Genomic DNA, 60,799 nt, shown 5'->3' on the forward strand with positions numbered 1-60,799 from the left:
ATTATTTGTAAATTTTCATAACCCCAAATTTCTGATCCATATAATAAAGTCGATTCAATCATTGTCAGTAAGTGCCTGTCTAAATTCGTCTGCTTTATTTTCACCCCATCGTATATGATTAAGGTGTATGCCAGAGTTATCTGTATGAAGTTGGGCATAGTCATTGGAACTTATTACAAAATGTAACTGCCTGTATATATCGGAGAACATGGGGTTAAAATTAAGGATTTCAAATTCAGTAAGTAATTTAAAGGCATCTGGCGCAAGTATTAGATTATCAACTAGACTAGCCTCTTTACGCAACCAACATTTTGATCTTTAAATAACCGGCCATTAGCAATAAACAAGGCACAACGTTTACACATTTCTATCAGTTTTACACCATAGTTATTGTGTCTTGTACTATCCTCACTGGTTCTTTCTAAAGGCATATTTAAATCAACAAGTTTTTGAAATAAAAACATATTTTCCAAAAGTAACTAATCGCTAACTGCTTCTAACATTCCTTTTAAGTGTTCATCAGTCATAACAAAGTCAAGCATTGTAGACGTTCTGGAATTAAATCACCAAGAAGAAAAATATTGTCAGTATCACTAAAAAAATGTAATCATTTCATCTTTTAATTCATAAAAAGCATTATCAGAAGAATACCTTGTATTTTCTGACGGAATATAAACACATCCAAATAATATTTTATCATTCATAACTGGCAAAGTATTCACAATCTCAAACCATAGAACATAATAATTCTGATTCAGAATTGAAAAAATTAACCTTTTTGTAAATAACAATGATTCCACCTGATTTCTTAACTGTTCATAACTGTTAGGTAATTGCAATTCATCATATCTGTCCAACTTTGTCTCCGTAAAAACTAAAATATCATAATTCTGTATTAAGACATGGAAATTAGGATTTAATCATTTAGATTTTATACCACAAACATTGAGAAAAGTGATATTCAAAGTTTTAGTGGTGGTGCACCCTCCACCCTCTGTAGTGACTGATGTGTTGTCCTATTTACTGGCGATGTTTTGGGGGGGGGGGGGGGGGGGGGGGTGAACGAGTCGCGTCATTTGTATGCTGTTGAGCATTCACCATAATCAGCTTTGCCCTGACGCCCCATTGTTTCAGTTCTTTATACTTGGGAATTAACCTGGACTGCCTCTCGGTTATTTCATAGCGATATTGCTGATGTACAGGGAACTGAGGTTTGTTTCGGAGCTTCACTGGTACTGCTTTAAATACGCGATCGTAATCGCTGAAGCGATTAAATCGGGCGATGATAATGCGTGGTTTGCCATCAGTGACAGACGTAGTGACAGTCGTTACGTTTTGTTTATATTCACCTGTAACATGCAACGGTGACTCACTGGCTGTGGAGTGTGTTGTGCGTGTATATTTCCATCGGGTAATACACTGCATGTTCGTGCAACACATGCTGCTTGGTTTGTTTACACTTAATGTCCACAATGTGAGTTGCATGCAGTAGAGTATAGCGTTGTCTTTTTGTTAAGTTTGTGAGTGACTTATCGAATAATATTCACTCATAGACGATTCCGGTGTAGCAGAATACAAAGAGTCATGAGCTTGTGCAATAATTTCAAATACCTGAATGTCCGAGGCTGGAATGGACGTTGGTGCGGCGACGGCCATCTTGGACGTACCTTTCACTGGTGGGGTGTGGCCAGTTTTAAAATGTTTAGATTTTCTTCCTCTTTACCTGTCCAGACATTACTAATTAAACGCGACCAGGAGAACAATAAAAGTCAGTGTTTAAATCTGCTCGTATTTACAATTAAAACTTGGTATGCTGTCATATTTTCCATATTTACCCGGAGCTCAGTTCAAGACGTCTTGCCTAATAATTTAACTGTTATGTTATATAATGTTGAAATGGGGTCAAACTCCCATAATTATGGTGTAAAAATAGGGTTAATTCTTGAACCTAGAACAGAACGCCATTGCATGTAGGGTGTTGCCGGTCTTCTGAGGTTTATTAAGAGTTGCTTCCCTTTTCGATCTTATTCGCTCTAAAGTTCAAGTTTGTTTTGTTTAACGACACCACTAGAGCACATTGATTAATTAATCATTGGCTATTGGACGTCAAACATTTGGTAATTCCGACTCGTGGTCATCAGAGGAAACTCAAGGGATCTGTTATATGCACTTTCCCACAGACAGGAAAGCACATACCACGGCATTTGACCAGTTGTGGTGCACTGGTTAGAACGAGAACAAATCCAATCAGTTGAATGGATCCACCGAGGTGGTTCGATCGTGCGACGCAAGCACCTCAGGCGAGAGCTCAGCCGACTGAGCTAAATCCCGCCCGTTATTCGCTCTAAGAACGTTTGCACGTACATGTTAATATGTATATATACTGAACAAAAAAAGAAACTTCCGATTTGTACATATAGTATTTCTTGTGTTAAAGAATTCATTGTGTAATGAAATTATATACGTAGTGTTAGCCTTGAGCTGTATTATCAGGATTCATGAATTTTATCGATTATTTTTGCACTGTTAATCGTCGACAACGTGAAATTCAATTTGCACGTGCATGCATGGTTCGACATGTCCCGTGTAGTATTCGGTCAATTTGTTTTACTTGTCTTACTGACATTGTTGTCAAGTGAACGAAAACGCTTCCAAATTTGTAAAAAAAATAACGTTTTTTACATTGTAGAATGTTTAGTATTCCACGAATACCCAATAATTTACGCGAATGGGCGATTGGCATGCTTGATCGACAGAAGACGTTGCAAGGCAAGTTGGGAGTTCTAGTCGAGCGATACGAAATCTTCGCGTAAGATTTCGAACAACAGGAAGCACCGATGACTTGCCACGTCGTGGACGTCCGCGTGTTACAACACGTGGTCAAGACCGCTATATCATGAACACGCATTTGCGCAATCGATTCCAAACTGCCAATGCTACTGCTGCTAACACACCTGGGCTTCATAATAACCGAATCAGTGGGCAAACTGTTCGTAATCGTCTGCGGGAGAACGGTTTACATGCACGACGTCCTTACGTCGGATGCGTTTTAACGCAACGTCATCGTCTAAATCGTCTTAATTGGGCACGTGTACACACTCGTTGGATACGGCGACGCTGGAATACCGTTCTTTTTTCCGATGAATCCAGATTTTCTTTACAACGTGGTGATGCCAGGGTGCGCGTCTACCGTAGGAGAAATGAACACTATGCTGACTGTTGTGTTCTTGAACGAGATCGTTTCGGGGGTGGGGGTTCTGTCATGGTCTGGGCAGCCATTGCCCATGGTTATCGTTCACCACTAGTCGTCATTGATGGCAATTTAAATGCTCAACGTTACCGCGATGACATTCTCGCTCATCACGTCATTCCTCTGTTCCATAACAACGCCAACATCTCGATTTTTCAGCATGATAATGCCACCTCTCATACAGCTAGAGACACTGTAAATTTTCTTAGGACAAATAACATAGAATTCATTGATGACTGGCTCGCTAAAAGTCCTGATCCCAACGCCATCGAGCATGTCTGGGATAGTATGTACAGACGATTGAGGCGTCGTCCCAACACACCCGCTAACGTCAACGAACTTCGTCAAGCGCTCATTCAGGAATGGAACAATATTCCACAGGCAGAAATCAACACTTTAGTCAATTCTATGCGCCTGTGATGCACTGCAGTGCTCAATTCAAGAGGTGGTCATACCCGTTATTAAGTGGGTGTTTTTATTTTTAACACCTACCACACTTGGTCAACATTTCTCCCAGTTTCTGTTAACCTATGGCCATGATTTTTGCACCAAATGATGCATCATAGAACACTCTTTAAACGCATATATAACAATTATTCCCCCAGTTTGTTTTCATCAAGTTATGTTCAAGCAAAGTTAGCGAAAGTTTCTTATTTTGTTCAGTATATATATTTACAATTACAGAAGCCATGGTCGTTTAAAAACCCTAGTGATAATATTTATAAGTTTTGCTAAAAAAAAATTACGGGGCCGTTTTTAATAATATGGTAGTTTCGTGGTTACGCCATCGGACATAAGGCTGGTAGGTGCAGGGTTCGCAGCCTAGTATCGGTTCCCACCCAGAGCGAGTTTTAACGACTCATTGGATAGGTGTAAGAGACAGCCCGAATAGCTGAGGTGTGTGTGTGTGCAGGGCAGCGTACTTGAACTTCAATAAGATATAAGCACGAAAATAAGTTAGAATTAATAAAAGGATGTAAATACTGTTTCCGAGAAGTCAAATTTTTTTACATAAGAATAAATAGTGGAATTCGTCTCCGATTGCATTGACATCGCATGAAGTAGGCCTACTCATCGTATGCTTATCGGCTCTCAATTTTTCACAGACGTTGATATAATTACGGCAAACGCGCTCGAGCTTTCTTTTTTTTCTTTTTTAAATAAGCCAATCGTAGAAGCTTCTACAATACATTAGTGTTCTTTATGTTTATTTTACTTAAATACCGTTTTTATTGAAAATGTTGTGCCATAATGCACACCAATTGTACTGTCTACACAGACCATATACTATGTATAGTTTTTATTTAGTAGTTTATCAGTTTTACTAACAAAAACATATTTCATTAAAATTGTTAAAATAATAGACTATACACTTGGTAAACATAAACCTTTTTCAGGATCTCAATGTTAATAAAATAGTTGAGTCTACCGTATCATTAGTATTACTAAAAGCCACATTTTTAAAAGTCCGATCTATTCGTATGTACACTTTTTATTGTCTGCTGCCTAAAATCATATATATAGTGGAGGGGGACGTGAAGTCCTGTTGAAAATAACCTTCCTGAATACTTCAGTAAAAAAATGCACTAGGAAGGAAGGAAGGAAAGGTCTTATTTAACGACGCACTCAACACTTTTTATGGCGTCGGACATATGGTTAAGGACCACACAGATATTGGGAGAGGAAACCCGCTGTCGCCACTTCATGGGCTACTCTTTTCGACTAGTAGCGAGGGATCTTTTATATGCACTATCCCAGGATAGCACGGTCGTAGATATACCAGTCGTAGTGCACTGGGTGAAAATGCACAAAGTCCAATGCTAGAATCAACTTGGAAATAAAATGGCATGGGTCTTTATTTGCCAACTTTGCTGAGCGAATGCCAATCGTTAGATCAGGTTAGGTCATAGGGTTTTACGTACACATTCAGAGGAATCTGTTGTAGCGCATGCCTGTCATCGGCGTATGTGCCGGCCTTGGCCGGCCCCTCCGTGCAGGACAGGAAAAAGATTGGGTGGGTGGTAGAGGGGACCGCCCGCGCTGGCAGGTGCAAGGGAGCCCCAGCAGCAGTTTTGATGCTGTGGAATTTTGAATGTCCCGTAGGATTAAATCAAGAGGAAGGTGGCGCAGTTTTATAAAGGAAATTGGGCGCGTTTTTTAAGCGGTTCGCCGAAATATATATTTGGGGAGCTACATATAATTTAGAATTTAGTATGCCGACAGTATCTCGTTATTGGAAGCTAGCCTATTGATGGCCGTTGTTGTGTGTCTCCCTAGGTTACCCCGGAAGTGGCCATTAAAAGGGCCTGGGCCCCATTCTACAAAGCGATCGTAGCCCTAAGATCACCATAAGTGCATAGCTACCGTATGCACTAAGGTGATCTTAGTGCTAAGATCGGTTCGTGGAACGGGCCCCTGATCTGTTCAGATCGTGGCAGGACAACCCATGACAGATTCGTTTCCAATTGTGTATATATACGGGAATGCCGATCGTTCTCTGGGTTTTTTTATACTCTCCGAATGACGTACCCACGCTAACTCGAGGTCAGCACGCGAACATATCTGAACACGTTTATAGAACTGGCTGAAACTGGCAGTTTGTTCTTATGCCCTTTCCAATGCTCACCCCGACAGCTGCAAAATCCATGTTGTTTACACTGACGCTACGCTTAGAGGTCAACGCCCTGTTGGAATTTTCCTATGACAGCTGCCAAAACCATTATATTAGCGTACCCACGCTACCTCTATCGTAGGAAAAAAGTCAAAGGAAAAAAGTCAAGGGAAGAAAGTCATGGAAATGAAAGTCAAAAGAAAAAAAAAGTCAGAGAAACAGTCAAAGGAAAAAAAAAGTCAAAGGAAAAAGGTCTTCCGCGCTCGAGTTCAGCCAATCAGAAGCGGTCATGTGACCTAGCTCATTTGCATATATGTAGCTCAACAGACGCATCTACTACTGTTAAGAGCAGTGATGTCGTATTTCTATTTTAATAACAGTGACCTTGACATTCAATGAAGAATATGAAGTTTCATAAAAATCGGACGAGAAATAATGTCGCTAGAGCAGTAACGTTATCGTATTCATGTGTATGGGCAATATGCCATATTTCCATCGCGAGGGGATAATTAATAAAGCTTCCTACCGGGTAGTAGGCTACCCCTGACGCTGGCAGAGTAGGCGGCTTCATTTTGAAACATTCATATGACTTCCATATTATCTCTCTGATAACAATGTCTTTACAAATCCTGGCTTTGTAAATAAACAACAGTGAAAAAAACATATTGTCCCTTTGGTTCATTTGTCTTTAATATATATACACATAAACTGTGAAAATAACATACATGTATGCGTTACAAAATTAAGAGATTTCCCTCTCTCTCTCTGTTTTTATAGCATTGCCCAAACTATGTACATTTTACAATACAACAAACATATTGATACAAACGTAATTTTGCAACTATTTAGTATTAACATTTAATATTAATAAACAGAGTAATACATGAATATAGATTGTTAAGTGGTTATAAAACATAATTATAAAAACCCACATGTTCCCAAAGTATTTGTGAACCAGTGTAGTGTGAAGCTGATATTAAACTTTACAAAAATAATTTTTAAAAATAATAATAAAACGAAATAAGAGTAAATTATAATTATTATTTATAATTATGAATATTTAACTATACCACGGATAGTTAACAGTTAACAGTTTTTAAGTTAACAGTTTAGTGTGCTACCTGACAAACAGGTTACGAAACACTTGTATAGAATAATAAAATAATCACGGAACACCAACATGTAAAATAAGAGAACAATTTACCAACAGGACTTGTTATTAAAGGTGCAGACCCTAATTTCAACCCCTTAAAAATGGATAATAAATTTAGTTAATGTACAAACCTGCAACATACTTGGATAATATTATAACAAAGTGAAGCTAAAGTCTATGATATTTAAATAGGGAAATACCATCTAAAAATACCTAGAGCTTGTCTCGATAACCATTATTTCTGAGACGAACGTGTGTTTTTAGAATTATGAAAAATGCATTTGGGGGTATTACCAAAACCTGGATGCCCAGAACCACTTCTGGTGTATGAAAATTAATATTCTAAATAATAAAATGACAGTACTTCTAATATAAATGATCAAAAATGGCTTTGATAGTGAAACATACATCGTGGTGTTTTAAAACTAGGGTCTGTCACTTTAACTGTGGATATTCATGTTGGAACATACTTCTAGGGAAAGGTTGTGAAAAGCAATGAGAGATTAGAATGAATGGGAAATCATTTTTGTACTTTTAAACGTTCTGGGGCACTGCCATTGGCTGCTTGTATTAACTATTTTTCGTTCAAAGACTGGTATATCAAATTGTATAAAATGTTGCTGATATCTACAATACTCTTTACAATGATTTTTTTTTTTCCTTTAGGGAGTTTGTTGATCCCAATCCAGTATAATACAGACTATACAATTTTATCTGTTTGGACTGTTAAAAACATAACAAACAAACAAACAAACAAACAAACGAACAACAAAAAATAATAATTAGAGATACCCAATGGGTTAAAAATAGAAACCCATTACTAAAGCCTGGCTAGCTCTGGCACTCACCAAATTGGCAAATTGCAAATTTTAAAAACAACTGGCAAGTTATATTTAAATTTGTCAAAATAATTTCATGTAATAACTGATATTTTGTTATAAAATAGATGTGTACCTATAAACTTTGGAAGTTTAATACATAATGTGGATAAATGTTCTGCCGATCAGAACTGGCCATGAAAAAAGACCCTCCACCTCCCCTACCAATTTTTTTTTTTTTTTTTTTTGCATCAAATAGAAAGTATACATCTTTAACATTAAGGTTAAAAGTTGAGTTTGTTTTGCTTAACAACACCACTAAAGCACATTGATTTATAAATTATCGATTATTAGATGTCAAAGATCCAATAATTTTGACGCATAGTCTTTCAGAGGAAACTTGCTATATTTTGTATTTCCATTACTAGCAAGGGATCTTTTATATACACCATGCCACAGACAGGATAGCACATACCACATCCTTTGATATACCATTCATGGTGCACTGGTTGGAACAAAAAATAGCCCAATGGGCCCACTGTCGGCTAGCACTTTACCACTGGACTACATGTCTCCCCTTAACATAAAGGTAGTCAGATCAATAAAAACAATGATGATACCGATGAACATGTTAGTAGTTCACTACAGAAATGATTAGTGAAATGTTAATGGGGTGCTTTCAGTAGAAAATTATAATAAAGAGTAATGAAAACAACATGGAGAAAAAATAACATAGTGATCAAATTTGGAGCTTTCTGTTTTATGCATGGATCCTTTTGAATAAAATTTCTTTCTTTTTTTAAAGAAAGGGGGGAAAAAAAAGGATCTGCTGAAACAGTTTCAAAACTGTTTCAATACTTGCCACTTCTTTGATGCTTAAAGTTAAAAACACATGCCAGATGCCAGACTGACCTGACATAATGACATGTCAATATCGGATGATTTAGGAGAATATTAAAGTGACCTCTTACACAAGTGATTGCTCAATACAGGTTTGATATTTAAATGGCATCTAAAAATATGGTATTGGGTAACCACAACAGATGGTTCCCCCCTCAAAATTGTCACTCTGAATCCATCTTGGAAATGATATGATTATCGAGATTTATTTCAATTGCAAATGTGAAACTAATTTTATCATGCAATATATAGCCATATAATTGACTAAGCCATCGTCACACATTGTTATTTATTTATAAACAAAATAAAATCAATTATCCACTGTGGCAGTGGACACATATTTAAATATATTATGTGGGTGCTGGGCAGTTGTTAATGTTACAAATCAATAAACTATGTATGTAATACTAAAAACATCAAGTAATAAATAAATAATTTGTTGCAGCCTTTATACAACTATTGTTTTTTCTTGGCAGGCATCAACATTTTGGTACATTAATGAGAAATTTATATTCATGCTGACAAATGATATAATAAATTGTCATGTTATATTATTCACAAAAACCTCTTCTAAATATACATATATTCAGGGTTTAAGATGTTCAACAAATGCAAATTAAAGTTGCAAAAATCTAATTTGAACATTAAGTAAATACATTTATTTAAAGAGCCTTAATTGTTTGAAATTTAGTTTGGCTAACTGAACCTTCAATTTGACTGCAGATTTCCTGATCAAATCTGTATCAAATTTATTTTTTGGCATTTGTATCATGTCAATATTGATTTACCATGCCGAGCAATTTCAAAATACCAACATTTCGGTTTGCGAAATGTTTCCAGCTATTTAGTAAAACACTAACAATATACCTGACAAACACAAAATTGGCTGGGTATAAATCAGACGAGAGCCTTGTGTATGGAAATTAATTTTATCTAGATGAAATTCACAGGTGAGCCTTAACTCAGGCATGCACTTAAAGCCGAGTATACCGAAAATACCGCTCGATATCAGTGTCAATACCAAATACCGTACCGATCCTGAGGTAAATTAACTATAAAAAAACCCCGATATATATACAGGACCTGAAATTTCAATACCATCCAGCTCTAAAAGACAAAATAAACACTTATTATGTAGGAGTTTAAACAATTATTGTAAAACATTCCATTAACAGCTTTGTTTACACATTTGTCAAGCAGCACCCAAAATCCATTACAGTATCAAGGGTTTACATTAAATATACATGTGTGATAAGCTAAGTAACCTGATTTTTTGATCCGGCAAAGCAGTATCCTCACTGCCCTTAATCTGCACATCAATGGGGTATAACCAAAATACTACATCTCTGTGGCAAAGAGCACTTAATATTTGTGCATCAACAAAAGGCCTCTAACCACACTGATTGCTGTCTATAGATCAATAACCATCTTGATGAATACTCGTGGCCACGTAAAATTACATATTTTAAAATATATACATATACATATATACTCAGAACAGTACAAAATTGGAAATATATCCGAGATGGAACTATTAAGGGTTAAGAAGATTTTTAGTTAGGTTAAGCAAAAAAACTTTTTTTTTTTTAATTAAGACATTATTTATCTAATATTGGTCTAAAGCCATCATCTGTACAAAAGGCATATTTATCAGCATGTTCTTGATGCACAACATGATTCTCCTTCTAGTTGTACTCACTTCAGACACCTGAAAAAATCTGCTGGCTTTTATAAAGTTGAAGTCATTTAAGTCTTTCAGCAAAGTACAGGAACGATTTTTAGGATGCACTAAAATCCTGGAATTCTTGGAGAAATGATGAAGTTTTTCATGTCATTTGCTACTAAACAGCAGCATTGAACTATATTACTTTTATCTGTCACAAACTTCATCATTAATACATTTCAAGAGTTTACACAGAGGTCACCTGTTCACTGGTTTTGCACCCACACTGTTCAGCATCACCACCATATTCAAAATAAATAAATACATCACAGTTTTCTCTTACGATGCAGTCTAGAATGCTAAAACTCCAGTATAACACAAGATCTTTTTAATATTTTCAGGTTCAGCACAAATGGTACTTTGTGAACAGCGACACCCCCAAAATTCTAAAATATTACAGCAGGAGAAATAAGTCATGTATTTCTCCTGTGACATCACTTCCCGATGGTTTTGCCAAGCAAGAATATCTGACAGTTTCATTATTCTCTATGAAAACATAAACATTTGCAACAGGTAATTAAAAACCACCATTAACATAAATTTGGTGATTTTATTATTTACAGTACCATACTATCAGGTTTATGGTTTCTTCACTTTTAGTGTTTGGTATTAAACTAGTATAAACAAAAATGAAATTTGCCAATTCCATTAAGAAAATAAATATGCCTGGTTGGAATTTTAACCTCCATCTGTCCGCACTCTGAAGTGGTAAAATTTGCACTGGGCGTGGCTGAAGTTCCAAGCAAGGGCAAGTGATAACACGTACACTAAGAGTAGTCCGGTCATTGGGAACAAAAGAGTTCTCGTGTTCTTCAGAAAAGGAAGGGCTGAAAAAAACCAAAAACAAAAGTTGTAGGTCTTGATGACAATAAAAGAATGTTAATGAGAGTCAGCACATCAACAGTAATTAGGTGTCAAATGTGAAGATGTTGATTTTTACTGACAAAATGTAGATTATACTTTTAACTGACGTTTCAGTGTAACCAATTCTTGCAAATGTTTAGAGAATAAGGGAAGAAATCTGCCAGTACACAGGCTACCCATTGCTGTAATCAACTTGACACTACTAGACTAAAGAATGAAGGAAGAAACTTGCAACCATAAAGGCTACTTCCTTCAACTATTAGTGTCTAGCGAATGACAGAAGGATATGGATAATTATATAGTTGTAACATTCAAATGAAAGTCTGGTGACAGCTCATACATGAATACTATTTCAAACAGACTTACCACTGTAGCCCAGAAAGGTAATATAAATGTAGTATCCTATTGCTATAAGCCACAGCGTATTTCCAAACAGGCGAGACAGAAAGTGGTCCTGATTAATAAAATCTGCAAATAATGTAAATACATGTATCATTGTTTATCCATGATTCAAAATAAAATGAGTTGTAAATACTGGACACAACATGGGTTATATGCTGATTTCACATATATAGGTACAAATTAAAGTGGTCTACATGTATGTGGAGTCCGAAACATGATTGTCAGTTTCATGATCCTATATGATTTTAAAACCTTTGTGGGTCACTGAATAAAACTCAAGACAACATCACATTGTGATAATAAATACCATGTGTGCACGTGAGTGTGTGTGTATGTGTGTGTGTGTTACACTCAATATATTACACTTTGTTTGAAAACATATTTTTGGTCAACTTGTTTCATAAATTTTAAACAGCACTCGCACTTGAGTTTGTAAACATAATGTAAAATAAAAAGAATCAGAAGTAGTTTGACCCTAGAGACAAGGACATGCGTCTATTTAACAGATGATACATACAAATTCATGTTTGTTCTCATTGTCCACTACACATTTAAAACAGCCACAATTCCATCAGAATCTAATTTTTTCAAATTTTTAATGTAAGTAGTTATGCAATTTGTCACATATGATCGAAGGATTAGAACATGTCTTATTCTCACGATAAATCATAAGCTCTCAGCCAATCAAAACATATTAAACTTCAACCATCAAGAGTTTTGTAACTTCACTGGTGTTTTTTTTTATAGCTTACAAACATGTCGCAATGTCTGGTTTTCATGGGTCCATAAGACCATGTCCAAAAGGTGGTCAATAATTGTTAACTGGCAAGGTTTGTTTGATGTCACAGAATCTTATTATGTAACATTTTCACATATGATATGATTTGAGTCGCTACTACAAGTCTTTGTTCCGATTTTTGAAGGGCTGACAAACCACATACGAGAATTCGGTGTGATAAATTGCATAATGATAATCACACACACAGATTGGTCTTTAGAAAATTAAGTACAACAGACAACAGCCAGAAAAGCAGTCTGATTTCCATTAATACCATTACATTAGACATATAAAAAATCTCTGCAGAAAACTTGGTTGTTTTCTCTTTTCATGAATACTTACCCTGGCCTCAAACCAATGACAATTTCCCCCTATTACAATAGAAGTCACATGAAGTTCAAAACAAATAAAATAAGTTTTGATCCAATTATTTGGACATGTATGCGGGTCTTAAGACAACCACTGCAGTCTTACGTGTCAGAAAGAACAGCTGGAAGAGGTGCAGAATCATGAGAAGAGGAAAAAAGGCATTCAGGTGAACATCAAAGGCATAACCCCACTCGACATCCTGGCCTCGTGGTGGTGATGTTATCATGTATCGGTTTGTTATAAACCTGTAATAAATAAGTACAACAGACTGAAATGAAAGTAGCATACTTATGTGTTAATCAACAACGTTTATTAAAACCAAAAATATTATGTCAATATAAATTCTTGTTTTAAATTGTTTTAATTTCATGTGGAATGAAATAACATAAACAAAGTTACAAGTAAATCCACATTCTATATATTAAAACTAAAACTTTTCATTTTTCATATTAGTGCTCAAAATATTGCAAAAACATTTATAAAATGGTTTCATCTTTTCATCAAACTAAAACATGAGGCTCAATAACTATTTTCAACACTGCAACCTCCGACCATGCCAAATGTTTGAAGAAAACTATGTAAATGAATGTTTAACGACACCCCAGCACAACAGAACCAGCACAAAATCATATATTTACAGAAAAGCACATTAATTTTAAAGTCTATTGATCTTGTCTGTTCCACAAAATATTTAACCAATCATTCACTGATGAAATGAGTTTGGATTTTCTCCACCATTTCTACATGGGCGACTTAATGGTTAAACATGCCATTCCTTTGCTATTATGAAGCTTGATATTTTATTAGTGTTATAACCGGCCTCGGTGGTGTCGTGGTCATGGACATAAGACTGGTAGGTACAGGTTCGCATCTCAGTACAAGGGGGGGGCGAGACGTAGACCAGTGGTAAAGCACTCGCTTGATGCGCGGTCGGTTTGGGATCGATCCCCGTCAGTGGGCCCATTAGGCTATTTCTTGCTCCAGCCAGTGCACCCCGACTGGTACATCAAAGGCCATGGTATGTGCTATCCTCTCTATGGGATGGTACATATAAAAGATCCCTTGTTGCCAATCGAAAAAGAGTAGCCCATGAAGTGGCAACAGCGGGATTCCTCCTTCAATATCTGTGTGGTCCTTAACCATATGTCTGACGCCATATAACTGTAAATAAAATGTGTTGAGTGCGTTGTTAAATAAAACACTTCCTTCCTTCCCAGTACTGGCTCCCACCCCAGAGTGAGTTTTACCGACTCAGTGGGTAGGTGTAAGGCCATTGCACCCTCTTCTCTCTCACTAACCACTATCAACTAACACACTGTCCTGGATAGACAGCCCAGATACCTGAGGTGTATGTCCATGACAGGGTGCTTGAACCTTAATTGAATATAAGCATGAAAATAAGTTGAAATGAAATTAGTGTTATATAACACAGATGCTTCGCTTTACTAGTGCACTTACCAGAACAAAGTGGCAATGCAGATTCCAACACCAATACAGTCAACAAAAACAACCCACAAAATAAACTTGATGAACCCGAGAAAACTAAGCTTCAGGACAACAGCAAATCCAACAGATGAGACTGAGGAAGAAGAAAAAAACTCCAACCAATTACATAAGTCAATAATCAATAAAACATGAAGGGCCCACGAGAATAACCTGTGAGGTCACATTTTTAGTAAGGTGATTTTTTTATTTTAATATTTACAACTCTGCAATTGGGGAATATTTATGCCTAAGAAAGCATAATTTACACCCTACTTTTAATGGCCTGCCATAATTATAGGTTTTTCATTTAGTATGTCATTGTGATGTGGAAATACACAACCGTTATAATACTGACTATCTGTTTGGACATCATAGGTTTATTTCTGTATACCCTTCACATGTTAAAAATATATAAATTTAGTGAATGCATATTGAAATGATAATTAACTAAATCGATGATATCAGTAATGTATTTGTAAATCTCATACTAGGAGTTATATTATGTAACAGTATTTTTTTTCAATGTTACTTAAACAGACTAGAGTAAAAAAAACTTAAATTAAAAAAAAAGTATCTCATTAGTAAAGGCAACAGAAATAAGTATAACAATATAATAATGAAATTAAAATTTTAAAAAGGCTACAAAAAATTACCACAATGTCAATGGAAGCAATTTTTATCATCCGTAATATGGTAAAATATGTTTGCATACAAGACATGGAAATGAATTTCGGAGTACATATTACAAGTTAAAAATTGTGCAGTTTTATTACCAAGCAGCCAAAAACTTAAAAGCACCAGGAAAGCAGGATCATCTCGTGCCCACTGGTCTTTGGTATCTGAAATAAAAAACAAGTAAATTGAAGCACATATGTATTAAAGAGATTATCCTCAGTTTGTTGCCACTGTAACATGTTTCTAACTAATAGAGGCCTTTTAACACCAAAATTATATATCAAATACATTCTCGTGTTTAGAATATAAGTGTCTGTATATACAAGGTGTTTCTGACTGTCCAAATTGGATTTTACCTCACAACGATTTTGTAAATATGAAAAAATATATATATAATAAGGAAATAAAATGAAGATTGAGCAATTACCCGGACCGTACAAACATTAGGATGGTCAGAAACACATTCTACAATGCAGTTAGTATGTAATTCAGTCGTTTAAAATGCTGTGTTGGTGGGAAATATATTAACAATGGCAGCAAACTCAGGAATGTCTCTTGGAAAATTATGAAAGAGAAATATACACACACACACCCAAACCTCACCACTAAAATCCCATAAATTTTTTGAAGTAAAAGGTCAAATGAATTCAAGCTGAGTATGGTAGACACGTTTCAGGATCTACATTAGCATAAACAAAATGCTGAACATTTGTATTAGTTATACCAGCATATGGAACAAAAGGCTAATTCATACTTACGTTTTCTATACTGAAAATTTCTGTATCTGAAAAAGTAAAATGAAAATAAGCAAAGTCGAGGCGATAAATGTTGTGCTCGAAATAACCATGCCCAAATTAACTACAAACATGCTGAATTGAAAATAGTTCACCTCAAAACCATTCAATGTTAAGTTTAATTAGATTAAAATAGCTTGAAATGCATTTCTGAATATTGACAACTCCACGGCAGTTGTTAATGACAGTACTGAACTAAAACAATGTTTCTGCACTAAGACAAGACAAAAGTCTCCATTGTGCCTAAATTAGTGTGATCTAAAGCCCTGGATATAAAGCCTAAAATAGCATTTAAAACTCTTAAAAGAAAATTTCACCCATATATATCCTGCATACAATTTACTGTAGGCCTATTAAATAAGAAATTACATTTATTGACAGCTTTTGAACACTTTGAAGAAAAAAAACCCCAACATGATTTCACATATATATTCAAAAGAGTGACTTTAGTTACTCTTAAAATGTATAATTAGATATAAAGCTAAACATCTACTTACACTTTCTGGGGTGAAACAAAAAGATATATCATTTGCCAGAAGGCATATTCAAAGTCCATTTGTCTGAATTTTAACAGTCTTCGGAAATATTTCTGTCTTTTGGCAGTCGCAGTTAATCTGGCATCTGACTGATGGGCTCTGCTGGTGACACCATTACCATAGTTACCAGGAATGGGCGACAGTGGAGGTGATCCTGTAGGGGATACTGGAGGGGAGGTCTTGGTGTAACTTGACATTGTGATGATCAGTCGGAGATAATCTGTAAATGTATGTGTTAAAAATATATATTTATTACTGGGTAATATTTGTTCGATCTCTGCACAGTGTGCAGATTTCTTCTACAGCTACTGACTGGCTTAAAAATGATGTTTGGATGGTTCTTCACCACGGCCGAAATTTCACATCCAATAGTGATGTCATTAAACAAAACAAACAAATAAACAAACAAGCATCCAATTTGACAGGCATCTTTTTTTAATGACTATAACCATAAGTCTGCAACTAAAGACATCAAACTTGCATAGTGATGAGCTGTACATGTATAAATGATAAAAGACACCATTATCTGAGACACAGTCAGACGATTTCCGATAGAAATATGAGGTTTCTTCTTACATTGTATCACTATCAGTAATGACAACAAGTGTTAGCGATGGGCGTTGATAAAAGACGGACTGGATCAGAATGCTTGACAAATTAATTTTTTCCTTTAAAAAAATAAATTAAACAAAAGTGTTTGTCAATTGTGCATAGTTAAGAAACGTATATTTTTTTCATGTAGTAGCTTTAGAAATGGAAAATTGCAAACATATGCACCTGAACGCAGTTATAAACATCGCACTCTTTCTTGTTTACCAGAGGGTGTTTTAGTTTTGTTCATTAGAATGGATTTGTTTTACAACCACATTGTTGATTTTTTTTTACGTTAACTGATTGCAATCTATTTTGTTTTGCTGAAAAATGTAGAATAATATTTCCGTAAATATTGTATTCATGTTTTTGTCGTTTGATGAACACAATTTGGGACATTGATGGTATATATAAAAAATTGGTACGGTTAACAAGGAAGGGAAAGAGTTCGATCCGTACCCCTCTATATCAAGGCTCTAGACTAAGAACTAGGGGTGCAACGATACGGTCAACACCGTATTGCGATATATTGCGATATAAGAAACTGTATTGCAATATGTATTGCAATACAGTTGATATTATTTAAATTTAATATTTATGGGGTTGGGTTTTCTTTAATGAAAACAGAAGGCATAACGTTTTAATGATCTTTATTAGTTTCAGTTGTCAGGCTAAATGTTTTAGGTCATATTTTTATTTTTTAACACAATACTAGTCTACTAGAACACTGGTGTGACGGTGCCAAACTATTTATAAATTGTCACATTCGGAAATCCTTACTATCGGACTTTTCCGTTGCTGCTCGCTTGACACGGAAATGTACGTATTGAGTCGCAATGTTTCAGCAGATCGACCGAAACAGAGCCGAGGTATTTTGAACGATCGGTCGAAGTATTCCGAGTTCAGTGAAAAACAGCGAAGTGTGATTCTCATTTGTTGGTTTATTTCTTTGAAGATGATAGCCGTAGTCGTATTCCAACGTAAATGAACAATGAATGATAATGTGTAAGTAACAAAACATTTATTTGTAATTATCGTTAAACATGTTTTGTTTAAAAGTTAAAACTAAGTATAACCGACCTATCACTTCGTATGCCAACAAGTAAGCAGACTACTCTTGACGTGATTGTTACATTTCCTGTCATCACCAATAATAAAATGATGTGTTTTTTGTTTGTTTGTTTGTTTGCCTATTTCAAGACAAATAAGATACAAGGAAAAAAAATTGCGTATAAAAATCGCGATACACAAAACTGTACCGCGGTTCATATCGAGCTGATCAATTATCGCGGTATACCGGTACACCGGTTTATCGTTGCAGCACTACTAAAGACTAACCCTAGGTATAATATCCGCCCGGTCCCCCCCCCCCCCCCCCCATTCCTTTATTATTTTTAGTTATGGTTAGGGGTTAGGTTTAGGGGGAGGGTTAGTGGAGGGGGACCGGGATATTTTTCACTGATAACTATCAATTATTGCCCAATATTTATGCATTTATGGATCAGTCATGATCATGCGTGATGATCAAGGAGGCCAGTGAATATTTTTTATTTTAATAGTGACAAATGAAAATAATTCGTACTTTTGGTCGATTGTTTTTACATACAGCTCTTTTCTAGTAGTGTATCAGTTAGTGCTGAATTATCCTGTAATTCGTCATTATGACATCCACGCAAAATATTAAATCTTTATTCGGTCCAAGTCAAAGTTACCAACACAGCAGGAAGTTGACAACGTCAATATTTTCATGCGCATGTTACTTATGCAGTTCCGGTGACTGAAGTGGCTATATTCACGGCAGCCGTGAATATAAATTTTAGCCTCGGCAACTGAGGATTGAACGACCATCAAAATTGCGTTAAATCTTCCTCATGTAAACGCGCACCTCTTTCTCTTTGGCTTAATCCTACGGGACATTAAAAATTCCATAGTACCAACCTCACTCCGCCTGCCTACAATACTTGGACTGTTGGTGCTCCCTTGCACTTGCCAGTGCAGGCGTCCCTTCTTTACCCCCCCCCCCCCCTTTTCACTCGGAGCCGACCAAGGCCCCACAATGCGCTACAACGGCCTGCTGGAATGTGCACGTAAAGTTTGGTGGGTGGCAGGCTGGCTTTTTTGAGGGGATAACAAACTTTCATGGAAACCAATTAAACACATCGTAAAAAGGTATTTTCATGGAAATACACCCAAAAAAGGGTATCAGGTTAGCACATTTTCCTCGAATATCTGTAGTTTTTGCCAGAATTTGAGGTTTGCTCCAGCGCTCCAACCGCACCCCTCTCCCCACTCGTCGAACGCTTATTGACATGATTGCCATCTAGTATGTGGAATCTGTGTCATTGCAATGACTATTTCACAATTTTAGTTTAGACAAAATGTTGTGTAAATCTAAAGGTAATTAAATGTACGAGAGTAATTTATCATAATTGCTGAACATTACATTATTGTTGAATGGTCCCAATCTAATTAAAATTAGCTCCACTATTACATGTGGATCTAACAGCAGCCAGTTGGAGCTCATGTCCACCAATCAAAACCTTACTTGCAAAATCCTGCCAGTAATTTAAAACTAACAACATTGCGTAGTCCCCAATGTCCAGGTAACATTTCGTCTGTAAATAATAATTTAAATATTGACCAATCACACTTCGCCTTTTATAACGTTATTTGGGAGCATACAAATTCTAAAAATATCGGGCGAGTCTTATTTTAGTGGCCGCAGTACAGCGAACCATACCAATACGTACGAGGTGGGTTATCAGTCTTCAATTAAAAATTATTTATTTATTTATAAAAAAAAAAATAATAAATCAGTCTTCAGTTTTACATTACAAATTATTTATTTTATAAAATAAAACATGTTTTAAGGCATTCGTAATTCACACGAAACATGTCGTATACCCTCAGGATAATTCGGAATGTTTTCAAATTATTTTTTAAATCACTGGCAGGATTCTGCAGTAAGGTTTTGATTGGTGGACATGAGCTCCAACTGGCTGGTGTTAGATCCACATGTAATAGTGGAGCTAATTTTAACTAGATTGGAATGGTCCCTGCTAATGCTATATGTGGATTACCAGCGAACAAACAGTAATACACGGGGGGGGGGGGGGGGGGGGGGGGGCGTGGCATATTTAGGCGGAGGACACATTGTCTACGAGTCATGTTATGGGACGTCAAAAAATATATAACTTTCTGGTGTGATTTGGGGGCTGGGGGATTTCATCATAATTCCTACCTCGCTGGTTACGCCAGTGGTAAACAACCGTACTATACGTGTTTTCCTAAATTCCAAAGTATGAAAAAAGGCATTCCTCGTGGGAAGGACTATATACCTATACACAGATTAATACCGCAACCAATTCACTCAGATTAACACTTGTGTTAATCTGTGTGAATTGGCTGCGGTATTACTCTATGTATTACTAGTCACGTAGCACATGGTCTTGTGGCAGTCCCCTAGCTAATGTATATTGTGTCTGTTCCAGTTTCACCAATGTCAAACAGATATATCCATTAACCGCTTTTTTGTCGTGTTTATAGCAACGGTAACAGACACGGTTGCCGTTTTTGTTGCCGTGTGTATAGCCAGTCCTCAGTTGCCGAGGCTATATTCACGGTTGCCGTGTATATAACCTCGGCCGAATCCGACCTTGCAATAATTCGGAATAACTCGTAATCGACCGAGGTGTCACGACAAAACTTACATACAAGAAGCGAAGCAGTAACAACAAGGTTGTTTGCACCATATCAAATATAAGATCGTGTTGGAAAAAACATTTTAAAACATATTACTGGTAAACAAAAGTAGCCATCCATTTAGTATCTTTTTAACACAGTTTAAAAAAATATAATTTAAAACACGTTCGCTGATGATTGGAAATGGTATACAAAGACTTAGTCCTCCATTATTTATGACAATGTCATGTCTATGATCATGTTTGTATTAAATTATTGTTTGCATCATGTTATGTTTGACAGTAAACTCCTGTTTCTATAAATGCCTATTTGTGATGACAAGTAATGTGTCACCATATTGAGTTTATTACTTGTAGTCCATAACCCAGTAGTTATTGGGCTATGTGGTTTGTGCTGTCCTGTCTCAGTGTCTGGGGAAAGTGTATAAAAGATACCATGCTGCTAAGACTACACTATGAGCTACTATTCGGGAAACCAATTCAAAATTAAGCAGTAGCTCCCCTTTCTCTTTCGATGAACCTTTTCAAAATGCGTTAAAATTACTTCAAGAAATTTGTGCAAATTGTTTTTACCCTTTTGACTTGATCCTACGGGATATTCAAAATTCAATAGCATCAAGAATGCCCATGCCTGCTACCGACCCTAATCGGGCTTCTAGTGCTCTGTTGCACTTGCCAGCATGGGCGGTCCCTTCCTCCCACCCACCCCAGCCCTTTTTCTGTCCTAGACGGAGGAGCTGACACCTGGGCCCATGACAGGCGTGTGCTACAACAGCTTGTTCTGAATGTGCATGTTAAACCCTATGACCTGACCTAAGACTACATGTTAATATTATCAACTAGTTAACATCCAGTAGCCGATGATTAAGAAATGAATGCACTGTCAAACAAAAACAAACCCTTACAGGCAAGGTGGAGTAGCCCCCACCCCTCAATAATTCTGAATAAAACATATTGGTAGTAAATATGAATTTCAGGACATCTTTTTAGGGGGGGGGGGGGACGTAGCCCAATGGTAAAGCGCTCGCTTGGTGCGTGGTTAGTTTAATATTGATCCCCATCAGTGGGCACATTGGGCTATTTCTTATCCCAGCCAGTGCATCACGACTGGTAAATCAAAGTCCGTGGTATGTGCTATCCTGTCTCTGGGATGGTGCATATAAAATATCCCTTGCTACTAATGGAAAAATGTTATGGGTTTCCTTTCTAAGCTTGTATGTAAAAATTACCAAATGTTTGACATCCAATTATAGCCGATGATTAATAAATCAATGTGCTCTAGTGATGTCGTTAAACAAAACAAACTTCTTTTTGTTCAACATTTTATGGGGGAGCATACCCCTGAACTCCCTAGAAATTTTGCTTTGTGCCCTCGATCTCGATCACACACCCACCCTCCCCTGCCAGTACATCTAAACTATTGAAAGTCCATTTTGATTATTTTACATACCTGCAAGTGCCAATTACCTATTTTTACATTTATTTGTGATAAACTACATATTAATCCACTTCACTTGTATATTCTTTGCACTGCCTAATGCCCTCAGAAATTTATTTATATAAAAATTGGGCATAAGTTTCCCATTGAATTCTTGGCGAAAATAGAAAGTACTCTGTCAAATTAGTTTTTCCTTAACTTCCACATTAGTTTTCAGCAAAATGTCAGAGAACGCTTCTTACACCTATAGGTTTACCTGAGTGCTCTTATTATTAACAACAGTGGACTTTTCATATATAACAGGCTGCAAATCCCAGAACACAAGATTATGAAATGGAATCCCAAAATATCTAATTCTGTATTAAATTATATTTATAGTTCTGGCACAATCCTAATTTTTTTTTCAAAATTGCAATGCCTGCAACGTTTTTGCAACATATACATTTTTGATAAATTGTACCGGTTATGGAGAAGTAGTTACAAGGGGATTTGATCTTAAATTCCATCACATCTCGGTCAAATGTTCTACCACTAAGGAAGGAATGTTTTTATTAGTTTGCTGCCAGTCCAACCCGAGGGGACTACACATATCAGTGATAGAAATAAGCAGAATCTTTCACTAGTCCACCAGACAAGTACATCTAAAAATCTACTTGTCCACCAATGTTTTTACTTGTTTAAAGAAATTATTTGTTTTATTCAAGTACAAGGACCATATTTTTGATGGCTCAAAATAAAACTGCACTAAAAAAAATTACTTGTCCACTGGACAACCATTGATGCACATTTTGCTTGTCCTATCAGCTTTTTACTTGTCAGGACAAACGGACAAGTGCTTATTTCGAACGCTGCATATATTTTTTCGGATGCTTTTTTTTTTTCTTTTCCAACAGTTCAAGATATTCAGCTGACATTTTATGTGTAGTTTTATCATGTTCTGTTACATATCAAATTTAACTTTCATGACAATTTACCCATTTTTCAGTTATGGCCCTTGCATTTAGGAGATATGAAAATTTGTTTCATTTTAATTACGGTCATATGGTGTCGGACATAACATGTATGGTCAAGGAACACACATACAATGAGAGAGAAAACCCGCTGCCATCATGCCATGAGCTACTCTTTCTGATTAGCAGCAAGGGATCTTTTATATGCAACATCTCATAGACAGGACAGTACATACTGCAGCCTTTGTTACACCAGTTGTGTGGCACTAAGCTGGAGCGAGAAATAGCCCAGTGGGCTCACCAACAGGGATTGATCTTAGACCAACCACGCATCAGGAGAGCACTCTACCACTGGGCTAAGTCCTACCCCACAAAAGTGGCGTAGGAAAGTGCCAAAAAGGAGAGGGCACACATGCTACTGGATCAAGAAACGTGGGGGGCACCTTGCGCCCCCCGCCCCCTTCTTCCTATGCCTATGCACACTACCACTAAGGTGTCTTAGTTTACAGTGATATTTGTATTAACTTTATTTGCAGGAGGAATCATTAGAAAGAGCAACTAAGAACTGAAAATACAGAAATGCCGAACTATTATGAGGAAGAGGATGTGGAAAAGAAGAAGCCTCAGTTGGCTTGTCATGGTGTGCGTGACGACCTCAAGGCCTGTCTGCTAAAGAGTGACTGTGTTGTCAAGGTAATTCATTAAACAAAACAGAAGATCTTCTAGTTCTGTTCATGGTCAGTTTATCTTTTCAAATTGTTTCCTTTAGTTTTAAATGTCGAACATTTTTCTCAAGTGAACAGAGTGATAGCGATATGCCAGGGTTACACAAAAATATATATACAATGAATATACATGTAAAAGATTGTTTTTAATTTTTATGGGAATAAATTTGTAAATGTATAAATTACATATTAGATGAAATCTCATAGCATAGATGTATACCAAGACAAAATAGTTTAGCAGTTTGGTACTACTACATTGTTCTTTAACCTCTCCCCACCCACCCCCCACCCCCCACAACTACTTTCAATGACATGACAGTTACATATTTCATTTTGAACTGAAAAATATGTTATACTCAGACCTTAGTTTTTAAGGTGCGCAGGTGCGATCGCACTCGTACAACACACATAATTTCAATCTGATTAGTGTGAAAAATAGCGTAGACTCTACAAACGGCACATGTAAAATATATTTGTATATTTATTTCCACTATTTAAAAAAATTAACAGTTTTCATATCTTATTTAGCTGATAGGAAGGTCCTTTTATTAAAACAATAAAAATTAAAAACATGGCAGTGGCTTCCATGCAGCTGTTTAACTGGTATTTCTCTTTACAAATCAGGAAATACTGGTTTAATAGACAATTTTGTAGACGTACCAGTCAAAATCCAATCGGAGCTACACTGCCCATTTTATTTATTTTGGAGAGTGCAATTTTTCACTCACCTTAGCATATTGAGGTGTGCGATTTTCCACTCACTGGATTTTTTCAAAACACAAGGACTGTATACTGACAAATGATGCATCAGTTAAATCCAATGTCTTGATTTCACTTTGAAAGTCATGAGTTTTATTTTATTAAAACATATTTACCAAATTGCTAAACTTGTTTTGTCCGTGTGTATCTATAATACATTGTATGTATCTTTGCCTTATAGCAACGAAAAACACCCAAGGAATGTCTGCGAACCTATGATGCCTCTGTCCCTCAGGAGTGTCAGGGTTTACGAATATCTTTCTTTGAATGTAAAAGATCATTGGTGAGATATTTTTAGATTAAAGCGACTGTCCTGAGTTTGAAACCATCATGACATATTTCCAGATAATAAATAATTTTTATCAACTAAACCTGAATACAGTTAAACATTGTTTAGAATATCAGTTGTAAGCTATCTTGATGATGGTTCGGTCAACCTTGGTTTTTCATTTGAACCAATTAGCTTATCTTGTAATGTGATATCCTTTTAACTCTATTTTTTATTAGTTCCCTACCGGTCCAACTGGAGGTGACTATAGGTTTCATCTCCATCCTGTCTGTCCATCTGGCCCTAGAATTTTTGCAATGCCTGGAGATATCAAGATGAAATTTTGTATATAGCTTTATCATTTGTATATAGCTTTACAGATCAAGTTGAAGTTTCATGGTGATTTACCCACTTCAGAGTTATGGCCCTTGAATTTAGGAGATCCAAAACATTGTTGGGTCCGGTAGGGGACATGTTGCTTTAGCAGTACTCTCAAAATGTTTGTTTGAACTCTTTTTATACTCCTGCCATGGCCTTGATTTAGTATGGCAATTCATATCGTAGCTGCGGCAATTGCCAACTCTGTCCTGGGCACAGATCTCAAACTATTTGAGCTATCTAGAATGGTTAGTGGTTAATGAGAAGCTAAATATAGTTTAGTCCTATAATTGTAGACTACAAATACTGTTTCAACCAAAATTCACACATCATACCTTCATCGAAGACAAGTTTTGATAAAATCTTATTGTAACTATCATCATGATGCACTGTTATGTCTTCGGTGTAGATCTTTTATTAAACATTGATGGCATTCTTTTAAAAGTATTCGTTATCTGAATCATATAATGTGTCAACTAACAATTGTTTTATTCTTTTCTGTTCTTGCAGCTTGATATGAGAACTCGGTTTCGAGGGAGAAAGGGTTACTGATTCTCCATGTATGATCTGAGTGGTGTGATATATACGTTATCGATGAACATTACTAACAAACTATTATGATACTTGTGGAATAGATCAAATGTACTGGACAACAGAAACGTTTTCTTGTGTTGGACACCATCATGGACTATGAAACTAATTCGAGTTACAGACCTGAGTGAATGAGCAAACAGATGAATGAATGATGCATGGATGGATGAATGAAGTTTAACGAACACTGTAGCAACACCATTCTAAAAAATATTAAATGTTGATTTATAGTCGTCCCACAGAGAATGCCTTTTTCAATGCTATGGAATTTACTACAAGTTATTTATTTCTGAGCCGATTGTTTTCTAAATTGGACACAAAAATAGTTAGTTTTTTTGTTATTTCTAAAACACTTTTACTTTTCTTCTTACATCAAACAAAACTGAAATTATTTACAAAAAGCATGTTTGTAGGAGGATGGGACAGACTATAGACAAGTTATTCTGCAATGAAATGCATGTTCCACACTCCTTTAACCCTTCATGCTGTCACTTTTCATCGATTACTGATATTATCAGCAATGAAAGTGCTCAGATTTACAAGTTACTTCAGCCTGCATTTTTTAAATATGTAATTTGAAGTATATATTTATTACACATGTGACAAAACAGTTGTTCAGTACATAGAACTTGAAAGAATGCTTTTATGTGTGAGTGTTTAGGGGCATGTGATACACATTCTGTATAATATTTAGTAATAAAATATTAATGCTGAGTAATTGTTGAACATTTACTTGTATGTTTCGAGTGCATAAGCCTTTGTTTTACCCACTTAAACAGGCATCAAAATATGTAGAGAATGGTTGTTCAGGTTACCAGGTGCTTATAGCAATAAAGTTGAGAATGTTTTTTTGTTCTCCACCAAATTATATTTAAACAAAAAATACACCTTTACATTTTGATGAATTGTGTGTTACCAGAAATACATACAAGTATCGGTACAAATCAGATTCAAAATACCCCATGTATACATCTATTTAATACAATCTACATTTTGAAAAGATGCCTGCTATCTCCAGTTTGAAGCTCACCACTCTAGAATTAGTAACATGGGTTAAATATTCAGAAATGTTTGTAGGTTCTTTAAAGGTAAGACATTGCGGGATGTAGCCCAGTGGTAAAGCACTCGCCTGATGAGCAGTCGGTCTTAGGTTCGATCCCCATTGGTGGGCTCATTGGGCTATTTCTCATTTCAGCTAATGCATCATGACTGGTGTATCGAAAGCTGTGGTATGGCACATGTAAAAGATCCCTTGCTACTGATGGTAAAATGTAGCAGGTTTCCTCTCTGAAACTGTCAAAAGTACCGTATGTTTGACATCCAGTAGCCAATGATCAATACGAGGAAGGAAATGTTTTAACTACACACTTTTATTTATGGTTATATGGCGTCAGACATGGTTAAGAACCACACAGATATTGAGAGAGGAAACCTGCTGTCGCCACTGTATGGGCTACGCTTTCCGATTAGCAGACCGGGTAGTACATACCACAGACTTTGATATAGCTGTCGTGGTGCACTGGCTGGAGCAAGAAATAGCCCAATGGGCCCACAGACGGGGATCGATCCCAGACCGACTGCATCGAGCAGGCGCTTTACCACTGGGCTACATCCCATCCCGCCCCCCCCCCCCCCCCCCCCCCCAGTGATCAATAGATCAATGTGATCTAGTAGTGTCACTAAATAAAACAAATTGACTTTAAAAAAGGACATTACCGACTTTTTCATCAAAGAACAACAATGGGGGCAAAGTGTTCAGACTGTGCTGAAATCCTCTGATAATACATACTTGCTTTTTAAAAAAAAAACCTAAACAAATGTATATGCAAAATCAGTCTGGTTCATAAATCTTTAACCTAATAAAAAAACCTCAGGTGTTTAGCTTCAGATGTTGCCCATGACATTCCAGCAACAGCTGCTGTTTATCTTTAGTATTCCTACAAATAATACTGGGATTCGGATGACATCTGTTTGCACAAATCAATTAACACTGAGGTAGTTTGGTTTTTAAATCAAAAACTTTTAAATAATGCTTGTTGGATAAAATAATTTAAATAATTATGTGAAAGACTTCTTTTCCAAAACACCAAATACAAACACATATTGTGGCCTTTAATATATAAGCCATGAGGAACTGGCCAGAACAGGATTTTTTTTTTTTTTTTAAATGGGGCCACCAAAGAGATTAAATCCTGTGACCCAAACACCTCAGGCAAGCACTTTTACTGACAGAGACCAGCCTCGTTGGCGTCGTGGTAGGCCATCGGTCTACAGGCTGGTCTCTGGCCGACAGTTGACAATCCAGGACATGCCACATCTCTGAACCGCAGAGAAACAATGCCATCGGCCGACTAGACGCAGGCGAATCCAGAACGGCCGTTGCCAGGGCATTCCATGTGTCCCCAAGCACCATCTCCAGACTGTGGGACCGTTACCAGCAACATGGATCAACACGTGACCTCCCTAGATCCGGTCGACCACGGGTCACTACCCCCGGGCAGGACCGCTACATCCGGGTACGCCACCTTCGGGAACGATTGACTACTGCCACCTCCAGAGCCGCAGCAATACCAGGTTTGCGCAGGATATCCGACCAGACCGTACGGAACCGCCTACGTGAGGTAGGAATTCGTGCCAGACGTCCAGTTCGAGGTGTCATCTTAACACCACAACACCGTCGACTCCGACTGCAGTGGTGCCAGATTCATCGACAATGGCCTCAACTGCGATGGAGACAGGTGTGGTTCAGTGACGAGTCCCGATTTCTGCTCCGACGTCATGATGGAAGATGTCGCATGTATAGGCGTCGTGGTGAACGTTATGCGGCAAACTGCGTGCAGGAAGTGGACAGATTCGGCAGGGGTAGTGTCATGGTGTGGGCAGCCATCTCACACACTGGCAGAACTGACCTGGTCCACGTGCAGGGCAACCTGAATGCACAGGGCTACATCGTTCCAGTTATGGCCAACGCAGTGTTCCAACATGACAACGCCAGGCCTCACACAGCACGTCTCACAACGGCTTTCCTACAGAACAACAACATTAATGTCCTTCCTTGGCCATCGATATCACCGGATTTGAACCCAATTGAGCATCTATGGGACGAGTTGGACCGACGCCTCCGACAGCGACAACCACAGCCCCAGACCCTGCCCGAGCTGGCAGCAGCCTTGCAGGCCGAGTGGGCCACCATCCCCCGGGACGTCATCCGTACTCTGGTTGCTTCAATGGGCAGGCGGTGCCAGGCAGTTGTCAACACACGCGGAGGCCACACCCGGTATTGACTCCAGATGACCTTGACCTTGGTGGTGTGTCCTATCACTTACTCACAATGGACTAGAGTGAATTGTGAACAATCCTGCAACATTTGGTAATTATCGGACTCACCATTCAATAATTAAATCAATTCTCCAAATGTTATGACAATGTGGTTTTGCGTTTCTTCTTTTGAAGAGTATATATATAAAAAAAAAAATGCCTGCCCAGATTCCATATCTTGATTATACTAATAAAATAATAAACGGTAACGCAATATTTTAGATCACGTTTTATTTAAATACATGAAATCCAAAAGTATTTTAGTTTCATTTTACCCATGTACATAAAGACACATAAAACTATTAGTGACATTTAGATAAGGATAAAGTTGTGCAATGCACACAAATTTATGTTGTCATGGTCAGTTACATAATCTGGCAAAATGGTAACAAACTAAAACAAAATATGTATGAACATACATAATTTAACATTTTAGGTCTACATCTGGGGGGGGGGGGAGATATTTCAGACGCTGATGGAAAAACAAGTACCACAATAGTTACTTAAACTGGTCCACAGTGAATATAATGAATTCAAATAAATAGTCCACCATTTTACTATTAATGACAACTAAAATTAACATGCATTTTAAAACCAGATTTACAATTAAAATACAAGGATCTAAATATCACCAGATCTATATCCAATCTGCTTTCTATTATATTAGGCTTTTTACGGTCAGTATCGGAGTTGAATTCGTCAATCTAAAACTATGAAGTCTCATTCAGGAAACATTTCAAAATAAAATCTGTCGAGAACATTAAATGCTCTGTCTCTAGTTATTAGGCAGTGTATTATCAGTTTTATCAAATCCATTAAGTTTCAGGTCGTCCTGGCGTTTGCTGTAGTCCCAATGCATCTTATGCCAAATAGAAGATATGTACTTCGTAAACTAGAGTCAGTGACTTCAATGATAAAACCGACAAATAATTACAATAAAGAATGCATTGGTCCTCATATCGCTCTAGTTTTAGAATCTCTTCTGCCCATAATCCAACCAATTAAACTGAAATGATCTTTCAACTTCTTGTCAATTTCCAGTTATGTGAATGGATTCCAATATATGACTGCACAAAATGGAAAACACAGACATACAAAATGGCCACTGTATAATAGTAGAAGTACTTCCTTGCACAATAGTGATTCCAAAACTGTTATTTTATCACCAAATCCTGGTACAACAGATGAGGTCTTTCTTTGTCACAGAAGAACTATTGTGTAGTGTTATTCATCGAACACTTGAGAGTACTCTATGTATTAATGTTCAAGTCTTTCGTCTCTACGTGCAGATTCCGCGCATTAAGCCTTTTTCTTCTTTGGTCGGCCTCTGTTATCTGGAGTGCCATCGGCTTTACGTTTTGCTCCCTGAAATGAAGTAACAATACATGAAAAGTTATGGGGAAAAAAAAGAAGAAGAAAGTAATTTGCAAAGCAATAAACTACCTTGTGGGCCATGTTCAAGTGAGAGTCAAGAAAGGGGATGGCACTTGAATTTTCTTTTGAACTAGCAGGTGCTAAAATATTGTTGTATCTTAAACATTGAGGGTCAAATTTACTAAGCCTGTTTTTGTCTTACACGTCTTAACTACATACATTTACAATGCTTAAACATGTGCATTTAAGAAAAACAGGCTTCATAAATGCGGCCCTTTTTTTTAAAAAATGTTTTTACCAAGGGGTTATCTACATACATTGCACCCACACCTATATATTTTGGATACATGTTCACTATAATTTGATATTTTTCTTAGAATTTTTAAGGGGACCTTTTTCACCAGAAAAAAAAAAGAGTAAAAAATTTAAGACATCAGTTATATGACATTTCTAAAGCTTTAAATTGCAGAATTAAAACAGGACCATACCTTAGGTGTCCCTCCTTTAGCTCCTCCCTTTTTCCTTCTCTCTGCCTTTTCTCTTTCTTCCAACTCCATATTCTCTCTCTCAATAAGCGTAATCAGTGTATTGCAACGTCGCTGAATTTCCTTCAGATAAATAAACAAATAATCAGTGGGTGAATATACCAAGAAAAAGACTCCGACAAAATTAATAGTATTTTATAGTAAAATACAGGATATATATTTATTTATATTGAAAACAAACTAAATAAATCAATTACCCAAGGAACCACACTCGATGTGTTTTAATGAAACATTCCTAGGCATTACGCACACAAACAACTAAACTAAATTATTCTATTACAATTATAATGCAATTCATGTTCACAAGTGAAAAATCATCTATTTCATAAAAAATATTACACAAATTATAAAAAAGATTACTCGGTAAAAATAATTCTGAAAATTTGTTTATGCTCACCATCACTGATTATTAAGTGAGAGTTAACCACCGACTTGAAGATATACTTCCACCTACCATCGCGGTCCTTGACTTGATGAACCAATCAAATCTGAACTGTGGTGCTTGTCGGACAGACTGCCGCAGGTCGTCGTAGACATTCTCTTTGTCAAAGCCGAGTTTGTGTAGCATGCAGACGAGGAATCGATCCTCCTCCTCCGTGTAGTTCTTTCCCTTGTTTGTTCCGTACTGGATGCGCAGCTGGTGGAATGGTGCACGGTAGCGAGACATCTGCAATGTCAATGTCAAGACGGTGAAAATTTAGAACGGATGTGACAGCCACTTTATTATGGAAACTCCTTTTAAAACAGGATGGCCAGATTGTCCATATAAATTGCAGCCCTGGAAATATGCAGTGCCACAAAACGTTTGTGAAATAAATCTATGTCTTTGCATATAGCTTCCCTTTCAGTCGAACAAGTTGTCATTCCTGCAACCTAGGGAATGAGTGACTGTTCTAATGCTGCGTTCATTTGGTGTTCGTGAATGCTGTGAATTCACAAGTTCCAAACTGTCAACACGACTTCACCGAGTGGACAGGGTTCACATCATTTACAGACAAACTGCACCGTCACTCACAATCGCACACACCCCAACGATACTCATACTTGCATGAATGACTTGTGTTTGTGACGCCATTTTTTGATGAGTTGTGAAGAGCGTTCGTTTGGCAAAAATAACCCGTAAACACCACTTGTGAACTGGGGTAGGATTTTCTGTCTCAGTCTTGTGAATTGGGAATATTATGCTACTAATTCAAAAGAGAGAGCAGATAAAAATGACTAGAGTGTCATTGTTATTAAGTCATTGACTTCCAAGGTTAGTACATGCTGGGTTCAGGTCTCTAAAAATTAGTGTGTGTGTGTGTGGGGGGGGGGGGGGGGGGGAGGAGAAGAGAGAAAGAGTCCATCAAGCGCGATCACACATCAAAAGAGCTCTCTTACCACTGAGCTACATCCTGTCCGTATATAGCACTGGAAAAGCAGATACAAAGAAAGTTTGTTCTGTTCAACAACATCACTTGAGTACATTAATTTAATAATCATCAGCTATTGTATGTCAAACATTAGGTAAATTTTACATAGTCATAGAGAGGTGACCCGCTATATTTTTCCACTAGTAGTAAGGGATCTTTATATATGCCCTTTCCCAGAGACAGGACAGTACATACCACAGCCTTTTATATACCAGTCGTGGTGCAATGGCTGATCCAATGATCTGTTCCACCAATGGGAATCACCTCTAGACCGACCATGCATCAGGCGAGTACTTTAACTCTGAGCCACGTCCTGCTCCGCAGCTATACATAAATTGATTTTAATTTTACCTTGGCATCGAGCGCTTTCTTGATGCCGATTCTCCTCTGTATTCTGGCTTCACCTCGGTCGATCTGAGCCATGATCCTCTCCACGTCCTGCAGCTCATTACACCGGTCCCAGAACACCGTCGAATACTGCATCACCTGCACAAGCAAACAATACACACTGTCAGTATCATCATCAATGCTAAATTTGGCTACAGGTGCAAATACCACAAACATTACCCATCTTTATATCAAGACTTATTTTTAATTTAAGTCATCTGTTGGGGACAAGTACAATTAACCATGTTCATCTATCTGTAAAAAAAATAAAAATAATAATAAAAAAATTAATTAAAACCAGATAATGTTGGTGACCGTATAGAACAAAAATTGCTTCATTAGAATTTTTGTTAAAACATTTTCTGTATCAGTTTTTAACCCAAGAATTCAATCATAACAAAGAAAATATTTTTCATATTTTTAGAGACAATGTTGCACAATGGTCATATCGAGTTAATGACTGCCTTGGCACTTATTAATTAATGGCCTTCATGGTAATAAATATAACAGCATCACAATTTGGAACACACACAAAATGTAGTTTTAAACTAAGTTTGCATGTATGGGTGCTATTTACAGTATTAAACTTAATTTAAATACTAACATTTCAAAAACTGACTAAATAAAAGTTTGGTTCTTAAGTATTATTTAAAAATATACCATCCATTTTATAGGAACCTTCTACTGTGGGAATAACAACCTACAGAAGCTAATGCCACTACTGACTGGTACTATTATTTCACCACTGTTTTCAGATATTTCTTTCAATATTACACAGTAAGATGACCTACCTCTTCAGGTGTCTTGCCTTCCACGTCTCGGCTGATCGCCTCAATGTCATCTCGCCCATATTTCTCATTTGCCTTGATAAACTGTTGGAAGTCACGTTTCGACCAATTCGTGAAACCCTGAAGAAATCCAAATTCAAACACTAGAATCAGATTTCAAAATATTAGTTTTTTCTTTTAGCATTCCTAAAGAAGTATTAATTGACAGTTGTTGTTTATACTTATTTTCGAGTTTATATCCAATTACAGTTCAAACACGCTGTCCTGGGCACACATCTCAGCTTCCTTGGCTGTGTTATCCAGGATAGTGGGTTAGTGGTTAGTGAGAGAGAAGTTGGTGTAGTGGCCTTACACCTACCTAGTCGTTAAACTTGCTCTGGGTGGGAGCCGGTACCCGGAAACGAACCCAGTATCTACCAGCCTTAAGTTATGGTGGCTTAAACACTGAGCCGGTGCATTGACAATGTGGTGCATGCTTCACAGGAAGTGGCGAAATCCATTACTTAACTATTAACCCACTCTCGGTGAAACAAAATTGAAGAGAGAGGCATTTAAGATATTACAATAATTCCCATGTATATTGAGCATTGATAGTACTACTATTGAAATAATTCACATGTTAAGCCTTAAATATCATTCAGAGGAGTGGTAGCTATCCTTAAACTATATCTGCTCATAAAAATAAAAATGAAATAAACCCAAATGCATTCTAATAATACATCATCATTCATCTTTCAATTCTCACACTGTCGAAACACAAACCTGACAACAGACATGTTAAGCAACTGAGATTTGATCAGTATATCTATAGGTGTTTTGTAGCTCGCATCCACTAGGGGAGTGACAGCTCCCTTTAAACTGTGAGATCTGCCCATGAATATAATATTGTAATAAACTGAACTAAAGAGGCCAGCAACCATTTTGTAATGCCATGGAGCATTTGTATCCATTGAACATGGGGTTGCGTTCCATGGGGAAAATTCTGCAAAGATCTGGCATTATTACCTGCTTCAGCAATTCCGTCTTTTCAGACAGTTCTTCCTCCACAAGTTCATCGGATTCATCAATTTTCTTCTGTTCTTCTTTTCTAACTCGTTCAGCATCAGGTCCCAAATCATGGTTCTTAGGAACCTATAAATAAAGAGAGCAACATTGTAAGCTAGTCTTCTCAAAAGGAAAATCTGTCCTAAAAGAGTTCTCAAATATCTTCAATTCTAATAAAAAATAATAAACCATAATTATTTTTCTTTTTAAATACATGTACTTTAGGTTTTAAACCAACAGAATAATAGATTATAACAGAATTTAAAAAAAACCCAAAGAAATAACACCACCACCATCTGACAATGATGGATTGCTAATAACTTTTATACCATATAAAATCCATTTAGGAACTGGTTTAATATAAAACCAGCCACAATTCAATGGCAGATACAATATGCGATAAATATTTTTAAAAAGAATGATATTAAAGATGTTCCTTATTTGTTTATACAAACCTAAGAACTCACTAGTATCCAAGTGCAATGGTTTTCCAGTCATAATACATGTAGAGATGTATGAATACTTACTCTGTATCCAATAGTTTTTCTGTAGAAATAAATTTCCTTATCCAGAAGCTCAAATAGCCTGGGAGGGAAGAACTGAAAGTCTTGGACATTGGGCTGCTTTGGTGGTCTGGGAGCCTAGAGAACAAAGAGGAAAACACATATTTACAACCATTTTCATATTATTCTTACCAAGTAACTAAACTAATGTATACCACCAATAATATTTATAGTTAAGATATTTCCATTACTAAACATAACTGAAACTGACTTATTTTGCAAATAACACCATTCTTGATGCAGCACTGGCATATATTTCAATATTTTACTGTAGTTACTCTAACATGTAATGTCAGTTAGACAAATTTAACTGATAGACCTATTATACGCATTTATTATTTATCACTGAACGCAACCAAAAATACATTTCTAGTCAATGTAGTTTCTATACAGAAAGGAACATAATCACATCTGATTGCATATTTACTCATTTTCCACAAAACCAACTTATCTTTATCTGCATAATTTCATGTTATTAGTCTTTTATTTTCACACAGCTGTTCATTTATCACTCCACCCAAAGTTTGTACACAACTTTTTACTTTAACTACATTGCACACAGACACTAAATTTAATTAAAGAAAGAAGTTATAATTGTTGTTATTTAACAATTAAAAAAAAAACCAAAGAGCTGTACTCATTGTAATTTATCCATTAAACCCCACCCCCCCCCCCCCCCCCCCCCCAAAAGAGGTGTAACATTGAAACTATTTTCGACTACCTAGTAATTAGGATAAGTACCTATGTTATCACATACCTTTGGTGCCTTGGGTTCACTAACTCTGAGAGCTTCTCGGAAGTATGCGTCGACTGCGTAGTTGGCCTTTCGCTCTCGTTTAGGCGGCTCAATCCAGTTACTGATACCTCCGAGCTTCTGCTTGTCCCGGTAGTCCTCACCCTCAAACTGATACACACTGTTGGACTCGGGCGTGTCCATTGTGAAGGACTGCAGAGTGCTCTCCCCTAGAGAGGCAATCTTGCTTCGGATTTCTTCAGTCTAAGAGGTTTAAAAAAAGAAGAAGAAGAAATTAAAACCACATACAAGTCAATAAAGTGACACATGATGTAGACAAAATAAATATCAAATGTTAGAAGAGTTATATTTCTTCACACAAAATACTTAGCAAAGCTCCAGTCTCAACTCTCCATCCTCTGATATTGTTTAATGCAAAACACAAACTACAGTTTTAATAAACTTGTATGTTTGCGCTATAACCGAGTATTGTCCAACATTATACAAAACCTGCTACCATTTTTTGCATACACAGTACAATGGAACAGTTTGGAAGACGGATCTTAAGTGTAATTAACATCGTATTTTTGTGTGAATTAGATTGGTCATTTCAGCCAATGTAAACCAAAGAATGGAAGGAAATATTTTATTTAACAACGCACTCAACACTATTTATTGACGGTTATATGGCATCAGACACAGATATTGAGGGAGGAACCCCACTGTCGCCATTTCATGGGCTACTCTTTTCAATCAGCAGCAAGGGATCTTTTATATGCATCATCCCATAGACAAAGTAAAGTAAAGTTTGTTTTATTTAACGACGCCACTAGAGCACATTGATTTTTTATCTTATCATCGGCTATTGGACGTCAAACATATGGTCATTCTGACACTGTTTTTTAGAGGAAACCCGCTGTCGCCACATAGGCTACTCTTTTACGACAGGCAGCAAGGGATCTTTTATTTGCGATTTCCCACAGACAGGATAGCACAAACCATGTCCTTTGTTGAACCAGTTATGGATCACTGGTCGGTGTAAGTGGTTTACACCTACCCACTGAGCCTTGCGGAGCACTCACTCAGGGTTTGGAGTCGGTATCTGGATTAAAAAACCCATGCCTCGACTGGGATCCGAACCCAGTACTTACCAGCCTGTAGACCGATGGCCTAACCACGACGCCGGTCATCCCATAGACAGGATAGCACATACCATAGCCTTTGATGAACCAGTCGTGGTGCACTAGTTGGAATGAGAAATAGCCGAATGGGCCCACCGACTGGGACCGATCGCAAACCAACTGCGCATCAAGCGAGCACTTTACAACTGGGCTACGTCCCACCCTTGCAACTTTAAATTCATGATTAAAAAAAAAAAATAGAAAAAAAAAAAAAATATATATATAATTTTATGTAGTAATCTGGATTTCAAAATTTAAAAAAAGGTCTTACTTTTTGTTCTCCTTTCTGTATAATGCTGTCAATATCTTCGTCTGAAATCTGGCTGTCTTTTGATGCAAAAACCTCACTTGCTCCATGGCGAATCATCTTGAGTACTTCATCTTTTCCAAGCTTACTGGACGCTGAATCCACCAGACGTCCTTCAAAAACACAATCACTTATAAACACCTTGCATATAAAAATCTCAGCAGCGTCTTATCCTAATACTCAATATCTTGAGGAATCACACACACAAAAAAAAACAGTCAAGAAAACTATATATATATGGGACAGCCTGATGAACAGAAACTGGTAGGGGACTAATAAATCATTTAATATAGGAAAAATATAAGTTTTTTTACCCCCACCTCCATGACAATAATTCCAGGCAAAACCTAAACACAAAAATAAATTTCAGAGAATGAAAATTAGGAATGGTGGGTAAACTTTTTTTACATTCACCCCAACAGGTCCAGATAAAATATAATGTATGTACTCTTTTGACCAACATGTTAATAAAAAAAAAAAAATGGGGGGCAGGGTGTGTGTGTGGAAATAATAATAATTAGGGTCAGTCCTTTTTTCAAAGTAGGGCCGGGTACCCAGAAATATACAATTGTTTCCTTTACAGCTAACAGTAGTAGTGAGGACTCAGACCTTGCTGAATGACGATGTTGTCGAGGTGTAGCTTCATTTCAGCTTTCTCCACAATGCGCTCCTCCACAGTGTTTTCTGTGATAAAGCGGAACACCATCACTTGCTTCGTTTGTCCAATACGATGAGCTCGGTCCTGAAAGTACACGATAAATCTTGTAACAGGAAATGGCAGGTGTGTAGCATGGATGGCCACAAGAGGAAGGAAAGAAGGAAATGGCAGGTGAGTAGCATGGATGGCCACAAGAGGAAGGAAAGAAGGAAATGGCAGGTGTGTAGCATGGATGGCCACAAGAGGAAGGAAAGAAGGAAATGGCAGGTGTGTAAATGGCCACAGGTGTGTGTAGCATGGATGGCCACAAGAGGAAGGAAATGGCAGGTGTGTAGCATGGATGGCCACAAGAGGAAGGAAAGAAGGAAATGGCAGGTGTGTAGCATGGATGGCCACAAGAGGAAGGAAAGAAGGAAATGGCAGGTGTGTAGCATGGATGGCCACAAGAGGAAGGAAAGAAGGAAATGGCAGGTGTGTAGCATGGATGGCCACAAGAGGAAGGAAAGAAGGAAATGTTTTATTTAACGACGCACTCAACACATTTTATTTACAGTTATATGACATCGGACATATGGTTAAGGACCACACAGATATTGAGAGAGGAAACCCGCTATTGCCATTCCATGGGCTACTCTTTTCGATTAGCAGCAAGGGATCTTTTATATGCACCATCCCACAGACAGGAAAGCACATACCACGGCTTTTGATATTCTAGTCATGGTGCACTGGATGGAACGAGAAATAGCCCAATGGGCCCACCAATGGGGATCGATCCCAGACCGACCGTGCATCAAGCAAGCGCTGTAGCACTGAGCTACGTCCCACCCCAGCCACAAGAGATGAGTACCGGTTGCAGATGGAGAGACAAGGCTGGGATGTGGACAGCCACAAGAGATGAGTACCGGTTGCAGATGGAGAGACAAGGCTGGGATGTGGACAGCCACAAGAGATGAGTACCGGTTGCAGAGGGAAAGACAAGGCTGGGATGTGGACAGCCACAAGAGATGAGCACCGGTTGCAGATGGAGAGACAAGGCTGGGATGTGGACAGCCACAAGAGATGAGTACCGGTTGCAGATGGAGAGACAAGGCTGGGATGTGGACAGCCACAAGAGATGAGTACCGGTTGCAGATGGAGAGACAAGGCTGGGATGTGGACAGCCACAAGAGATGAGTACCGGTTGCAGATGGAGAGACAAGGCTGGGATGTGGACAGCCACAAGAGATGAGTACCGGTTGCAGATGGAGAGACAAGGCTGGGATGTGGACAGTAAAAGTAGTTTAAAGATACGAGCTGCTACATCGGCGAAAACAAAAAGATGGAATATAAAGGAGAGAAAGGAAAGAGGGCAAAGGGTTTAAACAACAATAGAATAAATTTATTTACAAATAAAGTGGATCCAACAGCATTTCTGATTTGTGCATGGAACAGCAGTATTTGTCACTACAAAAGGATAAAATGCTATTCTGCACATGGCATAAATATATGTACCCAAGTTTATTTTTACTCATAAAAAGCAATAAATAATAATAGTTAAAAACAAACATAAGAAGGTATTTTCTTATCCACAAAAATTAAAAACAATATTTACAAACGAATTTCCACTTTATAGTTAAGTAACATTTTACACATTGGAAGAGCTAACTGAATACTATACCTGGGCCTGCAAGTCGACTTGCGGGTTCCAGTCCGAGTCAAAGAGAATGACAATGTCGGCGCTAGCGAGATTGATACCCAGACCACCAGCTCGCGTACTCAGCATAAAGACGAACTTCTTACTCTCCGGGCTGTTGAAGTCGTTGATTGATAACTGGAGAGAGTAACAAATTATTAACATGGATACAGAAATTAGTTTTAAATAAAATGTATCTTTAAAATGTGTATGGGTTTCTTTTTAATTGTTTGGTCAATGATAGTGTAAAATAAATAAGATTTTACAAATATTTGTTAAAATAAAATTATTTAGTCAAATGGAAGTTTTAAACCATAATAAGTTTTTAAAAACAAATTTTGAAAAACTATCAGAGATTCAAAATTATTTAGTTTAAACTATAGCTCTAAAATGTTTATTCGAAACTGATATTCTTAATTGACATGTCATTTATTCTATAGTTATAGATTTATTATTTGTAAATATTTGTTAAAAACTGTAAAATTAAATAAGAAGTATTGTAATATTAAAATGCTTTGAAAAAAAATAAAACTAAGAAATACTTTGAAAAAACTCCACTAACTAGCAGATATTTGCTATCAATAAATTTATGCAATGGTTTTAAACTAAATGATCTACTATTTTAACCAGTAGCTAGATATATGTAATATTTGTTCAAATTATAGTGAAATTTAATAAGAATTTTTTTCTTTTAAACTTGGAAGCGAAAAAAGTTTAAAGTTTGTTTTGTTTAACGACACCACTAGAATACATAGATTTATTAATCATTGGCTATTAGATGTCAAACATTTGGTAATATAGTTTTAAAAACACTTAGCGAATTTTCTTTTAATTTGTGAAAAAAAGAAAGAGGTGTAATAATTGATATTTTGTTAAAAAACCAGCTATAGGTTTTGCATGTTTGAGATACATTGGCGAAATTTTCCAATCACCAACAGTTAGCCCTGTTTTCCCTAGACAATAATAGTGATTTCCCTAGAAATTAGGCAAGGCATGGTTGACCAAACACTTTTGGGGCATTTTCACATTTCCGGGACTTTTTTTTCATTAAAAATACACAAAAATTAATTGAAATAAACATTAATCTAATTAATGTGCTTGCTTTAATAAATGAATGGCAAAAGATACAAAAGGCATATTTTATTAATTAATAATACCTTTCTGGGTGTTTTATAAAGGCAATTTTAGAATTAGTGAAAAAGGCTTGTTTAATCTTAGGGCAGCATGGTGCTGATTAAGGCAAGATGGTGCTAGACTATTGAGGCATGGTGCTGCACCATGCTAAAACGAGCTAGGGAAAACACTAAATAAGATTTCCTTCGGTGACTCATCTCACCTGTCTTTCCTCGTGAGGCGTGCTGCCGTCAAGTCGACAGTAGTCGTAATTCTTCCAGTAACAGTAATCTTCCAGAATATCCATCATTCGGGTCATCTGACAGAAAATCAGCACTCGCGAATCTAAGATGTTAAAATAGATTTTTTATAAAAACTCATAAAGCATTTAACCACCAGAATGGTTGTTCAACATCTTCATATTTCAACACATAGGTTGGGTCATAATTCAACTGTTACCTAATTAACCATGGGTAATTATTCAAGCGAAATGTTCATGGGCTATAACTCTGCGAAAAATTTGTAAATCGCCATGACAGTCAAACTTGATCAGTATCAGTACATGATAAAGCTACACACAAAATTTCAGCTCAGTAAAAATTTTCATATCTCCTAAATTGAAGAGCCTCAAGTCTGTCAAATCACCATGTAAGTCAAACTTTGATCTCTAACAGTATATGATAAAGCTATATATAAATTTTCATATCTCCTAAGTTGAAGAGCCTCAAGTCTGTCAAATCATCATGTAAGTCAAACTTTGATCTCTAACAGTATATGATAAAGCTATATATAAAATTTTCATATCTCCTAAGTTGAAGATCCTTAAGTCTGTGAAATCGCCATGTAAGTCAAACTTTGATCTCTAACAGTATATGATAAAGCTATATATAAAATTTCATATCTTCCTAAGTTGAAGAGCCTTAAGTCTGTGAAATCGCCATTTAAGTCAAACTTTGATCTCTAACAGTATATGATAAAGCTATATATAAAATTTCAGTTCATTATGTTGAGGCACTGTGAAAAAAATAAAGTTTGGAAAACTATATGTAGGACAGACAGGAAACATAATTCCCTCTGGTTGGATCGATAGGGGACTAATAACACTGGTCCTTCATATTGTCAAAATGATAACTGAGTCTATCTTTGAAATTTGTCAATCTGCTCTCTTTATTTACAACTTTCCGCCTGGAATTATTACTTGAAGAACAATGGATTGCTTTTGCTAGATTGATAGTCCACAATTTGTGAATCAAAACTGGCATCAATATGATTTCACAACTCTTGTTGTTGGTTTGCAGGTTAAATAAAACATGCATTCTGAGAGTACTGCCAAAGCAATACTTGTCCCTTATTGGGCCCCACAGATGTTCATGTCACCTAAGTTCAAGGGACATAACTCTATAAAATATGAATAAATTCCATCTGTGAAACATAAATAAATTCCTATGAAAGTCAAACTTGATCTTGCCCCATGTCAAAAATGGGCAAATGCCCACAAATGTCTAACTTGATATGTACCATAATAAAGCTATATATAAAATTTAAATATTCTGAGCTGTTGCGAAAAACTATATGTGGGACAGACGGACAGAGATAAAACCTACAGTCCCCTCCAGTAGGACCGGTAGGTGACTATTAACTGAATACAGCCTCAAGATGTCAGCTTTGATCCTTCAGGTAAATGCCGATTGGCAAAGCCTTCTTAAAAAACCATTTTAATATTAAACCAGATTTTTATCTTGAATACTATATAAGTAATAAAGCATCTAAAGACCAATTTAGTAACAGTTTTCCAAATCTGCTCTAGGCAGGGTTACCTTGTATTTTCAGTTTGGGCAGTAGTTTGTCGAGTACCACCATCTTGCCCGAGTTGGTGATCAGATGCATGTCGGTTGTGTACGGGGGACCTAGAAATAAACAAGGATTAATATCTACCATTGTGGTCTTACTGTACAACTCCCCACCCACCCCCATCCCCCACAGATTTTTGTGTGAAGTGAAAATGCTAATAAAAACAAATGTACCCACACACATGGTACAATATATAAATATGTGTTTCACATCAAGTGTCCAAATATCAATCTAAAATATTTCCGAAAAACATGCATATGGTTCCAGGGATATTAAAGATTGCAATTTTTTTCAATAAACAGCCACTCATCAGAAACTTCTCTCAATTGTTTGAAGCAACTAAATTCCAATTCAGTTTTATTATCTGCTTGAAAATCTACTCAGTTCTAGTTATCTACGAACACAGAGATAAATGTTTTGTAAAACAGTTATACTGCAGTGCTTTCTAAATCCAGTCAACATAATTAAAGATATTAATCAACATCAAATTTCCACCCATTTGATTTTGGTGATAGAATATTATTTTGGGTGTCAGGACACCTTACCAGGCTCTGCTCCATCAAAGAGGTATGGATGGTTGGAACACTTCCTCAGCTGCATGAGAATATTGAGAAGTCTCATCTTGTCTTGTTTGCCCGCACCATTCACAATGTCGATGTCTTTCATCAAGATCTTTGTATACCTTGATATAAAAGTAGTTTATTTACATTTTCTGCGATGCCATTTATGCAAAACCATGAAAACATTTTCTTTTTTTAAAATTATCATAGGTCTCTTTTTATAACCAGTATTCAAAATTTAAACTTCCATATAAGTTGACACATAAAAACACTATCATTTGTACAGTTAGTTTGGTCCCCCCCCCCCAATGCTATATTTAAGGCCAACCTCATATTAAGCTCCATAACTATGGTTTGTAATTAAATATTACCATTCTCTTTGCATCTTGCTCAGACCAACAAATATTTTGATCTCTTTCTTTGGTAAAAGTGCTTTTTCCACATCCGATTTGATTCTTCGTAACAAAAATGGTCGCAAAACCTGTCAAATAAAAAAATATATTACTCTTATTTAATAATCCTATTAGCAATCAAGCAGCATTTTATAACCATCATACAGAACTCATGCTTAGATAATAATTTTAATACCATAATTACTGAAAATTAATAGTTGTCTGTGAAGCCTCAAGTTTCTTTTGGTGAAATTCCAGGCGTAAAAGAGGAGGTTGTCAGAAAAAGATCCAGCTTGTAATAGGCAGTTTTAAAACCTTAAAACACTTACGCTGTGCAGTCTCTCCACAAGTTGTGTGTCATTACCCAAACAGTTGTTGGTGTTGAACCATGAATCAAAATCCTGTAAAATGCAAATATAATTCATTATTCTAGGGTGAAAAATAGTCCACATTTGCCAAAAATTATTCGTGATCAATGGCAAGAATCACTAATACAATTGCTAAATGTCAATTTCTGTCAATTAACCCATTTTTAATTTATAAACATTTCTCAAAAACATTTTCACTGAAATCTACCTGCTTTATTCTTAGTAAATACAGGTGATAAGATAAATATAATTTGTAAAAAGGTATTCCACAAAAAACCAGTCCTTTCCACATTTTTAATGTTCATCAGTTTGATATTCATTTCTACTTTCAATGACCTAACTAAAGATTGCTGGTAAATGATTTTACAAAGCTCCATGTTTTTTCCATCTTAATTTAATTTAAATCAAAACAGAATACATGCTCTTTAATACTGAATGATTGCTATGTCAAATATAGGCAAATACTTCAAATACTTACATTTGCATTGTTGAACACATCAGGCAGGAGAAAGTTGAGAAGAGCCCACAGTTCATGCAAATTGTTCTGAAGTGGCGTGCCGGTAAGAAGCAGTCTGTTGGTCGTCTTGAATTCACGCACAATTTCTGACAACTGAAAAACAGATATTAATAACACATCACTATTTTTTACGGTATATAACTTGGTTATACATTTTAAATATTTTTATCAAACCTTTGTTCAATACAATACTAGTATATTGGTAAAATGGCATGCCAGCTTGAAGAATGGTTTAAAAGAAGTTTTATCTAACAAGGACGTGTATCTTCCACAGTGTATTTTAATAACTGTAGCAGTAACATCCCTCCAATAATTACGTATAAAAGTGAAGAAAAAAAATAAAAATAATAATTCATCACTGCAAATAACATACCTTTGATTTTTCATTTTTAATTCTGTGTGCCTCGTCAATAACCAAATATCTCCAGTTGAATTTCTTGAAGACACTCTTCTCCAGAATAACCATCTCGTAAGATGTGATGCAGACATCCCACTCTCCGGGCATTAGTGTGTCTCGGACAAAATCAGCCTTAAAAAAGCAAAACCACCACATATATTTATATGCACTGAACCAGTATTTCTTACAGCTGTTCAGTTTTTATAATTTAATTTTTTGCCAGTCTTCAATTAAAGAGTATTCTACCTTAGTAAAAACCACCTTGGTAGATCCATTCAACTGACTGGGGGTTTTCTCGTTCCAACCAGTGCACCACAACTGGTCAAAGGTCAGGTATGTGCTTTCCTGTCTGTAGAAAAATACATATAAAAGATCCCTTTCTGCATTAGGCAAAATGTAGCAGGTTTCCTCGCATCACAATTACCAAATGTTTGACATCCAATAGCCAATGATTAATTAATCAATGCTCCAGTGTTAAACAAAACAACTATAACTTTAACTCAGTAAAATATTCACAAACATATGAAAAAGAAATTGTTCAACTTTTAGAATAAATATTTTAGCAAGTGTTCAAACAAAGAGCATTTTACCGTTGTAAAGTATTCACAAATTTTGAAAAAAAGAAAATCAATACAACTTCTCTGTTCCACATACATGTAATGACTATAATCATAATCTAATTCAGCTGTATCTTTCTAACTATTTTTCATAAAAAATACCATGAACAGGAAGAATGAAAATACATTGTTTTTTTATCTGTGAAAATATTTTGTGTTGACTGGCTTTATAGTGTAACAAGAATTCTGCAGAATTAAATGTGGTTTAAACAATACTTATTCCCAATTATAATGCTGGTTAGGGATTGGCCAACAGGCAAAGTGCCTATATCAAGGCCTCTCCCTACAATTTGAAAATGTAATTCAGGTTTACACAAGATGACAGACCAAATGTAAATTCCGTGATTCCAAATCTTAAAGGCATATTCGAATTAAATGCGTCGTATACCATAAACTTGTTCTATGTTAGTTGCATCCATAGATGTTTATCTCAATGCACATTTAAAAATATTAATTTAAATTGAATAAAAAATATATTTAAAATATTTTTTTTAAATTGTTTAACATGCATTCAGATAAACATTCTTAAATGTAACCATAAACCAAGGTTCATTGATTTAGACTTATAGTTCATGAGAAATGGATCTAAACATAAAACTTCAATGTTGAACTAAATGTAAAACTGACACTGTTTCCATTGACACTGAAGAAGCAATACCCACATATCGCCTTTTCGGTTTGTAAAATTGAGACAATAAAATGTATTCTATGGTTTAAAGAAATTGTTAACAATGTTCATACTCTCTGTTTCTGATTTCCAATGAGGCACACAGCACGTAATGATGGACACCAGCGGTCGAACTCCTGCATCCAGTTTGTCAGTGTCGACTTTGGAACGATCACCAGATGAGGACTGGCAATGTTTCTGTAGTGTTTCATGTAGCCTAGCAACGATATTGTCTGAAGAGTTTTACCTAGACCCTGAAGAAATATTAAAAGGATAATTACTAATTAATAACAGCATTCATAACTCACACTCATAACGAGACATTTTATCATTAAAAATGAAATGAAACAAGAAAGCCAATTATCATTTTAAATGTTTGTAGCTTAAAGATGTGAGATTTGCCCAACTGTTACGAAGGAAGGAAATGTTTTAGTTAACGAAGCACTCAACACATTTTATTTACAGTTATATGGCATCAGACATATGGTTCAAGACCACAGATATTGAGGGTGGAAACCTGCTGTCGCCATACAATGGGCTACTCAACATACCACAGCCTTTGATGTACCAGTCGTGGTGCACTGGCTGGAGCAAGAAATAGCCCAATGGGCCCACTAACGGGGATCGATCCCAAACCGGCCGCGCATTAAGCAAGCGCTTTACCACTGGCTTACGTCTCGCCCACACACATCCCCGTGCAGTTATGAGTGCATGCAGTTCATGAATGGAAGTTAACATCACAACATAAAATTCAAAATCAATTATCACCAATGGATTCTTATAAAAAGAAGTTGTGAAAGATTTAGAAAAATACTGATGAAACAAGAAACATGCCAAGTGAAGAAGAAAAAATAACAGTAAAACCCATGGTTACTGAACATTATTTATCTCACCATTTCATCAGCAAGGATTCCATTGATGCCATTTTCATACAGGGAAATCATCCAATTCAGTCCACGAACTTGATAGTCCCTCATTTTTCCACCAAGGATATCTAGAAACAAAATAGATTTCATACCAATAATAAATTTCAATGTTTTATTACAATTTCTTGAATATTATGTTACAAACACCAGTTAATTTGAGCAAAGTAGTACACTGATATGTCAGTTAAAAAACTTGTATAGTGTTCTTAGTTGAAAGAAACCAAATGGCTGTTGTTTTAGCCTAAAAATTAATAGACATGTTTAAAAGGTCCATCTATATCTATACATTAAGGTTTAAAAATTTAGACTCAGAATTATTAAGACTCTCTGCTGAACCCAATTCATAGTTCATATTGATGTAAAGACACTGTTTATATTTTTAAAAAGATACATTTCCTCAAAGATAACATTATACATTATATGCTTTATGCCATTACATGTGTTCATGTAACTAACTTCCAGTGGAATTGGTCTAGTCCCAGTTTCTGAAAGTAAGCTCTTTTTTTTTTTTTTTAAACAGCCAAGTTTTAAATTTATCATACTTTTATCTTTTTTAAATCCAAGGAGATTTCTGTTAAATTGAAGCACCATCCTATAATTCAAGAACAATTAAAGTTCTGTGTGGACCTTGTTCCCAATTAACACAAATAAAAGCCTGATTGTAAAAACATATATTACAAGATGGCGATTCTTCAAATCTTGTCAGTATGCTATGAGACTTCCGGGCTTCTGTCAGCAACTCTTCATCTTCTTCTTGTTCAGTACGTCGATGACGATGACTGGAAAAAGTGACATAAGTATACAGTATATATGTGATTATAATATTCAAAAATAGATAAAACAAAAATACCCAGCTGATACCATTTTACACATATCTGATTAACAATATCAGACATATTAGATCAGCTATAGAATATTTTTTATTCGTGTATACAGTGGTGTCAGTGTTCTCGCTGCTCCATTTAAGCGGGGCGCCCCTCCCCGCTATTCCATTTTGCTGCTCTCCTTTCACGTTCCCCGCCCTCCTTTATTTTTGAGCACCTATCTCCGCTGTTTCCAAATGCACACTTTTTTTCCACACAAAAAAACAACAACGATCAGTCTGCACACTGGACATCAAAGGAAACAAGCCGCGTTGTGTACGAAAAAGCAATTGACGAGACAATGACAGTTACCGTAACGTAATTTAACAGTATTTTTAACAGCCTCTATTTTGTCCAATATCTGTATCCATTTGTATGTTTGATAGACACAATAAATGTGAGCAATGAAAACATTTAATTTTTTACGGATTCGGCAATCTCCGATTGAAAAAACCCCTCTTATTTGGCGCCAAATTTGTCACGTGATCAGAACGGTCATTCTGTCTTTTGTTTCCACTAACTATCGTTTTATATTTTGTCCTCAGTTGCAGATATAATTGGTTGTAACTGATGATTTTTACTTTCTGTCATTCTGTTTATAAAGCAGTTCTTTATAAAAAATATTGTAACTTTTCATTTTGGGGGGATATGAACGCTTACAAAAACAACGGAAGTGGTAGTGTTTATCATTAAAATCATTTATCTTGAGTGTCAAATAATATATACACCGCCTTTACAAAAACGGGGGGTGGGTGGGGGGGGGGGGGTGTGTTTAAGGGTGTGGTGCCGAGTGGCCGCCCTCCTTTAATTTTCATCCAGCGAGAACACTGGGTGTCATTACGGATGCAAAAACAGGTGGAAATGAAATTATAGGCAGCTATTACAGTCCGCAATGAATGTCACAACCTAATCCAGTTAATGCAAAATCTAAAAATCGTGCAATTTCAGTATGTAACGTATCAGTCAATTTTGGCACAAATCATGGAGAAATATAAAAAAAACTAAACATTTTTTTAAAGAATATATTCATTGAAGAATAACGAAACGTTTTCAATCAAAGTTGCATCATGGCAAGATTTTAATTAACAATTTTAAAGTAATTTCACAGAGCGACACATCTAGCATTATGCAGGGACAGCCAAGGGTCAGATATGTCAGAAGAAAGAGACAATATTAGGGCTTCTAGAATTTTTATAAAATCCAATAGCCATGGGATAAGTGATTTAAAACATTTTCTATCCACAATTAAAAATTCACTAGCCCTACTTTACAATTTTACTAAATAAGAGTAATAATCAGATATGTCACCTAAAGAAGGAGATAGAGCTTAAAAACACTAACATTTGGGGGTTGGGGTGGGGGCAGGATATTCATAATTACAAAATAAGACTTAACTGCAACATTTGACAAAAGAAATTCTCTACCCGTTGTGCATAGCAATTGCAGTTATTTACTAGCCCAAAATTGAACATTACTAGCCATGGGAATGGGGCTACCATAATCTAGAAGTCTTGCAATATGTTGTTCTTTAAAAATCATATACGCTTATTTATCCACGGCAGTAGTTTAAGACTTGTGTGTTGTAGAAAGGCAGTTTGACAACAACCATTGACAGCAACAACAGTGAAGTGTGATTGTAGCTTTAATACTAGTACAGCAGGGCTCACACTGCCCAGTGCCAAATTAGCCAATTGCTAATGTTTATACAAAAGTGGCTACAACATTTAGTACTTGGCTATGAAATATTTTTTATAAATTAGCCTTTCTTCAAATATGTTCAAGGAAATGCTCTACACATATCTAAATTCTTTCCAGTTTGAACCCTGGTTTTCACGCAACAAACTAAATTTTAATTTGCTTTTCTTTTGACAGCGTATAGGGCATTTGCACCATATTCCATTTTAATTTGTCATTGCCACCCAATAGTCCTAATATTAGATTTTGCTCAGAAAACTTATGCAGGCAATGTATTTATAAGACAGATGTGCACTTTTAAAATATAACTTTGTTGAAACGTGACTAAATAAACGATAATTGCATTTAAAAACACATTTAGTGTAGTATAAGCAGCAGTTTGCCAAATCACCTGATGAGATGTGAAGTTGAATTTGACAAGTTTATTTATCGCTAAAGAGCTAATTTGAAAAAACACATGACCGTTGCACATCTACTGCCATTTTGGCTAACTGAAACATGTACTAGTAGTTGGCTACAGATTTTCAGACTAAATCTGCTAAATTGCTAAATCATAATGGAGTCCAGTTCAAACCGTAATGATTCATGCATATACAACCTCTGTAGTTCCCCATATCTTTACTGTTTCCTACTCCAAACAATAGTGAAAATATATTTTACATTTGCACACAACACACAACCACACACACTGCAATAAATATGATATTAAACTCCCTACCATTTCGTATTATGTTTGCTTTAAAATAATTTTCATTGTCACTCACTAAAGCTTGTGACAACTGAAAATTATTTCACTCAGGAAAATAAACATGATACAAAATGGAAGTTTGTTTAATATTCTATGAAACTGTACCATGTATGCAAACAAATCCTTTCAAAGCAATGATAATATTTACCAGTAAATGGCCAAATAGTAAAAAAAAAAAAGGAAGTCATGTCTAAATACAATTTCACCATTAAATAAGTGAAAAACAGGTTGTCACTCTAGTTATTGTAACGTGAAATAACAGTGACTTACTCTCCAGCTAATACCAGTTTTTCCTTTTCATTAAGTTTTTTGCCTATTTTAGGCCTTCCTGGTTTCATCTTTAGCGGACTTGTAGGGACATTGCCTTTGATCGCACCACCAGTCTGCATGAAATGGGCAAACAACTCTGTCTGTTGTAACAAGAAGTCGAATCGATTTGACCTGTCCGATTCCTGAAAAAAAACAAAAAAACTTTGTATACAAGTAGAGAAACGAAACTACTCATTTAAATAATTTTTAGTCTAAATTTCACATTTTTAACAATCATTAGAGTACCTCTCTGTTAGCTTATTTTGGGGCATTTTGTTGCTCATGGAAACTAAAAATAAAACAGGTGACAAACCTTTTTTGTAATTGCAAATGGTTTAGAAATCTGTTAACAACATGAACAAAATTTGGGCAAGTGTTTTCTTAATACAACATTAGTAATGATACTTGATTTTAATGATTACAAACACATCATCGTGTATAAAATGCGTGATGCATTTGTCTTGATATTATTTAGTGGGTTGGCTTGCTAAAGTGTCTTTTTATACACATTGGAGAAACTTGAAGTGTTTTTTTTTTTATGAATACTTCACCGGGCCTCAAACAAATGCATATTCCCCTAACAATAGTAGTCTGGTCCGAACATCCCAACAGCCAATGGGAAAGCCTCAAATTCTTCTAATGCATCCTCCTTCCTGTTCTGGTCATGTGACTGTAACATGGTTCATACAGAAATTTCAAACCTAAATTTATGGGATTTTTAGGGTGAATGTAAGTAAAATTTAGAGACTAAAACTTTGCTGTCCACCATTTGCAATGACCTTCAAACTCGACAAAATAATGGGAATGTTTGAGCGGGCCATCGGAATCGACAGAAAACTGTCCTACACACTTTTATAAACATAAATATGTAAAATCCACATAGGTATAAATGCCTGATTCAGTTATTCCGTTTTATTTGGTTTGCACTGAAATTAAGGTTCAAGATTGGTTAGTATTTTAGAAACGTGTTTCGTTTTAGAATGACCAACCAAGTGCTCCCCCTAAAGTTACGAATGAATCCTTCTACGCACAATACCGAACATTGACGATGTTTTACAAATGAATCATTGGAATCATTTTGGCATTGTTTACACACCAACGTTTGAGCAAGCACAGAAATCAACAAATGAAAGTAAATAACAATGTATTTTTGGAAATTTATTGAATTATTTCGGAAGAAGAAAAATGTCTATCGATTTCAGGGCTTATAAGTTATATGGCCCAATTTATGGTCTTTTGTGAACTTGCCCGTAAAATATAAGGCTTTTTATGGCTAGATCATCAAAATAGGGACTTTTTAGGGCAACCCTTCAAATTTAGGGCCTTTTCAAGCATGTGTGAACCGTGTGTAACTTCCTTCTTTTTTCTTCGCTTTTGTGGTTTGGACATCTTTCCTTTTTGCATTTGTTTGAGACCAGGTAAGGTGAAAAGAAATGTAACAATTTGTTAATTTATTCAAGCAAGTGAATCTTACAAGTTTTTCTTCATAACTGCCTTCCTCCTGGACGGGTTCTGCAGCTCCAGGCGGTGCTTTCAACAATAGAGACGGACCAGGGACAGGCTGCAAGAAACAGGCATTTTTATTTTTAATTGCCCCAGGTCAATGTGGCAATGTCATGGATGGGGAGCCTTAAATTATTAACTTACATAGTATTTATAACATACTCATATACATACATAACCATACACTCGTACATAAACATATTTTCACAGAAATGCATATATTATTTTGTTACTCGTGTCTGAGGAAGAAAAAGGCAAGAGGAAGAAAAAAGCAAGAGGAAGAAAGTTGAAAATGCAGAAAAATTATATAAATGAATAAGTGGAATTTGTTGTTTTGTTTTTTATTTGTTTGTTGATGTCTGGAGTAGAAATACTGGTAAGAAAAATGAGTACAATTAGCAGATAAACATACTGAATTTGTGTATCCAGTTTTTCTTTTATTAAATAAAAAGACCAAGCCGACAAAAACAAGTATGTATTTCAATAGAATTTTTTTTTTTTTTTTTTTTTTTTATTCCACTTAAAGGAGAGGACAATTAAGGCATTTGGCCTGGTATGCATATTTAACGATATATAATGCACATTATTGCTTAATATCAACACGTATAATCGTATAGTTAATTAATAAAACGGTTAAATGTGACGACTATTATATTTAACGGGCGCAGCCATTTTGTACCATCTCAGTGAGTACGCCCTCTGGAGAGCTGGTGGTTATGTAATACTTAATGCGTCACGTCAGGAATGAGGCTTAGAACTAGAAAAACACAATCTACCTGGTTTTTGCGGGATAATAAATAGCCATACATTGCAATGTTCTGTAATAATACACATCCCAGTAAGTCAACAGTAAGTATATCCAGCACTATATATATTATTTTTCAATACAAAATAAAATACCATTGTCAAAGTGGCTACGCAACAAGTCGAAACAATTAACAATGTTTTTCCCATGCATTAACCTACGTACTGAAATGATACACGGAGTGTTTTCTTAGTTAATTGGTCTATGCTGTTAGTTGCTTCTACCTGTGATTTCTGATTGGCAGGTGTGTATTTGATTGGTAACCAGACGAGCCAATTAATTGACGCTGTCTATACACAAAATACATACCGGTATTGTGGAATATTAGCTGTCGCCCCTAAAATTGTAATGGACATGGTTTATTACTGTAAATAGTTCTGTAAAAATATTGATTAAGTAGACTTTTCCATCTACAACCACAGAACTGACCAATTACGTAGTCCCAAAGAAAAGAAAATTATCACTTGCCGACTTGTGTATCGTGGGTTGTCGTTTTTGCTCCAACGTAGCATATCAATAGGCGTAATAGTGTACATTTTTCCTTTGGATTATTAAACAGAGAAAAATACTATAACCCCATTTTGTTCCGTTAATGCAACTTGAAATATATTTAGTTAAATAGTTTATTATATTATTATGTCATTTATGCTGTTTTACAAGTCAGGTTGATCAAAGAGAAGCGCCTTGTCGAAAATTACTGCTTTTGTTTACACTGTACATGGTCAGGAGCTGACGTCACTTCGCCCCAAGCTATCCCACCGGACGTCACAAAAACGAAACAAAATGGCTGCCCCCAGTTAGCAGGAATAATCATGGTTTTTTATTAACTCTAAAATTACGCGTTTTTCATTTGCTAAAGTGTCAGTATGTGTTGGTGGTCCGGGTATGCATCTTTCCAACACATAAGGCTCTTGTTGGAGTTGACCCTACCTTTAATAATTCTGCGCAGCATATTTTTGCAAAGTTTTTTCAATAGCATGTTTTTGTGGGAGTTTTTGCCGTGGACATTTTCTTAACTGCAGGGGCTGCTCTTCCATAGATGTCTACACTATTTTTATTAATAATTTTGGAATTTTAAACTGATGTTCACCATCACGTACCTTCTTACTTTGACCCCAATAGCATATTGTTTTTTTAGTGTGTTGGGGTGTCATTAAACATTCTTTTATTAAATTATCAATTACCAAAAACAAGGATCACATCCATCAAAAATGCACATAGCAAGTACTACAGTCACTTTTCTGACAATTGTTTTGGCTTCGTACCCATAAAAAAACTAATCCAACGGTAATTTTTTTATACGATATATTTGACAATAGGTACTTTTTATTTCTTTCATCTTTTACAACTTAAAATTAATACTTTGTCCAAAATTATGAAAAATAAAAATTACTGACCCGTAAACGTTGTATGCTTGTTATAGAAATTTAACTGGGGTCAAGGTTAGTATCTAGACTTGTTTTTAATTTAATGTGGCAAAGCATTGTAATAATATTGCTAATTTTGAATTTGAATGACATTACTTTGCATCTCCTTACAGTAACCATAAACTGGGCATATGACGTTTTCATTTCAAGAATGCTGGAAAAATGAAATTAAGGTAAGATATGCTATATTTATTGCAAAACAATGGTGTGAAAAGTGACTGTCATCCACCTTAGACCAAGTTAGAGCAGGTATGTAACGAAAACTGGTTACTAACGAATTCTGGTTATTTCATGATAATGTTAACCTTAATCCTAAACCTATTCATAATTTTAACATATACTTTATAGAAGTGGGGGACATTCATAACTCTTGCCTAAAAGTGGTTACACAAGGGTATTTTTAAAACAAATGAGCAGATTTTGTGTTGTGATAGATGTGTGTCAATTCAACCGGGTGCATGTTTAACAGGTTAACCTCATTTGACCATTTATCAACCACACCGCAGACACTGCTTCAGTGCTTGCTAATAACAGCGAATGAAAAGTTAAATATCTCACAGACTCGTCCATCGGTTCGTCTGGAACACTTTCTTCGTCGGATGATGACATTTTAAAAATGTTTTAGTCAAAAAAAGCGACAAATTTAATGTCTTTGTTGTGTCTTCACTTTTGGCGGGGACAATCGAGATTTTTCTAAACCAGTGTTCTAGGATTTTCCTCCTTTCTATTAGCGCACCAGCTAAATTATTTTTCCTCCTTTCTATTAGCGCACCAGCTAAATTTAGTGCGGTAGCCTCACAGTACTTATTTTAAACTCATTAATTTTTCAGGGCTCACAGTCTCATACTGGAACGAACTTCAGTTTAACAAAAAAACAAAAAAAAAGTCTGATATGTTGAGTATTTTCTTGAAAATTTTATAAAATGTGTTTAATTTATGGTAAATTTATTATTAAAGATTAAATGTAATTGAGTAATTTGACATGGACAGGGTGAGCCCTGTTTCTTTACAAAGGGTTTAAAGTTTCCATGAAATGATGAATTACCCCCTTTGCCCAAATTTTATAAAAGTTTTATTTTTATTGCATTAAATGTCAGCACACAGACGGATCCAGGATTTTGTAAAAGGGGGTACCAAAAGGGCAATTTGAGTTTGTCAAAGAAAAATGAGCAGAGCTCTACATGGTGATCGACAGCATCCTCCCTGGAAATTTTGCAAATAAAGTTACTCAGAGATGTGTTTTCAGGACAATTTAATGTTAATTATTGTGGATAATGAATTTTGTTTTAAAAGAAGTTATAAAAAGTGCACTTAAACAGGCATGGGGGGTATCACAGGACCCTCCTCCCTATCTGTCAATGACACAAATTTAACTTGATTACTAAAATATTATTCACTTAACAATTATTTTCTTTTTTGTCTCAAATATATTTTGATTTTAGTAGTCAAGATGCTGCCAAGACAAAAAAATAATAATAATAAGTTGCCATTTGTCACTTTGTCACCATGTCATGTTTTCTTTTTAGTTTAATGTTAAATGTTTTATGGGTGAAGCATTTTGACATATAGATGGGTGAAGTTATGAGTAGAAAAAGCTTCAATAAGAATACTGCAAATTACACATTCACATTGTGTGGCCATTACTGATGGTTGATTGCTTACTCATTAACATAGATGTCCCACGTTTGTTACTGTTCTAGGCATTTAAAGTTAAAGTTTGTTTTGTTTAACGACACCACTAGAGCAGTGATTAATTAATCATCAGCTATTGGATGTCAAACATTTGGTAATTCTGACTCGTAATCATCAAAGGAAACCCACTACATTTTTCATAACATAGCAAGGGATCTTTTAATCGCACTTTCCCACAGATTGTGTTCATTCAAATAGTTCTTAAAATTAAATTTCTAACAGATATTAAAGTTTTAATATAAGAATACTATTTTTGTGTAACAGAGCATTGCAAGTAGTTAAAAACATAAGATTATCATTTAAAAGGCCTTAGGGTAACTATTAGTAAATTGGTAGATTGTAACTGATAAAAGGATAACTAGTTTTTCAATCAGCAATAGCATGGCTGTCCAAGCTGAAAGTGGTGGTAACAGAGGCATTGGAATCAGGGAGGCCAGGAGGGCTATGCCCCCCCCCCCCCCCCAAACTGAAACTGATGGGATCCAGAGTATGACATAATATTTATAACTGTCCACACCCTCAAACTGTTTGAAAACAAAGACAAATTAATCAACATTTTCATTAAATTACTGACTGAAAGGGATGCTTCAGACCCTGAACTCTCAACCAACAAGTATGTTACTACTTTAAAGTTACAGTTTGTTTTGTTTAACGACACCACTAGATCACATTGATTTATTTATCATCGGCTATTAGATGTCAAACATTTGGAAATTCCGACACGTTGTCTTAGAAGGAACCCACTACGTTTTTCATTAGCAACAATGGATCTTTTATATGCACCATTCCAGACAGGATAGCACATACCACAGCCTTTGATATACCAGTCATGGTATACTGGCTGGAATTAAAAATAGCCCAATGGGTCCACCGACGGGTATCAATACTAAACCGACCACACATCAGACAAGTGCTTTTACTACTCAGCAACGTCCTGACCCTGTCACTACTTTAAGGAAACTCATTAAGTAAACAAAAACAGAACAAAAACAAATTTCAATGTCATGTTTAATAATGAACAAGAACAAGCAGTGCACAGCATACAGGTCTAGTGATATGACACAATGGTATCAGTATATTCACAAAACAGCTATATTATTATACATGCACATTCTAGCAACATTCCAATTAACGTCTGAAAGAACTTTGGCCTAATTTGTAGCTGACAGTTTCCACAAAGCATGTAATCTAGATCAAAAGCTAGAGTAACTTTCAGAAAAATTGATTTACAAATCTGATTAATGGATTAAACTGGCACAGCTGACTAGATCGGAATTTCTAAAACATCAACATCAAAGCTGCATGTTGATCTATAAAGTATACTAAAAGTACATGTAATTAATTGTTATAAACACATGCCTACTACCAATCTGACAAAGCAATGAGACTGTCATAAACAGTAAAATGATACACAATGATCCTGTTGAAGACAAGTGAACAGTAAAAATGTATCTTAATTTTATAGTCATACAAAACTGTAACCCAAAAGGAAGTGGAAAAAAATGTCTGAACCTTCTAAATAACAAAAGGTGTATGGGTAATAGTTTTTTGGGGTTTTTTAAACCCAACTTTGTTCTTGCTCAAAATTATTTAAAAAAACAAACAAATATATTCTAAAGCAAAGCATCAAACTGACCAGCAGTTATTTAAGCTACTGCTCGATGTAAAGAAATTACAGTGAGGCCTGCAAACCTAAGAATGTTTAATGAATGCTGCACATTGATGGGTAGGCTTATAAACCCAAATCCCGAGACTCAAAAAAACCCAACTAGCATTCAAGTAATACTAAACATTATCAAGTAAAACTTTAAAAAAGAAGAAAAAAAAAGAAGAGGAAAATATAAAAAGTTAGTTAACAAGAAGATCAACATGGTTATTAAATACATGAAGTTCTGCTTTTTGGCATTACATTGTATTATTATTTGAGTTTTTTCCCCATTCCTGAAAATTGCTAACTAAAGATCGATAAAATCCATTGTTCTTTTTCAGTTTGTACATTATGGTACCAAATACTAAAGGTTAAATTGCTACAATCGAAATTAAGATAAACCAAGCTCAAAACTAAATTTAACAACTAACACAACTTACCCAGTACTACAATCCAATGTTGAATGTGCAACACAAACTTACAATAACAAAAATAATCAGTTACTTTATCAAATACAAAAGGCATCAATCATTCTGTAAACAAGAATTCTGTAGAAGTAAATGTTTCGTCTACTATACATTTATTCGATGTTGCTGACAGTTGTATACACAGATGTTCATCTCAATGCATGTTAATAAAAAAATAAAAATAAAAAATAAAAATAAAAATTAAAAATAATAAAATTAAAAACAAATTCAATTCAAATTTTAATTAATTTTTTTTGGCACAGAGTTGAACATCCATAGGTGCAACTATAAACCCAGTTTCATTGATGTAGGAGTTATAGTTTGTGAGAAATGGAGCAAAATGCAAAACTTTAACATTGAGCTACACACAAAAGTTGATGCTGTGGTCATTATCATTGGAAAAGTAATACCTGTATCTTGCCTTTTTACTTGATAAAGGTGAGACAAAAAACTGTGGTGTTATTTTTAACATGTAGTGTAGAACTGTCAAAGAACACCCCCTGCCCTCCCTTAACCCCCTCAAAAGATAACAATAAGAAGAATGTACAGTAGTGATGACATCATGTGGGATCAACTGACAATTTTGTTTTCCCCCACCCCTGCTGTACATGTACTCTTGAGACCACTGTAATTTTCATTATGTTCTTTTTCATTATTACTATCAAGTAATATATTGATTAAATAAAACCAAGCAATTCATTACAAATCTATAAACCAATGATTCAATATTTGTCTGTCCCAACTCCTTATTTATTAGTCGGATTATCAAATAGCATTTTTTTATTTATTTCTGCATTACACAAAATGAATTCAGCTACAGTGGACTCTAAAACTGGACTGACGAAATGTGCTGGTATACACAGAATGCCAGATTAGACACATTTTACTAGACTTTACTTTTTGACAAACACTTTATAATCTCTCATTTATTTTGCCGAAATGCAGTCATATGATAGCAGTCATATGGTAGCAGTCATATGGGAACAACAAAGTCCTCACAGAACAGTTAATACCTAATGACTGTCGCTAATAAAGCGAGTGAGACACACAGCCTAGAACTGATAAGTAATTACAAGATGTGTCTGAAATTGTTCTGATGCTAAATGACTGAATAATACATAGAGATAAATACTATATAAACAACTCCTTCGGAATCCGAAGTAGACAGAATCCATACTGGGCAGACTTTAACACATGAAAAATTACTGACTTTTGAGATTGTGTCAGTTTACAGAGAAATCCAGATAACCCAGAATCCACTGTATTTGTAAGTCTGCTGATATGCAGTATTGTGAAAAAATTTCAACTCATAGCTCATAATTTCATATAAATTATCATTTGTTTAGCACTTTCCAAGACAGGCCAATTTTTTTTTTTTAATTCTCCAGTCAAGCTCAATGGATCATGCAAATAAAAAATATTTAAACCAAATGATTATGTTGGTAAAAACAGGTTTCTGAATGTTCATGCTATTAAAATAACATATATAAAGCATTACAAAACCCCTTTTATACAAAATCCCATCCACTTTGTGTTTATGTTACTTAACACACACACGTTAGGTACTTTCAAAACCATAGCTATCAGTAATTTACAAACAGCATGATATCTAGTGAATACAAAAAAATCACTACAAGAATTCTGTGGAATTAAATGTCTGAACTACAATAAACATTTTTGGTGCCGTGATGAACATCCATATGTGCACCCATAAACCAAGTAGTATTGACCTAGGACTTATAGTTTGAGTAACTGATTTAAACGCGAAAGTTTTGACACAAAAATTGACACCATCGCCACTGTGGCAAAAGTATTACCTATTTCTCACCTTTGTACTTCATAAAGGTTGAGACAAGAAATGGATTCAATTGCAACCAATGTTGAAAGTAACTAAAACTTCAAATGTAAGTGAAAAGGTAAACACCCATCTATTCTGGGCTGAATTGAATACGTCAAAAGCGCATGTATATGTTCCAACAAGCAAAATAGTAAGTCACAGAAATTAAGGTTATCAGACATTTTAACCATAATAATTTTTCATATAAGCAACATTTAGTAACAGTCGCAATAGCCTTTTGCAAATATATATATATATTTATATATGATCAATATCTATTAAAAAATAATAATAATACACAATTGCAATATATATCCAATATTTAACAGTAAAGAAAACAAAATATACAGAACATTCCACGTAAGGTATCTTAACATGTATAGCACTCATATATCAAGGTATTCTACCTCGCACAAATATACATTACATAGAATCAGTCTGTTCAGTACACAAAACAAATGAAAATATAACCTACTGTCTGGTGGATTACTATGCATACCAAAAAACAACAATGGAAAACATCAACATATCTTACTACTGGCAATTGTAATGATTAAAATGAGTACAGTAAAAGCATGGAACAAATATATACAAGAATCTGTCTTACTTATAATATTTTAGAATAGGCATTGCATTAAGCTGAAATAAGAATTTTG

General features: G+C 35.8%; 3 protein-coding genes across 4 annotated transcripts; 1 reads left to right on the forward strand and 2 right to left on the reverse strand.

Annotated features, from left to right (window-relative positions):
- Positions 1–6,526: 6,526 nt before the first annotated feature.
- LOC121374940 (protein unc-50 homolog) lies at positions 6,527–18,670 on the reverse strand. Its single transcript, XM_041502084.1, has 8 exons — positions 18,532–18,670; positions 16,320–16,578; positions 15,787–15,812; positions 15,127–15,192; positions 14,327–14,447; positions 12,974–13,113; positions 11,686–11,787; positions 6,527–11,282 (listed from the first exon to the last, which is right to left on the reverse strand). The coding sequence occupies exons 2-8, from the start codon at positions 16,553–16,555 to the stop codon at positions 11,134–11,136; spliced, it is 840 nt and encodes a 279-aa protein (XP_041358018.1). The 5' UTR covers positions 16,556–16,578; positions 18,532–18,670; the 3' UTR covers positions 6,527–11,133.
- Positions 18,671–20,564: 1,894 nt separating this feature from the next.
- LOC121375908 (cytochrome c oxidase assembly factor 5-like) lies at positions 20,565–26,473 on the forward strand. Of its 2 annotated transcripts, none has more exons than XM_041503610.1 (4): positions 20,565–20,687; positions 23,575–23,731; positions 24,704–24,805; positions 25,679–26,473. In XM_041503610.1, the coding sequence occupies exons 2-4, from the start codon at positions 23,618–23,620 to the stop codon at positions 25,718–25,720; spliced, it is 258 nt and encodes an 85-aa protein (XP_041359544.1). In that variant the 5' UTR covers positions 20,565–20,687; positions 23,575–23,617; the 3' UTR covers positions 25,721–26,473. The 2 variants fall into 2 exon arrangements, with proteins under 2 accessions (XP_041359544.1, XP_041359543.1); XM_041503609.1 differs by having other exon boundaries at positions 20,594–20,749.
- Positions 26,474–29,293: 2,820 nt separating this feature from the next.
- Positions 29,294–55,201, reverse strand: LOC121375213 (SWI/SNF-related matrix-associated actin-dependent regulator of chromatin subfamily A member 5-like). Its single transcript, XM_041502520.1, has 24 exons — positions 55,058–55,201; positions 52,239–52,325; positions 50,726–50,907; positions 47,828–47,928; positions 47,117–47,217; positions 46,298–46,477; positions 44,916–45,071; positions 44,504–44,635; positions 43,987–44,058; positions 43,637–43,746; positions 43,251–43,387; positions 42,672–42,761; positions 41,078–41,199; positions 39,727–39,879; positions 38,021–38,153; positions 37,376–37,524; positions 35,948–36,187; positions 35,155–35,268; positions 34,589–34,714; positions 33,587–33,703; positions 32,760–32,894; positions 31,451–31,663; positions 30,940–31,059; positions 29,294–30,442 (listed from the first exon to the last, which is right to left on the reverse strand). The coding sequence occupies exons 1-24, from the start codon at positions 55,106–55,108 to the stop codon at positions 30,377–30,379; spliced, it is 3,087 nt and encodes a 1,028-aa protein (XP_041358454.1). The 5' UTR covers positions 55,109–55,201; the 3' UTR covers positions 29,294–30,376.
- Between the last annotated feature and the right edge of the window lie 5,598 nt (positions 55,202–60,799).

The sequence above is a fragment of the Gigantopelta aegis genome, chromosome 6, assembly GCF_016097555.1.
Source record: "Gigantopelta aegis isolate Gae_Host chromosome 6, Gae_host_genome, whole genome shotgun sequence".
Taxonomy (NCBI): domain Eukaryota; kingdom Metazoa; phylum Mollusca; class Gastropoda; order Neomphalida; family Peltospiridae; genus Gigantopelta; species Gigantopelta aegis.

Bases quoted from the DNA above. Each gene is read 5' to 3' on its own strand.
- LOC121375908 (XM_041503610.1), top strand. From the start codon at position 23,618: ATGCCGAACTATTATGAGGAAGAGGATGTGGAAAAGAAGAAGCCTCAG. The intron at 23,732-24,703 runs GTAATTCATTAA...TTTGCCTTATAG, and splicing joins AGAGTGACTGTGTTGTCAAG to CAACGAAAAACACCCAAGGA. The intron at 24,806-25,678 runs GTGAGATATTTT...CTGTTCTTGCAG, and splicing joins TTGAATGTAAAAGATCATTG to CTTGATATGAGAACTCGGTT.
- LOC121374940 (XM_041502084.1), bottom strand. From the start codon at position 16,555: ATGTCAAGTTACACCAAGACCTCCCCTCCAGTATCCCCTACAGGATCA. The intron at 13,114-14,326 runs GTAAGTGCACTA...TATTTATTACAG, and splicing joins TGCATTGCCACTTTGTTCTG to GTTTATAACAAACCGATACA. The intron at 11,283-11,685 runs GTAAGTCTGTTT...GGTTTTTTTCAG, and splicing joins TACCTTTCTGGGCTACAGTG to CCCTTCCTTTTCTGAAGAAC.
- LOC121375213 (XM_041502520.1), bottom strand. From the start codon at position 55,108: ATGTCATCATCCGACGAAGAAAGTGTTCCAGACGAACCGATGGACGAG. The intron at 46,478-47,116 runs GTGAGATAAATA...ATATTTCTTCAG, and splicing joins GAATCCTTGCTGATGAAATG to GGTCTAGGTAAAACTCTTCA. The intron at 34,715-35,154 runs GTAAGTATTCAT...CTTTATTTATAG, and splicing joins GAAAAACTATTGGATACAGA to GTTCCTAAGAACCATGATTT.